General features: G+C 42.7%; 1 non-coding gene across 1 annotated transcript; it reads right to left on the bottom strand.

Moving 5' to 3' along the window:
• Nucleotides 1-21160: 21160 nt before the first annotated feature.
• LOC127090117 (small nucleolar RNA R71) lies at nucleotides 21161-21267 on the bottom strand. Its single transcript, XR_007791649.1, has one exon. It is a non-coding gene; the product is annotated as a small nucleolar RNA R71 (small nucleolar RNA).
• Nucleotides 21268-51577: the final 30310 nt, after the last annotated feature.

Here is a 51577-nt window from a genome sequence, read left to right as displayed (position 1 = left end):
TTTTTATCGCCATAACTTTATTTCTTTTATTAGAGTTTAATTTTTGCTTTTACTGAGATCAGTTTTGTCACTGTTTTGTGTTTTTATTTTCCATTTTGATATGTATAGCAAAAATGGCGTCGGATGCGCAAGGATGATCCAAAACTCTCCATTCTTTTGAGTGGACCATCTCGCTTGGCAGATGAAATGCTAGGGTTGGGAGGCACTCCCGGAGGTGTTCCTCTTGGGGCTCTCGAAGGTGTTTCTCTTGTGGCTCCCGTCGGTGTTCCTCCTCCTCCCGACGGCAGTCCTCTTACGGCTCCCGACAGGTTTCCTCCTCCTCCTCCTCCCAATGATCTTCCTCTTGTGGCTTCCGATGATCTTCATCTCAGGTATGTCTATACCTTTTCCATTTTGCTATTTCAGTGCTGTGAATTTTTTTGTGGTTATATTCATTTGTTTGATTTTGATGTTGAACCTATGGAAATCTAAACCTCTTTGACTTTCAAGAACCCTAATGGCTCAACGTCAACAACGCGCCGCACCATTTGTGTTTACTCCGCAACTCGAACTCGATCTGAAACGTGGCGTTTATCGCCATAACAGCCATAGCAATAAATGGACAAGAATCATCGCTGACGAGGATTTCCGATTTCCACCGAATACCAAAACAGAGGTGCTATGGGTAATAATTTTTTATCGCCATAAATTTATTTCTTTTCTTAGAGTTTAATTTTTGCTTTTACTGAGATCAGTTTTGTCACTGTTTTGTGTTTTTATTTTCCATTTTGATATGTATAGCAAAAATGGCGTCGGATGTGCAAGGATGATCCAAAACTCTCCATTATTTTGAGTGGACCATCTCGCTTGGCGGATGAAATGCTAGGTTTGGGAGGCACTCCCGGCGGTGTTCCTCTTGCGGCTCTCAAAGATGTTTCTCTTGTGGCTCCCGTCGGTGTTCCTCCTCCTCCCGACGACATTTGTCCTCCTCCTCCCGACGGCAGTCCCCTTACGGCTCCCGACGGGTTTCCTCCTCCTCCTCCTCCCAATGATCTTCCTCTTGTGGCTTCTGATGATCTTCATCTCAGGTATGTTTATACCTTTTCCATTTTGCTATTTCAGTGCTGTGAATTTCTTTATGGTTATATTCATTTGTTTGATTTTGATGTTGAACCTATGGAAATCTAAACCTCTTTGACTTTAAAGAACCCTAATGGCTCAACGTCAACAACGCGCCGCACCATTTGTGTTTACTCTGCAACTCGAACTCGATCTGAAACGTGGCGTTTATCGCCATAACAGCCATAGCAAGAAATGGACAAGAATCATCGCTGACGAGGATTTCCGATTTCCACAGGATACCAAAACAGAGGTGCTACGGGTAATGATTTTTTATCGCCATAACTTTATTTCTTTTATTAGAGTTTAATTTTTGCTTTTACTGAGATCAGTTTTGTCACTGTTTTGTGTTTTTATTTTCCATTTTGATATGTATAGCAAAAATGGCGTCGGATGCGCAAGGATGATCCAAAACTCTCCATTATTTTGAGTGGACCATCTCGCTTGGCGGATGAAATGCTAGGGTTGGGAGGCACTCCCGGCGCTGTTCCTCTTGCGGCTCTCAAAGATGTTTCTCTTGTGGCTCCCGTCGGTGTTCCTCCTCCTCCCGACGACATTTGTCCTCTTCCTCCCGACGGCAGTCCCCTTACGGCTCCCGACGGGTTTCCTCCTCCTCCTCCTCCCAATGATCTTCCTCTTGTGGCTTCTGATGATCTTCATCTCAGGTATGTTTATACCTTTTCCATTTTTCTATTTCAGTGCTGTGAATTTCTTTATGGTTATATTCATTTGTTTGATTTTGATGTTGAACCTATGGAAATCTAAACCTCTTTGACTTTCAAGAACCCTATAGGCTCAACGTCAACAACGCGCCGCACCATTTGTGTCTACTCTGCAACTCGAACTCGATCTGAAACGTGGCGTTTATCGCCATAATAGCCATAGCAAGAAATGGACAAGAATCATCGCTGACGAGGATTTCCGATTTCCACAGGATACCAAAACAGAGGTGCTACGGGTAATGATTTTTTCTCGCCATAACTTTATTTCTTTTATTAGAGTTTAATTTTTGCTTTTACTGAGATCAGTTTTGTCACTGTTTTGTGTTTTTATTTTCCATTTTGATATGTATAGCAAAAATGGCGTCGGATGCGCAAGGATGATCCAAAACTCTCCATTCTTTTGAGTGGACCATCTCGCTTGGCAGATGAAATGCTAGGGTTGGGAGGCACTCCCGGAGGTGTTCCTCTTGCGGCTCTCGAAGGTGTTTCTCTTGTGGCTCCCGTCGGTGTTCCTCCTCCTCCCAACGACATTTATCCTCCTCCTCCCGACGGCTGTCCTCTTACGGCTCCCGACAGGTTTCCTCCTCCTCCTCCTCCCAATGATCTTCCTCTTGTGGCTTCCGATGATCTTCATCTCAGGTATGTCTATACCTTTTCCATTTTGCTATTTCAGTGCTGTGAATTTCTTTGTGGTTATATTCATTTGTTTGATTTTGATGTTGAACCTATGGAAATCTAAACCTCTTTGACTTTCAAGAACCCTAATGGCTCAACGTCAACAACGCGCCGCACCATTTGTGTTTACTCCGCAACTCGAACTCGATCTGAAACGTGGCGTTTATCGCCATAACAGCCATAGCAATAAATGGACAAGAATCATCGCTGACGAGGATTTCCGATTTCCACCGAATACCAAAACAGAGGTGCTATGGGTAATAATTTTTTATCGCCATAAATTTATTTCTTTTATTAGAGTTTAATTTTTGCTTTTACTGAGATCAGTTTTGTCACTGTTTTGTGTTTTTATTTTCCATTTTGATATGTATAGCAAAAATGGCGTCGGATGTGCAAGGATGATCCAAAACTCTCCATTATTTTGAGTGGACCATCTCGCTTGGCGGATGAAATGCTAGGGTTGGGAGGCACTCCCGGCGGTGTTCCTCTTGCGGCTCTCAAAGATGTTTCTCTTGTGGCTCCCGTCGGTGTTCCTCCTCCTCCCGACGACATTTGTCCTCCTCCTCCCGACGGCAGTCCCCTTACGGCTCCCGACGGGTTTCCTCCTCCTCCTCCTCCCAATGATCTTCCTCTTGTGGCTTCTGATGATCTTCATCTCAGGTATGTTTATACCTTTTCCATTTTGCTATTTCAGTGCTGTGAATTTCTTTATGGTTATATTCATTTGTTTGATTTTGATGTTGAACCTATGGAAATCTAAACCTCTTTGACTTTCAAGAACCCTAATGGCTCAACGTCAACAACGCGCCGCACCATTTGTGTTTACTCTGCAACTCGAACTCGATCTGAAACGTGGCGTTTATCGCCATAACAGCCATAGCAAGAAATGGACAAGAATCATCGCTGACGAGGATTTCCGATTTCCACAGGATACCAAAACAGAGGTGCTACGGGTAATGATTTTTTATCGCCATAACTTTATTTCTTTTATTAGAGTTTAATTTTTGCTTTTACTGAGATCAGTTTTGTCACTGTTTTGTGTTTTTATTTTCCATTTTGATATGTATAGCAAAAATGGCGTCGGATGCGCAAGGATGATCCAAAATTCTCCATTATTTTGAGTTGACCATCTCGCTTGGCGGATGAAATGCTAGGGTTGGGAGGCACTCCCGGCGGTGTTCCTCTTGCGGCTCACAAAGATGTTTCTCTTGTGGCTCCCGTCGGTGTTCCTCCTCCTCCCGACGACATTCGTCCTCTTCCTCCCGACGGCAGTCCCCTTACGGCTCCCGACGGGTTTCCTCCTCCTCCTCCTCCCAATGATCTTCCTCTTGTGGCTTCTGATGATCTTCATCTCAGGTATGTTTATACCTTTTCCATTTTTCTATTTCAGTGCTGTGAATTTCTTTATGGTTATATTCATTTGTTTGATTTTGATGTTGAACCTATGGAAATCTAAACCTCTTTGACTTTCAAGAACCCTATAGGCTCAACGTCAACAACGCGCCGCACCATTTGTGTTTACTCTGCAACTCGAACTCGATCTGAAACGTGGCGTTTATCGCCATAACAGCCATAGCAAGAAATGGACAAGAATCATCGCTGACGAGGATTTCCGATTTCCACAGGATACCAAAACAGAGGTGCTACGGGTAATGATTTTTTATCGCCATAACTTTATTTCTTTTATTAGAGTTTAATTTTTGCTTTTACTGAGATCAGTTTTGTCACTGTTTTGTGTTTTTATTTTCCATTTTGATATGTATAGCAAAAATGGCGTCGGATGCGCAAGGATGATCCAAAACTCTCCATTCTTTTGAGTGGACCATCTCGCTTGGCAGATGAAATGCTAGGGTTGGGAGGCACTCCCGGAGGTGTTCCTCTTGCGGCTCTCGAAGGTGTTTCTCTTGTGGCTCCCGTCGGTGTTCCTCCTCCTCCCAACGACATTTGTCCTCCTCCTCCCGACGGCAGTCCTCTTACGGCTCCCGACAGGTTTCCTCCTCCTCCTCCTCCCAATGATCTTCCTCTTGTGGCTTCCGATGATCTTCATCTCAGGTATGTCTATACCTTTTCCATTTTGCTATATCAGTGCTGTGAATTTCTTTGTGGTTATATTCATTTGTTTGATTTTGATGTTGAACATATGGAAATCTAAACCTCTTTGACTTTCAAGAACCCTAATGGCTCAACGTCAACAACGCGCCGCACCATTTGTGTTTACTCCGCAACTTGAACTCGATCTGAAACGTGGCGTTTATCGCCATAACAGCCATAGCAATAAATGGACAAGAATCATCGCTGACGAGGATTTCCGATTTCCACCGAATACCAAAACAGAGGTGCTATGGGTAATAATTTTTTATCGCCATAAATTTATTTCTTTTATTAGAGTTTAATTTTTGCTTTTACTGAGATCAGTTTTGTCACTGTTTTGTGTTTTTATTTTCCATTTTGATATGTATAGCAAAAATGGCGTCGGATGTGCAAGGATGATCCAAAACTATCCATTATTTTGAGTGGACCATCTCGCTTGGCGGATGAAATGCTAGGGTTGGGAGGCACTCCCGGCGGTGTTCCTCTTGCGGCTCTCAAAGATGTTTCTCTTGTGGCTCCCGTCGGTGTTCCTCCTCCTCCTGACGACATTTGTCCTCCTCCTCCCGACGGCAGTCCCCTTACGGCTCCCGACGGGTTTCCTCCTCCTCCTCCTCCCAATGATCTTCCTCTTGTGGCTTCTGATGATCTTCATCTCAGGTATGTTTATACCTTTTCCATTTTGCTATTTCAGTGCTGTGAATTTCTTTATGGTTATATTCATTTGTTTGATTTTGATGTTGAACCTATGGAAATCTAAACCTCTTTGACTTTCAAGAACCCTATAGGCTCAACGTCAACAACGCGCCGCACCATTTGTGTTTACTCTGCAACTCGAACTCGATCTCAAACGTGGTGTTTATCGCCATAACAGCCATAGCAAGAAATGGACAAGAATCATCGCTGACGAGGATTTCCGATTTCCACAGGATACCAAAACAGAGGTGCTACGGGTAATGATTTTTTATCGCCATAACTTTATTTCTTTTATTAGAGTTTAATTTTTGCTTTTACTGAGATCAGTTTTGTCACTGTTTTGTGTTTTTATTTTCCATTTTGATATGTATAGCAAAAATGGCGTCGGATGCGCAAGGATGATCCAAAACTCTCCATTATTTTGAGTGGACCATCTCGCTTGGCGGATGAAATGCTAGGGTTGGGAGGCACTCCCGGCGGTGTTCCTCTTGCGGCTCTCAAAGATGTTTCTCTTGTGGCTCCCGTCGGTGTTCCTCCTCCTCCCGACGACATTTGTCCTCTTCCTCCCGACGGCAGTCCCCTTACGGCTCCCGACGGGTTTCCTCCTCCTCCTCCTCCCAATGATCTTCCTCTTGTGGCTTCTGATGATCTTCATCTCAGGTATGTTTATACCTTTTCCATTTTTCTATTTCAGTGCTGTGAATTTCTTTATGGTTATATTCATTTGTTTGATTTTGATGTTGAACCTATGGAAATCTAAACCTCTTTGACTTTCAAGAACCCTATAGGCTCAACGTCAACAACGCGCCGCACCATTTGTGTTTACTCTGCAACTCGAACTCGATCTGAAACGTGGCGTTTATCGCCATAACAGCCATAGCAAGAAATGGACAAGAATCATCGCTGACGAGGATTTCCGATTTCCACAGGATACCAAAACAGAGGTGCTACGGGTAATGATTTTTTATCGCCATAACTTTATTTCTTTTATTAGAGTTTAATTTTTGCTTTTACTGAGATCAGTTTTGTCACTGTTTTGTGTTTTTATTTTCCATTTTGATATGTATAGCAAAAATGGCGTCGGATGCGCAAGGATGATCCAAAACTCTCCATTCTTTTGAGTGGACCATCTCGCTTGGCAGATGAAATGCTAGGGTTGGGAGGCACTCCCGGAGGTGTTCCTCTTGCGGCTCTCGAAGGTGTTTCTCTTGTGGCTCCCGTCGGTGTTCCTCCTCCTCCCAACGACATTTGTCCTCCTCCTCCCGACGGCAGTCCTCTTACGGCTCCCGACAGGTTTCCTCCTCCTCCTCCTCCCAATGATCTTCCTCTTGTGGCTTCCGATGATCTTCATCTCAGGTATGTCTATACCTTTTCCATTTTGCTATTTCAGTGCTGTGAATTTCTTTGTGGTTATATTCATTTGTTTGATTTTGATGTTGAACCTATGGAAATCTAAACCTCTTTGACTTTCAAGAACCCTAAGGCTCAACGTCAACAACGCGCCGCACCATTTGTGTTTACTCCGCAACTCGAACTCGATCTGAAACGTGGCGTTTATCGCCATAACAGCCATAGCAATAAATGGACAAGAATCATCGCTGACGAGGATTTCCGATTTCCACCGAATACCAAAACAGAGGTGCTATGGGTAATAATTTTTTATCGCCATAAATTTATTTCTTTTATTAGAGTTTAATTTTTGCTTTTACTGAGATTAGTTTTGTCACTGTTTTGTGTTTTTATTTTCCATTTTGATATGTATAGCAAAAATGGCGTCGGATGTGCAAGGATGATCCAAAACTCTCCATTATTTTGAGTGGACCATCTCGCTTGGCGGATGAAATGCTAGGGTTGGGAGGCACTCCCGGCGGTGTTCCTCTTGCGGCTCTCAAAGATGTTTCTCTTGTGGCTCCCGTCGGTGTTCCTCCTCCTCCCGACGACATTTGTCCTCCTCCTCCCGACGGCAGTCCCCTTACGGCTCCCGACGGGTTTCCTCCTCCTCCTCCTCCCAATGATCTTCCTCTTGTGGCTTCTGATGATCTTCATCTCAGATATGTTTATACCTTTTCCATTTTGCTATTTCAGTGCTGTGAATTTCTTTATGGTTATATTCATTTGTTTGATTTTGATGTTGAACCTATGGAAATCTAAACCTCTTTGACTTTCAAGAACCCTATAGGCTCAACGTCAACAACGCGCCGCACCATTTGTGTTTACTCTGCAACTCGAACTCGATCTGAAACGTGGCGTTTATCGCCATAACAGCCATAGCAAGAAATGGACAAGAATCATCGCTGACGAGGATTTCCGATTTCCACAGGATACCAAAACAGAGGTGCTACGGGTAATGATTTTTTATCGCCATAACTTTATTTCTTTTATTAGAGTTTAATTTTTGCTTTTACTGAGATCAGTTTTGTCACTGTTTTGTGTTTTTATTTTCCATTTTGATATGTATAGCAAAAATGGCGTCGGATGCGCAAGGATGATCCAAAACTCTCCATTATTTTGAGTGGACCATCTCGCTTGGCGGATGAAATGCTAGGGTTGGGAGGCACTCCCGGCGGTGTTCCTCTTACGGCTCTCGAAGGTGTTTCTCTTGTGGCTCCCGTCGGTGTTCCTCCTCCTCCCAACGACATTTGTCCTCCTCCTCCCGACGGCAGTCCTCTTACGGCTCCCGACAGGTTTCCTCCTCCTCCTCCTCCCAATGATCTTCCTCTTGTGGCTTCCGATGATCTTCATCTCAGGTATGTCTATACCTTTTCCATTTTGCTATTTCAGTACTGTGAATTTCTTTGTGGTTATTTTCATTTGTTTGATTTTGATGTTGAACCTATGGAAATCTAAACCTCTTTGACTTTCAAGAACCCTAATGGCTCAACGTCAACAACGCGCCGCACCATTTGTGTTTACTCCGCAACTCAAACTCGATCTAAAACGTGGCGTTTATCGCCATAACAGCCATAGCAATAAATGGACAAGAATCATCGCTGACGAGGATTTCCGATTTCCACCGAATACCAAAACAGAGGTGCTATGGGTAATAATTTTTTATCGCCATAAATTTATTTCTTTTATTAGAGTTTAATTTTTGCTTTTACTGAGATCAGTTTTGTCACTGTTTTGTGTTTTTATTTTCCATTTTGATATGTATAGCAAAAATGGCGTCGGATGCGCAAGGATGATCCAAAACTCTCCATTATTTTGAGTGGACCATCTCGCTTGGCGGATGAAATGCTAGGGTTGGGAGGCACTCCCGGCGGTGTTCCTCTTGCGGCTCTCAAAGATGTTTCTCTTGTGGCTCCCGTCGGTGTTCCTCCTCCTCCCGACGACATTTGTCCTCCTCCTCCCGACGGCAGTCCCCTTACGGCTCCCGACGGGTTTCCTCCTCCTCCTCCTCCCAATGATCTTCCTCTTGTGGCTTCTGATGATCTTCATCTCAGGTATGTTTATACCTTTTCCATTTTGCTATTTCAGTGCTGTGAATTTCTTTATGGTTATATTCATTTGTTTGATTTTGATGTTGAACCTATGGAAATCTAAACCTCTTTAACTTTCAAGAACCCTAATGGCTCAACGTCAACAACGCGCCGCACCATTTGTGTTTACTCCGCAACTCGAACTCGATCTGAAACGTGGCGTTTATCGCCATAACAGCCATAACAAGAAATGGACAAGAATCATCGCTGACGAGGATTTCCGATTTCCACAGGATACCAAAACAGAGGTGCTACGGGTAATGATTTTTTATCGCCATAACTTTATTTCTTTTATTAGAGTTTAATTTTTGCTTTTACTGAGATCAAATTTGTCACTGTTTTGTGTTTTTATTTTCCATTTTGATATGTATAGCAAAAATGGCGTCGGATGCGCAAGGATGATCCAAAACTCTCCATTCTTTTGAGTGGACCATCTCGCTTGGCGGATGAAATGCTAGGGTTGGGAGTCACTCCCGGCGGTGTTCCCCTTGCGGCTCTCGAAGGTGTTTCTCTTGTGGCTCCCGTCGGTGTTCCTCCTCTTCCCGACGACATTTGTCCTCCTCCTCCCGACGGCAGTCCCCTTACGGCTCCCGACGGGTTTCCTCCTCCTCCTCCTCCCAATGATCTTCCTCTTGTGGCTTCTGATGATCTTCATCTCAGGTATGTCTATACCTTTTCCATTTTGCTATTTCAGTGCTGTGAATTTCTTTGTGGTTATATTCATTTGTTTGATTTTGATGTTGAACCTATGGAAATCTAAACCTCTTTGACTTTCAAGAACCCTAATGGCTCAACGTCAACAACGCGCCACACCATTTGTGTTTACACCACAACTCGAACTCGATCTGAAATGTGGCGTTTATCGCCATAACAACCATATCAAGAAATGGGCAAGAATCATCGCTGACGAGGATTTCCGATTTCCACCGGATACCAAAACAGAGGTGCTACGGGTAATGATTTTTTATCGCCATAACTTTATTTCTTTTATTAAAGTTTAATTTTTTCTTTTACTGAGATCAGTTTTGTCACTGTTTTGTGTTTTTATTTTCCATTTTGATATGTATAGCAAAAATGGCGTCGGATGCGCAAGGATGATCCAAAACTCCATTATTTTGAGTGGACCATCTCGCTTGGCGGATGAAATGCTAGGGTTGGGAGGCACTTCCGGCGGTGTTCCTCTTGCGGCTCTCGAAGATGTTTCTCTTGTGGCTCCCGTCGGTGTTCCTCCTCCTCCCGACGACATTTGTCCTCCTCCTCCCGACGGCAGTCCCCTTACGGCTCCCGACGGGGTTCCTTGTCCTCCTCCTCCTCCCAATGATCTTCCTCTTGTGGCTTCCGATGATCTTCATCTCAGGTATGTCTATACCTTTTCCATTTTGCTATTTCAGTGCTGTGAATTTCTTTATGGTTATATTCATTTGTTTGATTTTGATGTTGAACCTATGGAAATCTAAACCTCTTTGACTTTCAAGAACCCTAATGGCTCAACGTCAACAACGCGCCACACCATTTGTGTTTACACCACAACTCGAACTCGATCTGAAACGTGGCGTTTATCGCCATAACAACCATATCAAGAAATGGGCAAGAATCATCGCTGACGAGGATTTCCGATTTCCACCGGATACCAAAACAGAGGTGCTACGGGTAATGATTTTTTATCGCCATAACTTTATTTCTTTTATTAGAGTTTAATTTTTGCTTTTACTGAGATCAAATTTGTCACTGTTTTGTGTTTTTATTTTCCATTTTGATATGTATAGCAAAAATGGCGTCGGATGCGCAAGGATGATCCAAAACTCTCCATTCTTTTGAGTGGACCATCTCGCTTGGCGGATGAAATGCTAGGGTTGGGAGGCACTCCCGGCGGTGTTCCCCTTGCGGCTCTCGAAGGTGTTTCTCTTGTGGCTCCCGTCGGTGTTCCTCCTCTTCCCGACGACATTTGTCCTCCTCCTCCCGACGGCAGTCCCCTTACGGCTCCCGACGGGTTCCTCCTCCTCCTCCCTCCCAATGATCTTCCTCTTGTGGCTTCTGATGATCTTCATCTCAGGTATGTCTATACCTTTTCCATTTTGCTATTTCAGTGCTGTGAATTTCTTTGTGGTTATATTCATTTGTTTGATTTTGATGTTGAACCTATGGAAATCAAAACCTCTTTGACTTTCAAGAACCCTAATGGCTCAACGTCAACAACGCGCCACACCATTTGTGTTTACACCACAACTCGAACTCGATCTGAAATGTGGCGTTTATCGCCATAACAACCATATCAAGAAATGGGCAAGAATCATCGCTGACGAGGATTTCCGATTTCCACCGGATACCAAAACAGAGGTGCTACGGGTAATGATTTTTTATCGCCATAACTTTATTTCTTTTATTAAAGTTTAATTTTTTCTTTTACTGAGATCAGTTTTGTCACTGTTTTGTGTTTTTATTTTCCATTTTGATATGTATAGCAAAAATGGCGTCGGATGCGCAAGGATGATCCAAAACTCTCCATTATTTTGAGTGGACCATCTCGCTTGGCGGATGAAATGCTAGGGTTGGGAGGCACTTCCGGCGGTGTTCCTCTTGCGGCTCTCGAAGATGTTTCTCTTGTGGCTCCCGTCGGTGTTCCTCCTCCTCCCGACGACATTTGTCCTCCTCCTCCCGAAGGCAGTCCCCTTACGGCTCCCGACGGGGTTCCTTGTCCTCCTCCTCCTCCCAATGATCTTCCTCTTGTGGCTTCCGATGATCTTCATCTCAGGTATGTCTATACCTTTTCCATTTTGCTATTTCAGTGCTGTGAATTTCTTTGTGGTTATATTCATTTGTTTGATTTTGATGTTGAACCTATGGAAATCTAAACCTCTTTGACTTTCAAGAACCCTAATGGCTCAACGTCAACAACGCGCCGCACCATTTGTGTTTACTCCGCAACTCGAACTCGATCTGAAACGTGGCGTTTATCGCCATAACAGCCATAGCAATAAATGGACAAGAATCATCGCTGACGAGGATTTCCGATTTCCACCGGATACGAAAACAGAGGTGCTACGGGTAATAATTTTTGATCGCCATAACTTTATTTCTTTTATTAGAGTTTAATTTTTGCTTTTACTGAGATCAGTTTTGTCACTGTTTTGTGTTTTTATTTTCCATTTTGATATGTATAGCAAAAATGGCGTCGGATGTGCAAGGATGATCCAAAACTCTCCATTCTTTTGAGTGGACCATCTCGCTTGGCGGATGAAATGCTAGGGGTCGGAGGCACTCCCGGCTGTGTTCCTCTTGCAGCTCTCGAAGGTGTTTCTCTTGTGGCTCCCGTCGGTGTTCCTCCTCCTCCCGACGACATTTGTCCTCCTCCTCCCGACGGCAGTCCCCTTACGGCTCCCGACGGGTTTCCTCCTCCTCCTCCTCCCCAATGATCTTCCTCTTGTGGCTTCTGATGATCTTCATCTCAGGTATGTTTATACCTTTTCCATTTTGCTATTTCAGTGCTGTGAATTTCTTTATGGTTATATTCATTTGTTTGATTTTGATGTTGAACCTATGGAAATCTAAACCTCTTTAACTTTCAAGAACCCTAATGGCTCTACGTCAACAACGCGCCGCACCATTTGTGTTTGCTCCGCAACTCGAACTCGATCTAAAACGTGGCGTTTATCGCCATAACAGCCATAACAAGAAATGGACAAGAATCATCGCTGACGAGGATTTCCGATTTCCACAGGATACCAAAACAGATGTGCTACGGGTAATGATTTTTTATCGCCATAACTTTATTTCTTTTGTTAGAGTTTAATTTTTGCTTTTACTGAGATCAAATTTGTCACTGTTTTGTGTTTTTATTTTCCATTTTGATATGTACAGCAAAAATGGCGTCGGATGCGCAAGGATGATCCAAAACTCTCCATTCTTTTGAGTGGACCATCTCGCTTGGCGGATGAAATGCTAGGGTTGGGAGGCACTCTCGTCGGTGTTCCTCTTGCGGCTCTCGAAGGTGTTTCTCTTGTGGCTCCCGTCGGTGTTCCTCCTCTTCCCGACGACATTTGTCCTCCTCCTCCCGACGGCAGTCCTCTTACGGCTCCCGACGGGTTTCCTCCTCCTCCTCCTCCCAATGATCTTCCTCTTGTGGCTTCTGATGATCTTCATCTCAGGTATGTCTATACCTTTTCCATTTTGCTATTTCAGTGCTGTGAATTTCTTTGTGGTTATATTCATTTGTTTGATTTTGATGTTGAACCTATGGAAATCTAAACCTCTTTGACTTTCAAGAACCCTAATGGCTCAACATCAACAACGCGCCACACCATTTGTGTTTACACCACAACTCGAACTCGATCTGAAACGTGGCGTTTATCGCCATAACAACCATATCAAGAAATGGGCAAGAATCATCGCTGACGAGGATTTCCGATTTCCACCGGATACTAAAACAGAGGTGCTACGGGTAATGATTTTTTATCGCCATAACTTTATTTCTTTTATTAAAGTTTAATTTTTTCTTTTACTGAGATCAGTTTTGTCACTGTTTTGTGTTTTTATTTTCCATTTTGATATGTATAGCAAAAATGGCGTCGGATGCGCAAGGATGATCCAAAACTCTCCATTATTTTGAGTGGACCATCTCGCTTGGCGGATGAAATGCTAGGGTTGGGAGGCACTCCCGGCGGTGTTCCTCTTGCGGCTCTCAAAGATGTTTCTCTTGTGGCTCCCGTCGGTGTTCCTCCTCCTCCCGACGACATTTGTCCTCCTCCTCCCGACGGCAGTCCCCTTACGGCTCCCGAAGGGGTTCCTTGTCCTCCTCCTCCTCCCAATGATCTTCCTCTTGTGGCTTCTGATGATCTTCATCTCAGGTATGTCTATACCTTTTCCATTTTGCTATTTCAGTGCTGTGAATTTCTTTGTGGTTATATTCATTTGTTTGATTTTGATGTTGAACCTATGGAAATCTAAACCTCTTTGACTTTCAAGAACCCTAATGGCTCAACGTCAACAACGCGCCGCACCATTTGTGTTTACTCCGCAACTCGAACTCGATCTGAAACGTGGCGTTTATCGTCATAACAGCCATAGCAAGAAATGGACAAGAATCATCGCTGACGAGGATTTCCGATTTCTACCGGATACCAAAACAGAGGTGCTACGGGTAATGATTTTTGATCGCCATAACTTTATTTCTTTTATTAGAGTTTAATTTTTCTTTTACTGAGATCAGTTTTGTCACTGTTTTGTGTTTTTATTTTCCATTTTGATATGTATAGCAAAAATGGCGTCGGATGCGCAAGGATGATCCAAAACTCTCCATTCTTTTGAGTGGACCATCTCGTTTGGAGGATGAAATGCTAGGGTTGGGAGGCATTCCCGGCTGTGTTCCTCTTGCAGCTCTCGAAGGTGTTTCTCTTGTGGCTCCCGACGGCGTTCCTCTTGCTGCTCCTGTCAGTGTTTCTCTTGCGGCTCCCGACGGCGTTACTCCTCCTCTTAACGGATTTCCTCTTGTGGCTCCCGTCGATGTTCCTCCTCCTCCCGACGATATTCGTCCTCCTCCTCCCGACGGCGGTCCTCTTACACCTCCCGACGGGGTTCCTCCTCCTCCTCCAAATGATCTTCCTCTTGTGGCTTCCGATGATCTTAATCTCAGGTATGTCTATACCTTTTCCATTTTGCAATTTCAGTGCTGTGAATTTCTTTGTGGTTTTATTCATTTGTTTGATTTTGATGTTGAACCTATGGAAATCAAACCTCTTTGACTCTCAAGAACCCTAATGGATCAACGTCAACAATGCGCCGCACCATTTGTGTTTACTCCGCAACTCGAACTCGATATGAAACGTGGCATTTATCGCCATAACAGCCATAGCAAGAAATGGACAAGAATCATCGCTGACGAGGATTTCCGATTTCCACCGGATACCAAAACAGAGGTGTTACGGGTAATGAGTTTTGATCGCCATAACTTTATTTCTTTTATTAGAGTTTAATTTTTGCTTTTCCTGAGATCAGTTTTATCACTGTTTTGTGTTTTTATTTTCCATTTTGATATGTATAGCAAAAATGGCGTCGGATGCGCAAGGATGATCCAAAACTCTCCATTCTTTTGAGTGGACCATCTCGCTTGGCGGATGAAATGCTAGGGTTGGGAGGCACTCCCGGCGGTGTTCCTCTTGCGGCTCTCGAAGGTGTTTCTCTTGTGGCTCCCGAAGGCGTTCCTCTTGCTGCTCTCGAAGGTGTTTCTCTTGTGGCTCCCGACGGCGTTCCTCTTGCTGCTTCTGTCAGCGTTTCTCTAGCGGCTCCCGACGATGTTACTCCTCCTCCCAACGGCTTTCCTCTTGTGGCTCTCGTCGGTGTTCCTCCTCCTCCCGACGACATTTGTCCTCCTTCTCCCGACGGAAGTCCTCTTACGGCTCCCGACGGGGTTCCTCCTCATCCTCCTCCCAATGATCTTCCTCTTGTGGCTTCCGATGATCTTCATCTCAGGTATGTCTATACCTTTTCCATTTTGCTATTTCAATGTTGTGAATTTCTTTGTGGTTATATTCATTTGTTTGGTTTTGATGTTGAACCTATGGAAATCTAAACCTCTTTGACTTTCAACAACCCTAATGGCTCAACGTCAACAACACGTCGCACCATTTGTGTTTACTCCGCAACTCGAACTCGATCTGAAACGTGGCGTTTATCGCCATAACAGCCATAGCAAGAAATGGACAAGAATCATCGCTGACAAGGATGTCCGATTTCCACCGGATACCAAAACAGAGGTGCTACGGGTAATGATTTTTGATCGCCATAACCTTATTTCTTTTATTAAAGTTTAATTTTTGCTTTTACTGAGATCAGTTTTGTCACTGTTTTGTGTTTTTATTTTCCATTTTGATATGTATAGCAAAAATGGCGTCGGATGCGCAAGGATGATCCAAAACTCTCCATTCTTTTGAGTGGACCATCTAGCTTGGCGGATGAAATGCTAGGGTTGGGACGCACTCCCGGCGGTGTTCCTCTTGCGGCTCTCGAAGGTGTTTCTCTTGTGGCTCCCGACGACGTTCCTCTTGCTGCTCTCGAAGGTGTTTCTCTTGTGGCTCCCAATGGCGTTCCTCTTGCTGCTTCTGTCAGTGTTTCTCTTGCGGCTCCCGACGATGTTACTCCTCCTTCCAACGGATTTCCTCTTGTGGCTCCCGTCGGTGTTCCTCCTCCTCCCGACGAAATTCGTCCTCCTCCTCTCGACTGCAATCCTCTTACGGCTCCCGACGGGGTTCCTCCTCCTCCTCCTCCCAATGATCTTCCTCTTGTGGCTTCGGATGATCTTCATCTCAGGTATGTCTATACCTTTTCCATTTTGCTATTTCAGTGCCGTGAATTTCTTTGTGGTTATATTCATTTGTTTGAATTTGATGTTGAACTTATGGAAATCTAAACCTCTTTGACTTTCAAGAACCCTAATGGCTCAACGTCAACAACGCGCCGCACCATTTGTGTTTACTCCACAACTCGAACTCGATCTGAAACGTGGCATTTATCGCCATAACAGCCATAGCAAGAAATGGACAAGAATCATCGCTGACGAGGATTTCCGATTTCCACCGGATACCAAAACAGAGGTGTTACGGGTAATGAGTTTTGATCGCCATAACTTTATTTCTTTTATTAGAGTTTAATTTTTGCTTTCCTGTGATCAGTTTTGTCACTGTTCTGTGTTTTTATTTTCCATTTTGATATGTATAGCAAAAATGGCGTCGGATGCGCAAGGATGATCCAAAACTCTCCATTCTTTTGAGTGGACCATCTCGCTTGGCGGATGAAATGCTAGGGTTGGGAGGCACTCCCGGCGGTATTCCTCTTGCGGCTCTCGAAGGTGTTTCTCTTGTGGCTCCCGACGGCGTTCCTCTTGCTGCTCTCGAAGGTGTTTCTCTTGTGGCTCCCGATGGTGTTCCTCTTGCTGCTTCTGTCAGCGTTTCTCTTGCGGCTCCCGACGACGTTACTCCTCCTTCCAACGGATTTCCTCTTGTGGCTCCCGTCGGTGTTCCTCCTCCTCCCGACGACATTCGTCCTCCTCCTCTCGACTGCAATCCTCTTACGGCTACCGACGGGGTTCCTCCTTCTCCTCCTCCCAATGATCTTCCTCTTGTGGCTTCCGATGATCTTCATCTCAGGTATGTCTATACCTTTTCCATTTTGCTATTTCAGTGCTGTGAATTTCTTTGTGGTTATATTCATTTGTTTGATTTTGATGTTGAACCTATGGAAATCTAAACCTCTTTGACTTTCAAGAACCCTAATGGCTCAACGTCAACAACGCGCCGCACCATTTGTGTTTACTCCGCAACTCGAACTCGATCTGAAACGTGGCGTTTATCGCCATAACAGCCATAACAAGAAATGGACAAGAATCATCGCTGACGAGGATTTCCGATTTCCACCGGATACCAAAACAGAGGTGCTACGGGTAATGATTTTTGATCGCCATAACTTTATTTCTTTTATTAGAGTTTAATTTTTGCTTTTACTGAGATCAGTTTTGTCACTGTTTTGTGTTTTTATTTTCCATTTTGATATGTATAGCTAAAATGGTGTCGGATGCGCAAGGATGATCCAAAACTCTCCATTCTTTTGAATGGACCATCTCGCTTGGAGGATGAAATGCTAGGGTTGGGAGGCACTCCCGGCGGTGTTCCTCTTGCGGCTCTCGAAGGTGTTTCTCTTGTGGCTCCCGACGGCGTTTCTCTTGCTTCTCTCGAAGGTGTTTCTCTTGTGGCTTCCGACGGCGTTCCTCTTGCTGCTCCTGTCAGTGTTTCTCTTGCGGCTCCCGACGGCGTTACTCCTCCTCCCAACGACTTTCTCTTGTGGCTCCCGTCGGTGTTCCTCCTCCTCCCGACGACATTCGTCCTCCTCCTCCCGACGGGGTTCCTCCTCCTCCTCCTCCCAATGATTTTCCTCTTGTGGCTTCCGATGATCTTCATCTTAGGTATGTCTATACCTTTTCCATTTTTCTATTTCAGTGCTGTGAATTTCTTTGTGGCTGTAATACCCCAAAATTCACCCTTCATTTTTCCCGGAAAAAAAAAATAGAAAAAAAATCGGAAAACGGAAAAAATTAAATTAAATAAATAAAAAAATAAATAAAAGAAAAAATCTCAGACTTGGACCTCTCTCAAAAGCCCACTAAGCTTCTAATATTAGGCTATAAATACTAGAGTTTCAGTGAAACAAATATTCATTCTATTCCTATTACCCTGTCTGGGAAAAAGATAGTGAGAGAAGAACCATGGGGAAAAAGATAGTGAGAGAAGAGGTAACAGAGTTCAGAGCAATCTCCAAGCAACTTTGAAAGGTTCATTCTGACTCACACACTTTCAGCTCAAGTAAACCCTAAAGATTGTTTTGTAAACCTCACGGGTGCAACTCAATTTCAATGAAGCTCTCCAATCAGGTTTGCCCTATATCCATCATCTTTATGCCTTTAATTTGAATACTATAAATGTATGAGGTATTATGGGTGAATTTGATACCCTTTTGATGCATGTGTTTGACAAGAGGTTTAGGCCTCCTACCCTTGGTTGCTTTTTGTGAGCTTTTTGTGAATTTTAATGGCATGATTCATGTGGTTACATTTTGATTTGGGGGCAACTCTTGATTACCCTGTTTTGTTTCTCTAACCTGTTTGTTGAGTTTTTGTGAGGACCCACATGACTTTTGCAGGGATAACTTGCGTGGTTTCCCACTTTATTTGTGGGATAACCCCTGGAGGTTCATTCCGATTACCTGTACTAACCCACATTCTTTGATGATGTTAGCTTGGAAGGATCTCAGGATTTCTCGTTCCTTTAATTGCTGTTACCTCGGATCTTCTTCCGTGTGGTACTTTTACATTTTTCCCGCATTTTACTGCTTTCCTAGCTGGAAGACCTCGATAGGAGGCAATGTTTTTGTGTTTACTTTATGCAGGTTCCTTTGTCCAGGACTCCTTTTGCATGAGCGTTCTTATAACGCAAGCAAACCTATTGATTTTTCTTCTCCATAGAACACGTTATTGATAACATGAAATAGTATCCCATTCTAGGACTCAATTTAATTAAATTATATTATTATTTACTTTAATTTATTTCATTTTATCAGATATTACGCGGTATTTTCTTTCTATTTATCTCAGGTAGTTTATTTGAAGCACAAGTAAAAAAGGGAAGAAAAGGAGGTGCAAAAAGAAGTTTTTGGAAACAAATATCAAAAGCCAAAGCCCAGTCCAAAAAAGCACATGCGCTATGCCTGTGACGAGCGTCACAAGGGCTGTGACGAGCGTCACGCCTTGCACACTCCTGTGACGAGCGTCACACATGATGTGACGGACGTCACACCATTCCCCTATATTTTTGGCACCAGGAACGCAACAGACCACGTTGAAGCTACTTTCACGCTTGACCCTTTTACAACGTAATGGCTATATTTACGGAAGACCCTTGGAAGCAATTGCAATAAGTATCAGTATAAATAGAGCTTTTTGGAAAGCTCTCGGTTACACACGCTTTTTTCCAGATTTCTTTGCCGTTCAAATTTTCCTGTTTCCAGCAGCTTAAGCATATTTTTACAGTACTACTTTTACAATTTTTATATTGTTTCTTTTGCAATTCTATTTTCTTTTCTAGCATTTAATTAATTTTTCGCACAATAGTTTCTACACCGGAAACTATTGTGTACCTTTTTGCCGGATCTAACCTTACGTTAGAATCTAGTTTTTTTATTCCTTCGCTTTTATTTTCCTGCCTGATTGAAGAATTCAAGAACAGATCCAACCGACCTGTGGTGGAGTGTTCAAGACTGCTATTTAATTTCTCAGGTTCTTTAATTATTGTTTGAATTTATATATGCTTTGTTTTATTGTTTATTTATATTATTTGCTTGAGATGAATCTGTTTATACATGCTGATTTTTTAGATCTGTTTAGTATGTCTGGCTGATTTATTTAGGTATCGGTATGTAAAGTAAGCGGAATGAAGGAATCAAAACTAAGTTGGTTTAATTAAGTTTAAAATTAAAATCACTCTTTTTACGGTCTCAATTTACAGGTTTAATAACAAAGTTTTTGTACGAAAGTAAAAGACATAAAGAAGTTAAAATCAATAGAGCGAGAGTTTGAGGTTTTGACTGGACAGTGTAAATTGGACATTAATTCTAGATCAGGGCGAGAGCAATTTTTAGAGTTAATTAAATTCTAACCTTTTTCAAAAAGTATTTTTAAAGATTGAATGTGAGGACGAGAGTTAAGCATTTGAATTTAATTATATAACCTAAGTCAACAGAGCGAGAGTTTGAGATAAGGGTGTTTAAACGATTAGTGTTTTCTTAAAAAGAGTTTCTACGGATTCTATTGTTTTCAAAAAGTGGTTTTTGACTTAACTATAAGTGACAACTACGTTAATATAAAATCATAGTTTATTCAACAGAGCGAGAGTTTGAGATAAAACTTTTAATCAATAGAGTCAACTGAAAAGATTTATTTTAAAACCAAGAAACCAACGAAGAATTGATTCCCTAATTACGACGAATTACATACCGATATCCGCTTATTAGATATTTAATTTAGATCCTATTTTTAGTTTTAACTTTTCCCCCAAACAATCAAAGTATCATCCGCCTTAGCTTTACGAAGTAACCTTAGATAACAGTATATCGATTCATAAGTCCCTGTGGGATCGATATCTTTTAAAATTACGCGATAGAACTGTGCACTTGCAGTTTGTACCCCAAATTCGACTCATAAAGTCGCGATCAAGTTTTTGGCGCCGTTGCCGGGGACTTTTGTTTAGTCGATATCGTAACTCTTCTGTTACGCTGTAGAGACTAGGGCTTTTCTTTTCTCTTTTCTTTCTTTCGTTGATTTGTATGCCACGCACTCGCTCACAAGGCGAGCCGTTCTACTTACGAATCAACGATATCGAACTATATCTCCGAGTCTTACGACGAATTCGGGAATATCGTGCTGCAAACAATCTACCTCCTATAGAACTTCCCGATTTCAAAAATATTTTCCCTTCGATACCCGAGATGGCAAAACCAGCTCGTGCTCTTCGAGATTACGCCGCTCCATCGCAAGATGAACCGCATTCGAGTATTGCTCCATCCGCAATCGAAGCAAACAACTTTGAACTTAAACCTTCACTGTTGCAGGCAGTGCAACAGAACCAATTCTCTGGAAATCCTACCGAGGATCCAAACCTTCATTTATCCGTATTTGTCCAATACGCTGATACTGTTAAAGCTAATGGTGTCACTTCAGAGGCAATTCGACTTCGTCTTTTTCCTTTCTCATTAAGAGATAGCGCTAGAAGATGGCTTCGATCTCTTCCTTCCAACTCAGTCACCACATGGAACGAGTTGAAGAAAGTTTTTCTTGCTCGATATTTTCCGCCAAGCAAAACAGCTATGCTAAGAGCCCAAATAAATGGATTTAAACAGAAAGATAACGAGTCTCTTTTCGAAGCATGGGAAAGATACAAAGACATGATGAGACTTTGTCCACACCATGGTTTAGAAGATTGGTTAGTAATTCATACATTCTATAATGGTCTCCTGTACAACACGAGGTTAACAATAGACGCCGCCGCAGGTGGTGCACTAATGAACAAACCTTATGCTGACGCTTACCAACTTATCGAAAGCATGGCTCAAAACCACTATCAGTGGGGAACCGAACGAACAATGGTAGAAAAACCTCAAACGAAAACTGGCATGTACGAGATAAGTAACCTTGATCATGTTAATGCAAAAGTGGATGCTCTGGTCCAGAAAATTGAAAGTTTAAATGTATCACCTCCAGCCACCATGGTTGCTATAACTCAGAATTACGAAGTCTGTGGAATCCAAGGTCACACTCCTGCAGATTGTCAACTTCTAACAGGAATCCAAGCGGAGCAAGTAAACTATGCTCAAGGAAGCCCCTACTCGCACACCTATAACTCAAATTGGAAGAATCATCCCAATTTTTCATATAAGAGTAATAATGCTTTATACACACCTGGACAATCTCCAAATCAAGCCCCAGCTATACCTCCGGGATATCAGAAGCCGACCCCATCTACATCTAACAATAACGCCCCTAGGAAATCCAACTTGGAAATCATGATGGAAAACTTTATAGCTTCTCAACAGCAAACCAATAAAGATTTCTTAAACCAGAATGTACACACTGGCGAACAAATTAAACAACTAGCAAGTAAAGTAGATGCCCTGGCTACCCATAACAAAATGCTGGAAACGCAAATATCACAAGTAGCTCAACAACAAGCACCTACTGCTGCCCCAACTGGTACATTTCCTGGCCAACCCCAACCTAACCCAAGAAGCCACGCTCATGCAATTATACTGAGAAGTGGAACGGAAGTGGAAGGACCGTCTGACCCAAGGATAGAAAACCAAAACTCTAAAAAGTCAACTGAGGAGGAAAGTGAACCTAAGGAAAAGGAAGAGAGTAATAAGGAAACCGTAGAAAAGAAGGAACCTTATGTACCTCCACCACCTTATAAACCACCTATCCCTTACCCTCAAAGGCTTATTAAAACCAAATATGCGGGCCAACTCAAAAAATTTGTCGACCTACTAAAACAATTAAACGTCACAATTCCGTTTACAAAAGCTATTACGCAGATGCCCTCATATGCCAAGTTCTTAAAAGAAATTCTTTCTAATAAAAGGAAACTTGAAGATAGCGAAACCGTTACACTCACCGCTGAATGTAGCGCTATAATCCAGAATATGCCTCCTAAACTTAAAGACCCAGGTAGTTTCTCTATACCCTGTCACATAGGAAAATTTGTCATTGACAAAGCCTTATGCGATTTAGGAGCCGGTATTAGTGTTATGCCTTTATCCATATGCAAGAGACTTGAAATGGGAGAATTAAGACCAACTAAAATGTCTGTGCAACTAGCAAATCATTCCGTCAAATATCCTGTAGGAATTCTTGAAAACGTTCCAGTGCGCATAGGTCAATTCTACATTCCAACCGACTTTATAATTATGGATATTAGAGAAGATGAAGTTACACCCATTATACTGGGAAGACCGTTCTTAGCAACTGCCGGTGCGATCATAGATGTAAAACGAGGACGACTCACTTTCGAAGTAGGAGAAGAGAAAATTGAGTTCATTCTTTCCCAATTTTTGAAAGCACCTGCAATAGAAGATACATTTTACTTCATGGATATCATTGATGAATGCATAAAAGAAACAGAGTTAGAAAAAGACAAATCATCTGACTATCTTGTAGAAGACAAACTTAACCAATGTTTAGCAATAACACCGAACCCTACGCAATGCCTTAAGAAACCAACCTTAGACCTGAAAACACTTCCCAAAAATCTGAGATATGAATTCCTAGACTTAGAGCTTGAACGACCAGTGATGGTTAATGCTGACCTAGGAAGACTCGAAACTGAAAAACTCCTGCATATCTTAAGAAAATATCCAACCGCACTAGGTTACAACATCACCGATCTTAAAGGAATAAGTCCTTCTATTTGTATGCACCGCATCATGCTAGAAGAAGTCTGTAAAACTTCTAGGGAACACCAAAGGAGACTAAACCCGATCCTGAGTGAGGTAGTGAAGAAGGAAATAACCAAGTTATTAGAGGCAGGTATCATATATCCTATATCTGATAGCAAATGGGTTAGTCCTGTACACGTAGTACCAAAGAAAGGAGGTGTAACAGTCATTGAAAATGAAAAAGGAGAAACTATAACCAAACGAATCGAATCGGGATGGAGAATGTGCATTGACTATAGGAAACTAAACAAAGCAACCCGAAAAGATCATTTCCCTTTACCATTCATTGACCAGATGTTAGAACGATTAGCAAAACATTCTCATTTCTGCTATCTAGACGGTTTCTCAGATTTCTTTCAAATACCAATTCATCCCGATGACCAAGAAAAGACAACGTTCACGTGCCCTTTTGGTACCTTCGCTTATAGACGAATGCCGTTTGGCTTGTGTAATGCTCCTGCAACTTTCCAAAGGTGCATGATGGCGATATTCGCCGATTTTCTAGAAAACATCATGGAAGTATTTATGGATGAATTTTCCGTATGCGGACAAAGCTTTGAAGAATGCCTTGAAAACCTAGAGAGAGTTCTAGAGCGATGTGTGAAAGTAAACCTAGTACTTAATTGGGAAAAATGTCACTTTATGGTACAAGAAGGAATTGTTTTAGGACACATCATCTCGAACAGGGGAATTGAAGTAGACAAAGCCAAAATAGAGGTAATCGAAAACCTTCAACCCCCGAAAACTGTGAGAGAAGTACGAAGCTTCTTAGGACATGCTAGTTTTTACCGACGATTCATTAAAGACTTCTCCAAAATAACTAAACCTTTAACCGGACTATTAATGAAAGATGATGAATTCATATTCGACAATAAATGTTTAGAAGCATTTCAAACGCTTAAACAAGCACTGATCTCCGCGCCCATAATGTAGACACCAAATTGGAACGAACCATTCGAAATAATGTGTGATGCTAGTGATTACGTTGTAGGTGCTGTTTTAGGACAACGAAAGGATAAAAAGCTTCACGTTATATATTACGCAAGTAGAACTCTAGATGAAGCACAAATGAATTACGCCACAACCGAGAAAGAACTTCTATCAGTAGTGTTTGCGCTAGATAAATTTCGTTCCTACTTGGTCGGAGCCAAAATAATCATCTACACTGACCACGCTGCTATCAAATACCTCTTAACTAAAAAGGATGCTAAACCTAGACTCCTAAGGTGGATCCTTTTGCTACAAGAGTTCGATTTGGAAATCAAAGACAAGAAAGGAACTGAAAACGTAGTAGCAGATCACCTCTCTAGACTTGAGAACCTTGAACCGGAAAGAACATCAATTAACGATGATTTCTCGTACGATAAGCTTATAGCTACTTTAGAAGAAAATAACGCTGATAAACAGGTAGAAACCACCTTAGCTATATCTGTTACACCGTGGTACGCTGACCTCGTCAATTATTTAGCTGCCGGAATAGCTCCACCTACTTTATCCTACCAGCAGAAGAAACGATTCTTCTACGACATAAAACACTATTACTGGGATGACCCCTTACTTTTTAAAAGAGGCCCCGATGGTATTTTCGGTCGGTGTATACCCGAAGAAGAGGTAGAAAATATAATCCAACACTGTCACTCCGCTCCTTATGGTGGACATGCAAGTACATCCAAGATCTGCTCTAAAATCCTACAAGCCGGTTTTTATTGGCCAAGTATATGGAAGGATGTACATGCAGCTATTAAGAAATGTGACAGATGTCAACGCACAGGAAACATATCTAGACGTGACGAGATGCCACAAAAGGGCGTTTTGGAAGTAGAGATTCTCGACGTGTGGGGAATAGACTTCATGGGACCTTTTCCATCCTCTTTCGGTAACAAATACATACTCGTGGCAGTTGACTACGTATCGAAATGGATTGAAGCTATGGCTTCTCCAACAAATGACACACGAGTAGTAACTAGACTCTTTAAGAATATAATATTTCCAAGGTTTGGTGTCCCAAGAATAGTAGTCAGTGATGGTGGATCGCATTTCATATCCAAGGTACTCGAAAAACTACTGCTTAAGTATGGCGTAAGACATAGAGTAGCGACACCTTATCACCCTCAAACCAGTGGGCAAGTGGAAGTGTCTAACAGAGAAATCAAACAGATACTAGAGAAAACAGTCGCCACTTCAAGGAAAGACTGGTCATTAAAATTACCAGAAGCTTTATGGGCTTACCGAACTGCTTACAAAACTCCAATAGGGACAACCCCATTTAAGCTCATTTATGGAAAATCCTGTCACCTCCCAGTAGAATTAGAACATAAAGCCTATTGGGCTATTAAAAATCTAAATTTAAACTATAAAGCCGCCAGTGAAAAGAGAATCCTTGATATAAGCGAATTAGAGGAACTCAGAAGAGACGCTTACGAAAATGCCAGAATCTACAAAGAAAGAACAAAACAATGGCATGACAAGCGCATATCAAGGAAAATCTTCAAACAAGGCGATACCGTCCTTTTATTTAACTCTAGGCTAAAGTTATTTCCGGGAAAACTACGATCTAGATGGTCAGGTCCTTTTCAAATCACCAATGTTTTTCCCAGTGGAGCAGTAGAAATTAAAGGCAAATCTATGGAACCATTTACCGTAAACGGGAAACGTCTAAAACATTATCACTATGCAGAAAACAATGAAGATTCGCAAGTCTTGCACTTAGACGAAATGCCTCAAGAAATTATAGATTATAATTGATAGTTTTTATGTCGAGCTTGCGACATTAAACAAAGCGCTTAGTGGGAGACAACCCACAAATATTTTATTATTTCTTCTAATATTATTTTTATTTTCTATTTCTTCCTTAATTACTCTTTTAATTTTGTTTAGTATTCATTCTTAATTTATTTTAATTTATAAAAAAACTTTTCACTTCTTCTTTTGGCATTTGGCCAAATCCTGACTAAAACTCTTGTTTTCTTTTCTCTAGCTAACACTAACCTGATGGGACAAATTGATCGTATGGGTATCAAATTCAGAGGAACAACTCAGAAACAAAAGTTTGAGGAACTAGCCACGAGAGAGATGCTACCTAGTCTGTATGCTGATGACTGGGCAATGACTGCCCTTGGACTAAGACAAAGTGTCCTGTATTTGCTGAGTCAGATAGGGTGGGAAACCGCTCCTATTTGTAGACAATTTGTCACTTACCGGAGACTGACTCTAGAATTCCTTAGTTCCCTTATCTATCTACCCAACCATGGAAAAGGAATAAGCAGAGGTTTCATCCAGTTCAGAATGTTTAACATGGAGTACCAATTTAATATTTGAGACTTTACCAACCTTTTAGGTTTCCCTACCTCCTTTGACACATTCACAGTGAGCCAAGAAGAACTTTTTGAATATAGAGAACTTGAACACTTTTGGGGTAGCTTGACTGGAAATGACGATCCCGAGGAACATGAGTTTCTCTCTGGAAACATACATAACCCGACCTTCCATTATTTCCATAAGATCCTGACCCACACCTTATTTGGGAAGAAGCAAAACAGTACCACAGTTTCACGTGATGAACTCTTCATCATATTTTGTGCTTCCCAGAACCGTCCAGTAAACGGTGCCACTTTTATGTTGGCAAATTTGGACCACCTTATCCAAGATGAGCGAGCACCAATTCGAATAGGCGGTTTGATAACTATGATAGGTAATGCTATTGGATTACGTCAGCCTATGCTTGACTTAAGCCCTTTTTGTGGCATTACTACTATGAGTATACCCTTCCTCTTCAACACTATGTTTATAGCAAACCTAGGATCTGATGAGTTTGAGCTTATAATTGATAACCAAGTTCTTTGCCTATTCACCATGCCCGATCCTAGGACCAGTGTTCATAACCGCAATAACTGGCTCTACAATCTGAACGAAACCCCCTCTCCTGCTAGATCCACTGAATCCATCCAGGACTATGAGATTTGTGATGACCTGATTCCTTATGCTGAATCAGACCCTCAGACACCCTCTGGCTATTATGATATTGATCCTCCTCCTCAACCTGTCCAGACCGAAGAATCGGCAATACCCGACCTTAGACATCATATGCCCGGAACTGATTATAACACTGCCATTGAAGCTTTGATGTCAGAACAAGAAGCCCTCAGAGAAGAGTTCGCTAACATGAGACACGAAGTTCAAGGATACATGAACGGTATGAAAAATCAGTTTCACAAGTTGCTAAACCGTGTTAACTCCTTTGCTCCTCCGGCCAGAGATCGTGCAGATGGATAGAATTTATTTTTCTTAGTTATCTAGTTTTAGTTAGTTTTATTATTTAATGTTATTTAAATTCATGTTCGTATTTGTTTCTCTTTCGCAATTTTTGTTTTTTTTTTCTTTTTCTTCCAATGTCACATTATTATTATTTTATTGAAGCTATTTATTTATTTTATTATGTAATATCTATTATGCTCTCTACTGTTGCTGCCTACATGACTTATTAAAGAACAATATATTTATGCACTATTATGCAAAGTAGAATGGCATGGAAGAGAAATTTAAATAGCAAAATAAAATAATCTGAAGCAAAACAAAATAAATAGTAAAAATAATTTACCAAAATCATTATGAAGAACGCTAGCTGAACCATGCCAAAAAGACTGTGTGACGAGCGTCACACAATCTATGACGGACGGCACGCGAAGTACTTGTTACGCCCGTCACGCCCCTATGACGAACGTAACACCTCCAGACTAGGTGAACGTTACAGTGCCGTTGGAGACGAACGTTACAAGCCTACACCTTTTTACCTTCCCCATTTATTCACATTAACCCACATTTATTCACTTTTCAACCAACTCTTTTCCAACTTCCAAATTCTTTTCCTATAAATACCCACCAAACCTTCCTTCATTCACCACAAACCACTCTCTAATATCAAATACATTTCTTTTCTTTCCCAAATTACCTCTTTCAACCATTCATCAGTATGGCGGGCAACCAAAATTTTGGAAATGTCATCTTCCGATCCGAAGATGAAAATTATCAAAAGGAGCAATTCGAGCGTTTCCAACAACGAGGCGTCGTCTCTACCAGGTATCCTGATTCAACTTGTTTACAACAATTAGGATTACTTCAAGGTATCGAGTGGATGCTCCGCCTTGCCGATCTATCCTTTCTATGCACGCATAATCAACCCACCCACCCTCCCTAACCTTAGAATTCTTAAGTTCATACGCGTACAACACTCCCGCCGGTGAGGACGAATTCTTAACCGGTACCGCAACCTTCCGTATGTTCAACACCGAGTACTCCTTAACCCAAAACCAATTGAGTACCATGCTATAATTCCCCACAGAAGGTCAAGTCTACCCCAGAATCCCTCTAAACCTAAACTGGAGCACAGTTGCTGCTTTCGACCTCTTTAAGAAAATATCCGGTGTAGATGCCAACAACTGGGAAGAGCTCCTTGTTTCCCATATACATAACCCAACTATCCGGTACTTTATCCGCATCCTACAAAACACCGTTTTTGGACGACCGAACAAAACAACAAGGTCAACGCAAAGGAACTCTTCTTCCTCGAATGCGTCTTCGAACCGCAGGCTAAGGTAAACGCCGCCTCCTTCTTATTTCATCATATCCGCACCTTATGTGCTAGAGGCCGTCAACCTTTTGTAATTGGTGGATTAATCACCACCATAGCACTTGGCTTAAACCTAGGGGATAGACTCCAAACTTTAGAATCTTTACCTCCCCTATTTATGGATATCAGCTACTGTCGGTCCAGCCGCCTAATAAAGAACAGAGTAGGCGGAAAATATTACCTTATAGTGAATAACCAGGCCGTCCCAAGCGTTGTTCTCCCCAACATTTCCTTAACCGATGTCACCAATCCCAACCGCCACCTCTATGATCTGAATGCTCCCGAAGCCACCGAGCCTTCACATGCAAACCCGTCTACAGACGAGTTCGAAGAAATGGAGCAAGGTGATCATGCTCCTGCACAACAATCAGTCCCGCTCAACCCTTCCGATACTGCAGTTGGCCCATCCTCCCGACGTCGTCGACGAAGAAGGCCTGCAACCAATGACGACATCATGGATGCTATTGATGGTATGCAAGCACAGAATCTCGAAATGATGCACATGATGCGCCAAATGCAACAACAACAGGAAGAGAGGAATGCCATAACCGATCAGCGGTTCACTGAGTTGTTCAGCAGGTTTGACGACTTAGACTTACGTCAGCGATCACCAGGCCCAAGAACAAGAGGCAGAAGGCAGCATTAACTTTAGTTTTTTTTTTCTTTTCCTTTTTTTTGTATTTCATTTCTTTTTCTTAAAACATTGGGGACAATTTTCATTCAAGTATGGGGGGGAAAACCGTGTTCTTCCTATCCTCCTTTCCCTTCTTTTTCAAGTATGTTATCTTTCCCTTTTCATTGTTATTTCCCTTTAATTATAAAAAAAAAAAATTATTATAATATAGATTTATTTTAAGTTAAGTCCCTAGTGTGAAAACTTTCTATTATCTATTCCCCTCAAATTTTCATGAGCCATAATAACAGAAATTAACACACCCAGTGAGTATAAAGGTCGCTTATTTTATAAAACTTGAGCGAAATCAAGACAAAAAATTATTACCATAACAACGCTCTAAGAACCTCAACATGTTAGATCAGGATAAGTACCTATTATACCAATCCCTTGAACTTTTAGTTTTATAGTAACCCCGAGTAGTTTATACGAGAAGTCAGCACCATCTTAATAGCAAACTACGTGGAGAGCCGATGAATATAAGTGAATGATTCCCATAGTAACAAAAAAATTATATATATCAGGAAATGAACTAATTAAGTTAGGTGATCCTTACCAGATCATTTAATCTAAAGGCTGCAGATCATACAAAAGCATAATATGAAAGATCCATTATGAGTTGGTTCAGCAGGTATCTGGTACTGAACTTGGTAGGGCGGACTACGGTCCGATCCCCCACAATTTGCAATGGACTGAATAACGAAGTTATCCGACTTACGTACCATAACTTCTAGCTAAAAGGGGATCAGAATCACTAACCGGTTACTCCACTATGTGCGCGAAAAGATAAAGGGCTTAATGTGATTTCGCTAGAATGAAAACGGGTGAAATAAGAGTAAAGGAACTAGGATAGCTATAATGGCATTACTCGAACTGGTTTGCATAAGGTGAGGTTATCTGAGGTTGTGACGGTGGTTGTTGATGTCAAGATTAAACAAGTTACTTCTAAACAAGGTTTACATGCAACCTAGTACGAATTGATGGGTGTTTGAAATTTCATCTAGCTAAAATTTTTAAAACAAGTTCTATACTGTATTTTGCTTGAGGACAAGCAAAGATCTAAGTATGGGGGAGTTTGATAACATGAAATAGTATCACATTCTAGGACTCAATTTAATTAAATTATTTATTATTTACTTTAATTTATTTCATTTTATCAGATATTACGCGGTATTTTCTTTCTATTTATCTCAGGTAGTTTATTTGAAGCACAAGTAAAAAAGGAAGAAAAGGAGGTGCAGAAAGAAGTTTTTGAAAAAAAATATCAAAAGCCAAAGCCCAACCCAAAAAAGCACAGGCGCTATGCCTGTGACGAGCGTCACAAGGGCTGTGACGAGCGTCACGCCTTGCACACTCCTGTGACGAGCGTCACACATGGTGTGACGGACGTCACACCATTCCCCTATATTTTTGGCACCAGGAACGCAACAGACCACGTTGAAACTACTTTCACGCTTGACCCTTTTACAACGTAATGGCTATATTTACGGAAGACCCTTGGAAGCAGTTGCAATAAGTATCAGTATAAATAGAGCTTTTTGGAAAGCTCTCGGTTACACACGTTTTTTTCCAGATTTCTTTGCCGTTCGCATTTTCCTTTTTCCAGCAGCTTAAGCATATTTTTACAGTACTACTTTTACAATTTTTATATTGTTTCTTTTGCAATTCTATTTTCTTTTCTAGCATTTAATTAATTTTTCGCACAATAGTTTCTACACCGGAAACTATTGTGTATCTTTTACCGGATCTAACCTTACGTTAGAATCTAGTTTTTTTTATTCCTTTGCTTTTATTTTCCTGCTTGATTGAAGAATTCAAGAACAGATCCAACCGACCTGTGGTGGAGTGTTCAAGACTGCTATTTAATTTCTCAGGTTCTTTAATTATTGTTTGAATTTATATATGCTTTGTTTTATTGTTTATTTATATTATTTGCTTGAGATGAATCTGTTTATACATGCTGATTTTTTAGATCTGTTTAGTATGTCTGGCTGATTTATTTAGGTATCGGTATGTAAAGTAAGCGGAATGAAGGAATCAAAACTAAGTTGGTTTAATTAAGTTTAAAATTAAAATCACTCTTTTTACGGTCTCAATTTACAGGTTTAATAACAAAGTTTTTGTACGAAAGTAAAAGACATAAAGAAGTTAAAATCAATAGAGCGAGAGTTTGAGGTTTTGACTGGACAGTGTAAATTGGACATTAATTCTAGATCAGGGCGAGAGCAATTTTTAGAGTTAATTAAATTCTAACCTTTTTCAAAAAGTATTTTTAAAGATTGAATGTGAGGACGAGAGTTAAGCATTTGAATTTAATTATATAACCTAAGTCAACAGAGCGAGAGTTTGAGATAAGGGTGTTTAAACGATTAGTGTTTCTTAAAAAGAGTTTCTACGGATTCTATTGTTTTCAAAAGTGGTTTTTGACTTAACTATAAGTGACAGCTACGTTAATATAAAATCATAGTTTATTCAACAGAGCGAGAGTTTGAGATAAAACTTTTAATCAATAGAGTCAACTGAAAAGATTTATTTTAAAACCAAGAAACCAACGAAGAATTGATTCCCTAATTACGACGAATTACATACTGATATCCGCTTATTAGATATTTAATTTAGATCCTATTTTTAGTTTTAACTTTTCCCCCAAAAATCAAAGTATCATCCGCCTTAGCTTTACGAAGTAACCTTAGATAACGGTATATCGATTCATAAGTCCCTGTGGGATCGATATCTTTTAAAACTACGCGATAGAACTGTGCACTTGCAGTTTGTACCCCAAATTCGACTCATAAAGTCGCGATCAGTTATCTCCTTCTACTACAGGCGAGTAAGTCTTCAAAGGTCGAGCATCCAGTAGATTGCGTAGTAACGTCGTTCGTCCAAAACCCAATCCATAACCTCGTAGTTAGCCGGACTACGTTTTGCTCTGATTCTCATTCCAGATGAGATACGTAGGCATAAGACGCGATGTCTTAGCGAGCACACTTCCCCAAACCCATAGGCAGCCGAGCTACGAAGACTCTGATTCTCATATTCAGATGAGATACGTATGCAATGGATGCGACATCCGTGCGAGTCATTTAACCCTTTTTTAGTAAACAGCACAAGATAAACTCACACCCTTTAGACAAGAACTACAAAAGTGGATCCCGTAGAGTACTACGGATGCGTAGGGGTGCTAATACCTTCCCTTCGCATAACCGACTCCCGAACCCAAGATTTGGTTGCGAGACCTGGTCTTTTCCTTTCCTCTTTTCAGGTTTACTTCGAGCGTTTCCTTTCCCTCCTTTGGGATAAATAACGCACGGTGGCGACTCTTCTGTCATTTTCTTTCGCCGGTTGTTTTTTCGCACACTGTATTTTTCAGGTTGCGACAGCTGGCGACTCTGCTGGGGATCCGGTTCCCTAAGCGAGTCCTTCTAGCTTTTGTAGTTTGTTTGTTTATTGGGTGTTCATGCTTTTGTACAATTATTTATTTACCTGCTTTACCTTATTGCATTGTGTACATATCATTGTTGTATCTGTTGGCTGGCTATGGCTGCTTGGTGATCTTTGTGAGATGAGTTCTATACCCGGACTCGAGTGCAATTAAGATAGGAGAATGGCATAGTCTTGTCGACTTGTGTGGAGTTATTCCTTAGCAAGTTGACTTGCAAGCCCATTCACTTGGTGGAGGTCATGTTGAGATCAATAATGTCACACAAGTAAGTTGTGGTTAGACATTACTTTTTCCAATATAGACCTTAGAAGCCGAGGACCTTAGTTTACCAAACCCATCTTGGCCTATTCGTAGGACGTAGTGCGAAAGTCGTTCAAGTGTAAGATTTGATACGATTGTTACGCGATACTACACTCATAAGAGTCTCTCTTGAGAATATTTTTGGAATACGAGTAGTCGTTCCTCTGATAATATCCGAAAGATGGGATTATGACTATGGGAACCTTTTGTAGAACATGTTTGGCAGGTTTAAACCTTAGTACACTCCTTTTAGGTGGTTCTTAACCTAAACTCCATGCTCGTGACTTACAACAAACCCTTGATTCATGGTTGATCCGATCAGGTATCCTTAATATCAATGAAACTTGGGTGTTGATAAGGTGTAAACCATAATCCACCAAAATGGGTGGTTGATATTAAGGATAACATGATCCATCCCATGACCTTTGTTTGGTGTGCTCTTAATTTCTCTCTAAACAGTGCAACCTGACAGATGTTCAAGCAGATACAGCGATCCGGATTCCCATGCAACTGCACTGCATTCACATCATTTTGCATTCATAATCATTCACACATGTTTATCCATTTCTGTGGGGTTTATATCTTCTACTTGATTCTAGTCGGAATTTTCTTGGTTCTCATCAACGGCTTAGTCTTTTTTTTGACATCGTTTATCTATTGAGAAACTGGAATCAAGGGGGTAGAATACCTTTGAAATTGATAAACATGTCATTGCATTTACATATTCATTAGCATGTCATGCATAACAGGTACCGCCACAGTGTTCTCAGTTTGTTTGGTGTTCCATCATCAGGATAGCTGACCCAGGAATTCACCGGTACGGTACCCGCAGAAACCAATAGAGAGTAATGGAAAGCCTACAGGCAGAGTTCGCCGAGATGAAAATCCGCATGAATCAATTCATGGATGTGGTTCAAGGGGTGGCTCAGGGACAACAAGAGCTCAGACAGATGATACAGAGGAATCCCCCTGCTCAACCAGAGACGGTGACTGATCCTCCAGCTGGAGAGGCTAATGGAACCAATGGATCGGGGCCTATCCCAATCCTACATGTCACCTCCGGTCAACAGCCCGTTCATGATGATCAGGACGATCAATTCCCCCTGCTGTAGGAAGACTTTGGTATGGGTCATAGTGTGGACCCCATGTTTAGAAGATTGGAAGAGAGGTTGAAGGCAGTGGAAGGACAGAATCCTCTGGGAGTAGATGTTGCTGACTTGGGGCTGGTCCCAGGTGTGAGAGTGCCACCGAAATTCAGGGTCCCGATATTTGACAAATACAATGGCAACTCTTGCCCGAAGACCCAGGTGCAAGCCTATTTCCGTAAAATGGTTGCATACTCAGATGACGAAAAGTTGCTTATGTACTTTTTCCAGGACAGCCTAGCTGGGGCATCCCTGAAATGGCATATGAGGCTGGACAGAGCCCACATCCGTTGCTGGAGGGATTTGGCTGAGGCTTTTGTGAAGCAGTATCAGTATAATGCAGACATGGCTCTGGACAAAACTCAACTTCAAAATTTGTCTCTTAAAAGCAATGAGTGCTTTAGAGAATATGCTCAACGTGGAGAGAAATAGCTTCCCGTGTTCAACCTCCTATGTTGGAGAAGGAAATGGCTAACATGTTCATGAACACTCTGCCAGGACCTTATTTGGAGCGCCTGGTGGGTTGCAATGCCTCCAATTTGCAGATGTAGTCTCTACCGGAGAGAGGATGGAGAATTACCTGAGGACATACAAGACCCAGAGTGGAGATGGATCCTCATCAGGGGTGAAGAAGTCGTTCATTCAGGGACAGAAGAGGAGAGAAGGGGATGCAAGTGCCATATCTTCTTATCAGAACAGGGATAACCGGAGAAATAACTTTTAGAACTATCATCAGCAACCGTATGTTGCGGCTGTGACCATTCCAGCTGCAGCACCACTACAACAACAACAACCACAACGTCAACTAGCTCAGTACCAACCACAACAACCGGGTAACAGACCCGCCTATCAACCGAGGCCAAGGACGATGGACCGGCGTTTCGACACTCTTCCAATGTCGTACGCTCAGTTGCTTTCTAGTCTTCAACAACTATAACTTGTGCAGTTGCGCACTCTGGCTCCTCCGTTGGTAGGCTTCCGGTGGGTTACGACGCCAACGCTAGGTGTAGCTTCCACTCTGGGGCACCTGGCCACAATATTGAGAACTGCAAAGCTTTTAAGCACGTAGTTCAGGACCTCATTGATTCAAAGGCCGTTAAATTTGCACCAGCTCCTAATGTCGTCAACAATCCCATGCCTCAGCATGGTGGAGCCAACGTTAACATGGTTGAAGGAGAAGTCAAATTAGTCTCTGCGGTCAACAATGAAGATGGGGATAGTGATTGCGACATCGATAACTGGGTGCGTCCGAGGATCCCGGGTGAAGTTCTCAACAATTGGTCTTCTGAGGAGATTGTCCAAGCCACTTTTCTGGAGGAGTAATTTTCTTTGTTTATTCATGCATATCCAAGTCTTACGTTCCGCCAGGGCGTAATGACTCATTGTAGGGCTCATCTATGTGACACTTGCATTTTTTATCATAAATAAAGGACGTCTTTTTGCATTCAAATATTTCGTTCCCTGTCTTTCTATTTTTGCAGTTTTAAAAAAAATGGCAATGTTTTATTTAGTTTCCACTTTCTTTTTTTTCACACTCATAAGCATATACCATCACTCATGCAGATGCACATCACTGGATCCTAATGATAACGGTTCTGCTATGGCTCGCTTCGACTTTGAAAATCCAATCTTTCAAGCTGAAGAAGAGGGTGATGAAGACTGTGAACTCCCTGAAGAACTTACCAGGTTATTAAAACAAGAGGAAAGGGTCATTCAACCGCATCAAGAGTCTGTTAAAGTGATTAATCTCGGCACCGAGGACGCCAAGAGAGAAATCAAGATAGGGGCTGCTTTGGAAGACAATGTGAAGAAGGGGTTGATTGAATTGCTGCAAGAGTATGTTGACATCTTCGCTTGGTCTTATCAGGACATGCCAGGGCTTCACACAGACATCGTGGTACATCGCTTGCCGCTCAAAGAAGGTTGTCCTCCGGTCAAGTAGAAGCTCAGAAGAACAAGACCAGAGATGGCTGTCAAGATAAAGGAAGAAGTGCAAAAAACAGTTGGATGCAGGGTTTCTAGCAGTCACAAATTATCCGCCATGGGTTGCAAATATCGTTCCGGTACCTAAGAAGGATGGAAAGGTACGGATGTGTGTTGACTACCGGGATCTGAACAGGGCTAGTCCTAAAGATGATTTCCCCTTACCTCACATTGACGTTTTGGTGGATAACACGGCTCAGTTCTCGGTATTCTCCTTCATGGATGGCTTTTCTGGCTATAATCAAATTAAGATGGCACCAGAAGACATGGAGAAGACAACATTCATAACCCCATGGGGCACCTTCTGCTACAAGGTGATGCCATTTGGTCTGAAAAATGCCGGAGCAATATATCAGCGAGCGATGGTGACTTTGTTCCATGATATGATTCATCATGAAATCGAGGTTTATGTTGATGATATGATTGCCAAATCTCAGACAGAAGAAGAACATTTGGTGAATTTGCAGAAACTGTTTGAGCGTTTGAGGAAATTCAAGCTGAGGCTTAATCTGAACAAGTGTACTTTTGGGGTGAGATCTGGAAAACTACTGGGTTTTGTTGTTAGCGGAAAAGGGATTGAGGTGGATCCGGCCAAAGTGAAAGCGATACAGGAAATGCCTGAGCCACGAACAGAGAAACAAGTCCGTGGTTTCTTAGGGAGGTTGAACTACATTGCAAGGTTCATCTCTCACCTAACAGCCACGTGTGAGCCAATATTCAAATTGTTGAGAAAAGATCAGGCTATCAGGTGGAATGATGATTGTCAAAGGGAGTTCGAGAAGATAAAAGAGTATTTGCAGAATCCTCCTATCCTTGTGCCTCCGGTCCCAGGGAGACCGCTGATTATGTATTTGACAGTACTAGACAATTCCATGGGTTGTGTTCTCGGTCAACACGATGAGACAGGTGGGAAAGAGCATGCCATCTACTACCTGAGTAAGAAATTCACAGATTGCGAGTCGAGATACTCAATGCTTGAAAAAACATGTTGTGCACTTGCATGGGCTGCTAAGCGATTGAGACAATACATGCTGTCTCACACAACCTTACTGATCTCCAAAATGGATCCAGTCAAGTATATATTTGAGAAGCCAGCTCTCACCGGAAGAGTTGCTCGTTGGCAAATGGTACTGACAGAGTACGACATCCAGTATACTTCCCAGAAAGCCATCAAGGGGAGTATTTTGTCAGACTATCTTGCTCAACAGCCGGTTGAAGATTATGAGCCGATGAAGTTTGATTTTCCAGATGAAGACATCATGTTCCTCAAGATGAAAGACTGTGAAGAGCTAGTTGTTGAAGAGGGACCTGATCCAAACGAAAAGTGGACTTTAATGTTTGATGGGGCCATCAACGCCAGAGGAAGTGGAATTGGTGCTGTCATTACAACTCCGAAAGGTGCCCACATGCCTTTCACCGCTCGTTTGACTTTCGAGTGCACCAATAATGAAGCTGAGTATGAAGCCTGTATCTTGGGTATTGAGCAAGCCATTGATTTGAGAATCAAGACTTTGGACATCTTCAGAGATTCAGCTCTGGTAATCAATCAGGTGAATGGTGATTGGAACACTCTCCAGCCTACTCTAGTCCCATACAGAGATTACACGAGAAGACTGTTGACTTTCTTCACAACAGTAAAGTTGTACCATATACCTCGTGATGAGAACCAGATGACAGATGCTCTTGCTACTCTATCCTTCATGATCACGGTGATCCGTTGGAACCATGCTCCCAAGATCAACGTGATGCGCCTTGATAGGGCCGCGTATGTGTTTGTTGCTGAACTGGTAGTTGATGACAAGCCCTGGTATCACGACATCAAGTGCTTTCTGAAGAATCAAGAGTACCCTGCAGGGGCATCCAACAATGATAGAAAGACTTTGAGAAGATTGGCAGGCAGTTTCTTCTTGAACAAAGACGATGTTCTGTATAAGAGGAACTTCGACATGGTTTTGCTCAGATGCGTGGACAAACACGAAGTAGACATGTTAATGCAGGAAGTTCATGAAGGCTCCTTCGGTACTCATGCCGGCGGACATGCAATGGCTAAGAAATTGTTGAGAGCAGGTTATTACTGAATGACCATGGAATCTGATTGTTTCAAATATGCTCGGAAGTGCCATAAATGCCAGATTTATGCTGATAAGGTGCATGTGTCACCGAATCCTTTGAATGTGATGTCTTCGTTGTGGCCTTTCGCTATGTGGGGCATCGATATGATTGGAAAGATTGAGCCGACCACTTCCAATGGGCATCGCTTCATCCTTGTTGCCATCGACTATTTCACCAAGTGGGTCGAAGCAGCATCATTCGCGAATGTCACCAGACATGTGGTTGCCCGATTTATTAAGAAAGAAATCATTTATCGTTATGGGATTCCCGAAAGAATCATTACTGATAATGGTTCTAATCTCAACAACAAAATGATGAAGGAGTTGTGCCAGAACTTCAACATTCAGCATCACAATTCTTCCCCTTACCGCCCTAAGATGAACGGTGTTGTTGAAGCGGCAAATAAGAACATAAAGAAGATTGTGTAGAAGATGGTCGTTACGTACAGAGATTGGCATGAGATGCAACCCTTCGCCTCGCATGGGTACCGTACTTCAGTACATACATCGACCGGGGCAACCCCTTACTCCCTTGTGTATGGTATGGAAGCAGTCCTACTGTTGAAGTGGAGATTCCTTCTCTAAGAGTCCTGTTGGATGTCAAGTTAGACGAAGCTGAATGGATTCGGACAAGGTTCAATGAGTCGAGTCTTATCGAAGAGAAGCGAATGGCAGCCATTTGTCATGGGCAGTTGTATCAAAGTCGGATGAAGAGAGCCTTTGATCAGAAAGTGCGTCCTCGATGCTTCCGGGTCGGAGATTTGGTGTTGAAAAGGATCCTTCCTCCTCAGACAGATCACAGGGGCAAGTGGACTCCTAACTATGATGGACCGTATATTGTCACCAAGGTTTTTGATGGTGGGGCCTTAATGCTTGCAACTATGGATGGTGAAAACTTCACTTCCCCGGTGAACTCAGACGCAGTTAAAAAATACTTCGCATGAAATAGACCCTGGACATAAAAAGAGTAGTCCAGGCAAAAATGGGCATCCCGGCGAACCAAGAAAATGAAAAAGGTTCGGGCAAAAATTAGGGATTAAAAGTGAAAAGATTGTACACCCCGTAAGTTGAAAACCTGAAAAGGCAACTTAAGCAAAAATGGTATCCCGATGGATTGAAACCCGAAAAGGGCGATCCAGGCAAAAGTTAGGGATTAAGCGAATGACTGTGTTCTGAATCTCATCTCGTGTCAATGACTGAAAACTTTTGAAGGATAGGAAACAATCCAATCACTCTTTTCAGAAAGTTGATCATCTGGAGGATCTTGAAGACGAGCAAGTCATAGAAGAATTGGAACCCAATAGAAATCCATTTCACATTGCCATTAGATTAATGTCTGTTTTTACCTGTTGTGCGATTACCTCTTTCCAGGAATTGCTTCCTGATGTAAATGCCTATTCAGAGGCCGTTCAATCAATAAAATCATGTTATTGAGTATATCTCTGTTTTCATTTTCATTTTTCTTTTTGTTTGCAAAAATGACGTCCGAATTTTTTGATAAACATTGCATCATGACACATAAGAGCTTTACAGGTACATGCTTAATAAACATTTAAAATTGCTGTAAATTTTAAGTGCTTTGGATCGTCTATTCAGAACAGGTACCCTCGGGGCATTTCCTTAAAATCCCCTGCAGATGATCATGAATTTTTTCGCCAACAGACAAATTCGGTATCTTATCCCTGCAGAGCTGATCAGAGCGTTGGATTCTTCAATCCCCAGCAGGTTCTCACCACTGTACCTCCCCCCAAGCGGTGGTTTTAGATTATACACTCCCCAGTAGAGTTGATAGTGTCAGACTATATACCCCCAGCGGAGTTGACAGTGTCAGACTGTATCTTCCCAGCAGAAGCGGCTGCTCTTAGAGTTCGATGCCAGATCGATAATCCCAATGCCAGAACCATGGTCTCTTTCCTTGAAGCAAAATCTCGGTACCGTATCGGTGTTCGCTCCCCTGCTAAGCTGTCTCTCTCGCAGATTATGGTTGCCAGAACCACTGTCGCTTTCCCCAACAGCAGGTTTCAGTGTCGTTCTCTCCCCAATCAGAATCTCGGTATTTCGTCATTACTAAAACACCGTGTGGCGGGTCATTTCCCCACAGAATTCTTTGCGCTGTGCATCTCCAGCAGCCTTGCTGGGGTCCAGAAGATGGTGATCATTCCCCAGCAGATCCCCTTGCCTCAGCTTAGCATTCTACCCAGCATTTCGCATCCCTGCATGTAGAATCATATTGCATTGCATCCTCCCAAATCCCGTAGCATTTCCATTTCATGGAGCATTACGCCATTGAAAAATTCAAACATACGCATGTAAGCATAAAACATTCTCGGTATCCCAAGTGATAAGCCAGAAGTTGTTTCCAGTACTCAGACTGAAGATTGTTCATGACTTACCTTTGTTATCCCCAGCAAGTGTCATTGGCTCATGCGCCGCCTCTATTATCGTTCCCTATTTCTGCCGATGCTGACATGCATGAAGTTTCCGGTATTCAGACCGAAGTGGCGTTCAGGCCAGTTTTCCGATGTTCAGATCGAAGACGTTTCCGACGTTCAGGTCGATGCAACTTGTGGCATTCAGGCCAATTTTCCGACGTTCAGATCGAAGAAGTTTTTGACGTTCAGGTCGATGCAACTTGTGGCATTCAGGCCAATTTTCCGATGTTCAGATCGAAGAAGTTTCCGACTTTCAGGTCGATGCAACTTGTGGCATTCAGGCCAATTTTCCGACGTTCAGATCGAAGAAGTTTCCGACGTTCAGGTCAATGCAACTTGTGGCATTCAGGCCAATTTTCCGACGTTCAGATCGAAGAAGTTTCCGACGTTCAGGTCGATGCAACTTGTGGCATTCAGGCCAATTTTCCAATGTTCAGATCGAAGAAGTTTCCGACGTTCAGGTCGATGCAACTTGTGGCATTCAGGAAAATTTTCCGACGTTCAGATCGAAGAAGTTTTCGACGTTCAGGTCGATGCAACTTGTGGCATTCAAGCCAATTTTCCGATGTTCAGATCGAAGAAGTTTCCGACGTTCAGGTCGATGCAACTTGTGGCATTCAGGCCAATTTTCCGACGTTCAGATCGAAGAAGTTTCCGACGTTCAGGTCAATGCAACTTGTGGCATTCAGGCCAATTTTCCGACGTTCAGATCGAAGAAGTTTCCGACGTTCAGGTCGATGCAACTTGTGGCATTCAGGCCAATTTTCCAATGTTCAGATCGAAGAAGTTTCCGACGTTCAGGTCGACGCAACTTATGGCATTCAGGCCAGCCTCTCGGTGTGTTCAGACCGATATTAATAATCTCATATCTCCCGATGTTCTGATCGAAGTCATTTCCAGTTCAGACTGATGAGCGGCATTCAGGCCATGGTTATTTCTGTGTTACCATTTATTTTGGTATCCAGGTTAACATTCTTTTTCGGTATTCAGACTGACTCTCACCGTACCAGACGGATTCTTCTTTCAAGACCACCTCTTTGCCGATTCTGACAAGCATTGTTACTTCACTTCACTTCAGTGCAAATTTTTGGGCTTTTATTGTATTCAATCCCTTGATACCTCGAAAGCACGAAAGCCGCTGCTATCTTCTTTCCAGGTCTCCAGTTGGTTGAATAGGGGCAGCTGTAATACCCCAAAATTTACCCTTCATTTTTCCCGGAAAAAAAAAACGAAAAAAAAAACGGAAAATGAAAATAAATAAATAAATAAATAAATAAATAAAAGAAAAAATCTCAGACTTGGACCTCTCTCAAAAGCCCACTAAGCTACTAATATTAGGCTATAAATACTAGAGTTTCAGTGAAACAAATATTCATTATATTCCTATTACCCTGTCTGGGAAAAAGATAGGAGAGAGAAAACCCTGAGGAAAAAGATAGTGAGAGAAGAGCTAACAGAGTTCAGAGCAATCTCCAGGAAACTCTGAAAGGTTCATTCTGACTCACACACTTTCAGCTCAAGTAAACCCTAAAGATTGTTTTGTAAACCTCACAGGTGCAACTCAATTTCAATCAAGCTCTCCAATCAGGTTTGCCCTATATCCATCATCTTTATGCCTTTAATTTGAATACTATAAATGTATGAGGTATTATGGGTGAATTTGTTACCCTTTTGATGCATGTGTTTGACAAGAGGTTTAGGCCTCCTACCCTTGGTTGCTTTTTGTGAGCTTTTGTGAATTTTAATGGCATGATTCATGTGGCTACATTTTGATTGGGGGCAACTCTTGATTACCCTATTTTGTTTCTCTAACCTGTTTGTTGAGTTTTTGTGAGGGCCCACATGACTTTTGCAGGGATAACTTGCGTGGTTTCCCACTTTATTTGTGGGATAAACCCTGGAGGTTCATTCCGATTACCTGTACTGACCCACTTTCTTGATGATGTTAGCTTGGAAGGATCTCAGGGTTCCTCGTTCCTTTAATTGTTGTTACCTCGGATCTTCATCCGTGTGGTACTTTTACATTTTTCCCTCATTTTACTGCTTTCCTAGCTGGAAGACCTCGATAGGAGGCAATGTTTTTGTGTTTACTTTATGCAGGTTCCTTTGTCCAGGACTCCTTTTGCATGAGCGTTCCTATAACGCAAGCAAACCTATTGATTTTTCTTCTCCATAGAACACGTTATCTCCTTCTACTACAGGCGAGTAAGTCTCCAAAGGTCGAGCATCCGGTAGATATTGCGTAGTAACGTCGTTCGTCCAAACCCAATCCATAACCCGTAGTTAGCCGGACTACGTTTTGCTCTGATTCTCATTCCAGATGAGATACGTAGGCATAAGACGCAATGTCTTAGCGAGCACACCTCTCCCAAACCCATAGGCAGCCGAGCTACGAAGACTCTGATTCTTGTATTCAGATGAGATACGTATGCAATGGATGCGACATCCGTGCGAGTCATTTAACCCTTTTTTAGTAACAGCACAAGATAAACTCACACCCTTTAGACAGGAACTACAAAAGTGGATCCCGTAGAGTACTACAGATGCGTAGGGTGCTAATTCCATCCCTTCGCATAACCGACTCCCGAACCAAAGATTTGGTTGCGAGACCTTGTTTTCCTTTTCTCTTTTCAGGTTTACTTTAGCGTTTACTTTCGCTCCTTTGGGATAAATAATGCACGGTGGCAACTCTTCCGTCATTTTCTTTCGCCGGTTGTTTTTTCGTACACTGTATTTTTCAGGTTGCGACAGTGGTTATATTCATTTGTTTGATTTTGATGTTGAACCTATGGAAATCTAAACCTCTTTGACTTTCAAGAACCCTAATGGCTCAACGTCAACAATGCGCCGCACGATTTATGTTTACTCCGCAACTCGAACTCGATCTGAAACGTGGCGTTTATCGCCATCACAGCCATAGCAAGAAATGGACAAGAATCATCGCTGACGAGGATTTCCGATTTCCACCAGATACCAAAACAGAGGTGCTACGGGTAATGATTTTTGATCGCCATAACTTTATATCTTTGATTAGAGTTTAATTTTTGCTTTTACTGAGATCAGTTTTGTCACTGTTTTGTGTTTTTATTTTCCATTTTGATATGTATAGAAAAAATGGCGTCGGATGCGCAAGGATGATCCAAAACTCTCCATTCTTTTGAGTGGACCATCTAGCTTGGAGGATGAAATGCTAAGGTTGGGAGGCACTCCCGGCGGTGTTCCTCTTGCGGCTCTCGAAGGTGTTTCTCTTGTGGCTCCCGACGGCGTTCCTCTTGCTGCTCTCGAAAGTGTTTCTCTTGTGGCTCCCGACGGCGTTCCTTTTGCTGCTCCTATCTATGTTTCTCTTGCGGCTCCCGACGGCGTTACTCCTCCTCCCAACGGCTTTCCTCTTGTGGCTCCCGTTGGTGTTCCTCCTCCTCCCGACGATATTCATCCTCCTCTTCCCGATGACAGTCCTCTTACGGCTCCCGACGGGGTTCCTCCTCCTCCTCCTCCCAATGATCTTCCTCTTGTGCCTTCCGATGATCTTCATCTCAGGTATGTCTATACCTTTTCCATTTTGCTATTTCAGTGCTGTGAATTTCTTTGTGGTTATATTCATTTGTTTGATTTTGATGTTGAACCTATGGAAATCTAAACCTCTTTGACTTTCAAGAACCCTAATCGCTCAACATCAACAACGCGCCGCACCATTTGTGTTTACTCCGCAACTCGAACTCGATCTGAAACGTGGCGTTTATCGCCATAACAGCCATAGCAAGAAATGGACAAGAATCATCGCTGACGAGGATTTCCGATTTCCACCAGATACCAAAACAGAGGTGTTACGGGTAATGATTTTTGATCGCCATAACTTTATATCTTTTATTAGAGTTTAATTTTTGCTTTTACTGAGATCAGTTTTGTCACTGTTTTGTGTTTTTATTTTCCATTTTGATATGTATAGCAAAAATGGCGTCGGATGCGCAAGGATGATCAAAAAACTCTCCATTTTTGAGTAGACCATCTAGCTTGGAGGATGAAATGCTAGGGTTGGGAGGCACTCCGGCGGTGTTCCTCTTGCGGCTCTCGAAGGTGTTTCTCTTGTGGCTCCCGACGGTGTTCCTCTTGCTGCTCTCGAAGGTGTTTCTCTTGTCTCTCCGACGGCGTTCCTCTTGCTGCTCCTGTCAGTGTTTCTCTTGCGGCTCCCAACGGCGTTACTCCTCCTCCCAACGGCTTTCCTCTTGTGGCTCCCGTTGGTTTCCTCGTCTCAACGACGACATTCATCCTCCTCTTCCGACGGCAGTCCTCTTACGGCTCCCGACGGGGTTCCTCCTCCTCCTCCTCCCAATGATCTTCCTCTTGTGCCTTCCGATGATCTTCATCTCAGGTATGTCTATACCTTTTCCATTTTGCTATTTCAGTGTTGTGAATTTCTTTGTGGTTATATTCATTTGTTTGATTTTGATGTTGAACCTATGGAAATCTAAACCTCTTTGACTTTCAAGAACCCTAATGGCTCAACGTCAACAACGCGCCGCACCATTTGTGTTTACTCCGCAACTCGAACTCGATCTGAAACGTGGCGTTTATCGCCATAACAGCCATAGCAAGAAATGGACAAGAATCCATCGCTGACGAGGATTTCCGATTTCCACCAGATACCAAAATAGAGGTGCTACGGGTAATGATTTTTGATCGCCATAACTTTATATCTTTTATTAGAGTTTAATTTTTGCTTTTACTGAGATCAGTTTTGTCTGTTTTGTGTTTTTATTTTCCATTTTGATATGTATAGCAAAAATGGCGTCGGATGCGCAAGGATGATCCAAAACTCTCCATTCTTTTGAATGGACCATCTCGCTTGGAGGATGAAATGCTAGGTTGGGAGGCACTCCCGGCGGTGTTCCTCTTGCGGCTCTCGAAGGTGTTTCTCTTGTGGCCCCGACGGTGTTCCTCTTACTGCTCTCGAAGGTGTTTCTCTTGTGGCTCCCGACGGCGTTCCTCTTGCTGCTCCTGTCAGTGTTTCTCTTGCGGCTCCCGACGGCATTACTCCTCCTCCCAACGGCTTTCCTCTTGTGGCTCCCGTCGGTGTTCCTCCTCCTCCCGACGACATTCGTCCTCCTCCTCCCGACGGCAGTCCTCTTACGACTCCCGACGGGGTCCTCCTCCTCCTCCTCTAATGATCTTCCTCTTGTGGCTTCCGATGATCTTATCTCAGGTATGTCTATACCTTTTCCATTTTTCTATTTCAGTGCTGTGAATTTCTTTGTGGTTATATTCATTTGTTTGATTTTGATGTTGAACCTATGGAAATCTAAACCTCTTTGACTTTCAAGAACCCTAATGGCTCAACGTCAACAACGCACCGCACCATTTGTGTTTACTCCGCAACTCGAACTCGTTCTGAAACGTGGCGTTTATCGCCATAACAGCCATAGCAAGAAATGGACAAGAATCATCGCTGACGAGGATTTCCGATTTCCACCGGATACCAAAACAGAGGTGCTACGGGTAATGATTTTTTATCTCCATAACTTTATTTCTTTTTTAGAGATTAATTTTTGCTTTTACTGAGATCAGTTTTGTCACTGTTTTGTTTGTTTATTTTCCATTTTGATATGTATAGCAAAAATGGCGTCGGATGCGCAAGGATGATCCAAAACTCTTTATTCTTTTGAGTGGACCATCTCTCTTGGTGTATGAAATGCTAGGGTTGGGAGGCACTCCCGGCGATGTTCCTCTTGCGGATCTCGAAGGTGTTACTCTTGTGGCTCCCGACGGTGTTCCTCTTGCTGCTGTCGAAGGTGTTTCTCTTGTGGCTCCCGACGACGTTCCTCTTGCTGCTCTTGTCGTGTTTCTCTTGCGGCACCCGACGGCGTTACTCCTCCTCTCAACGGCTTTCCTCTGTGGCTCCCATCGGTGTTCCTCCTCCTCCCGACGACATTCGTCCTCCCTCCCGACGGCAGTCCTCTTACGGCTCCCGACGGGGTTCCTCCTCCTCCTCCTCCCATGATCTTCCTCTTGTGGCTTCTGATGATCTTCATCTCAGGTATGTCTATACCTTTTCCATTTTGCTATTTAAGTGCTGTGAATTTCTTTGTGGTTATATTCATTTGTTTGATTTTGATGTTGAACCTATGGAAATCTAAACCTCTTTGACTTTCAAGAACCCTAATGGCTCAACGTCAACAACGCGCCGCACCATTTTTGTTTACTCCGCAACTCGAACTCGATCTGAAACGTGGCGTTTATCGCCATAACAGCCATAGCAAGAAATGGACAAGAATCATCGCTGACGAGGATTTCCGATTTCCACCAGATACCAAAACAGAGGTGCTACGAGTAATGATTTTTGATCGCCCTAACTTATATCTTTTATTAGAGTTTAATTTTTGCTTTTACTGAGATCAGTTTTGTCACTGTTTTGTGTTTTTATTTTCCATTTTGATATGTATAGCAAAAATGGCGTCGGATGCGCAAGGATGATCCAAAACTCTCCATTCTTTTGAGTGGACCATCTAGCTTGGAGGATGAAATGCTCGGGTTGGGAGGCACTCCCGGCGGTGTTCCTCTTGCGCCTCTCGAAGGTGTTTCTCTTGTGGCTCCCGACGGCGTTCCTCTTGCTGCTCTCGAAGGTGTTTCTCTTGTCTCTCCCGACGGCGTTCCTCTTGCTGCTCCTGTCAGTGTTTCTCTTGCGGCTCCCGACGATGTTACTCCTCCTCCCAACGGCTTTCCTCTTGTGGCTCCCGTGGTGTTCCTCCTCCTCCCGACGACATTCATCCTCCTCTTCCCGACGGCAGTCCTCTTACGGCTCCCGACGGGGTTCCTCCTCCTCCTCCTCCCAATGATCTTCCTCTTGTGCCTTCCGATGATCTTCATCTCAGGTATGTCTATACCTTTTCCATTTTTCTATTTCAGTGCTATGAATTTCTTGTGGTTATATTCATTTGTTTGATTTTGATGTTGAACCTATGGAAATCTAAACCTCTTTGACTTTCAAAAACCCTAATGGCTCAACGTCAACAACGCGCCGCACCATTTGTGTTTACTCCGCAACTCGAACTCGATCTTAAACGTGGCGTTTATCGCCATAACAGCCATAGCAAGAAATGGACAAGAACATCGCTGACGAGGATTTCCGATTTCCACCAGATACCAAAACAGAGGTGCTACGGGTAATGATTTTTGATCGCCATACTTTTATATCTTTTATTAGAGTTTAATTTTTGCTTTTACTGAGATCAGTTTTGTCACCGTTTTTTGTGTTTTTATTTTCCATTTTGATATGTATAGCAAAAATGGCGTCGGATGCGCAAGGATGATCCAAAACTCTCCATTCTTTTGAATGGACCATCTCGCTTGGCGGATGAAATGCTAGGGTTGGGAGGCACTCCCGGCGGTGTTCCTCTTGCGGCTCTCGAAGGTGTTTCTGTTGTGGCTCCCGACGGCGTTCCTCTTGCTGCTCTCGAAGGTGTTTCTCTTGTGGCTCCCGACGGCGTTCCTCTTGCTGCTCCTGTCAGTGTTTCTCTTGCGGCTCCCGACGGTATACTCCTCCTCCCAACGGCTTTCCTCTTATGGCTCCCGTCGGTGTTCTCCTCCTCTCCGACGACATTCGTCCTCCTCCTCCCGACGGCAGTCCTCTTACGACTCCCGACGGGGTTCCTCCTCCTCCTCCATCTAATGATCTTCCTCTTGTGGCTTTCGATGATCTTATCTCAGGTATGTCTATACCTTTTCCATTTTTCTATTTCAGTGCTGTGAATTTCTTTGTGGTTATATTCATTTGTTTGATTTTGATGTTGAACCTATGGAAATCTAAACCTCTTTGACTTTCAAGAACCCTAATGGCTCAACGTCAACAACGCTCCGCACCATTTGTGTTTACTCCGCAACTCGAACTCGATCTGAAACGTGGCGTTTATCGCCATAACAGCCATAGCAAGAAATGGACAAGAATCATCGCTGACGAGGATTTCCGATTTCCACCGGATACCAAAATAGAGGTGCTACGGGTAATGATTTTTGATTGCCATAACTTTATTTCTTTCATTAGAGTTTAATTTTTGCTTTTACTGAGATCAGTTTTGTCATAGTTTTGTGTTTTTTTTTTCCATTTTGATATGTATAGCAAAAATGGCGTCGGATGCGCAAGGATGATCCAAAACTCTCCTTCTTTGAGTGGACCATCTCGCTTGGCGTATGAAATGCTAGGGTTGGGAGGCACTCCCGGCGTGTTCCTCTTGCGGATCTCGAAGGTGTTTACTCTTGGCTCCCGACGGTGTTCCTCTTGCTGTCGAAGGTGTTTCTCTTGTGGCTCCCGACGGCGTTCCTCTTGCTGCTCCTGTCAGTGTTTCTCTTGTGGCTCCCGACGGCGTTACTCCTCCTCCCAACGGCTTTCCTCTTATGGCTCCCGTCGGTGTTCCTCCTCCTCCCGACGACATTCGTCCTCCTCCTCCCGACGGCAGTCCTCTTACGGCTCCCGACGGGGTTCCTCCTCCTCCTCCTCCCAATGATCTTCCTCTTGTGGCTTCCGATGATCTTCATCTCAGGTATGTCTATACGTTTTCCATTTGGCTATTTCAGTGCTGTGAATTTCTTTGTGGTTATATTCATTTGTTTGATTTTGATGTTGAACCTATGGAAATCTAACCTCTTTGACTTTCAAGAACCCTAATGGCTCAACGTCAACAACGCGCCGCACCATTTGTGTTTACTCCGCAACTCGAACTCGTTCTGAAATGTGGCGTTTATCGCCATAACAGCCATAGCAAGAAATGGACAAGAATCATCGCTGACGAGGATTTCCGATTTCCACCGGATACCAAAACAGAGGTGCTACGGGTAATGATTTTTGATTGCCATAACTTTATTTCTTTCATTAGAGTTTAATTTTGCTTTTTGCTTTACTGAGATCAGTTTTGTCATAGTTTTGTGTTTTTATTTTCCATTTTGATATGTATAGCAAAAATGGCGTCGGATGCGCAAGGATGATCCAAAACTCTCCATTCTTTTGAGTGGACCATCTCGCTTGGCGTATGAAATGCTAGGGTTAGGAGGCACTCCCGGCGATGTTCCTCTTGGGGATCTCGAAGGTGTTACTCTTGTGGCTCCCGACGGTGTTCCTCTTGCTGCTGTCGAAGGTGTTTCTCTTGTGGCTCCCGACGGCGTTCCTCTTGCTGCTCCTGTCAGTGTTTCTCTTGCGGCTCCCGACGGCGTTACTCCTCCTCCCAACGGCTTTCCTCTTATGGCTCCCGTCGGTGTTCCTCCTCCTCCCGACGATATTCGTCCCCTCCTCCCGACAGAAGTCCTCTTACGGCTCCCGACGGGGTTCTCTCCTCCTCCTCCCAATGATCTTCTCTTGTGGCTTCCGATAATCTTCATCTCAGGTATGTCTATACCTTTTCCATTTGGCTATTTCAGTGATGTGAATTTCTTTGTGGTTATATTCATTTGTTTGATTTTGATGTTGAACCTATGGAAATCTAAACCTCTTTGACTTTCAAGAACTCTAATGGCTCAACGTCAACAACGCGCCGCACCATTTGTGTTTACTCCGCAACTCGAACTCGATCTGAAACGTGGCGTTTATCGCCATAACAACCATAGCAAGAAATGGACAAGAACACCACGCTGACGAGGATTTCCGATTTCCACCAGATACCAAAACAGAGGTGCTACGGGTAATGATTTTTGATCGCCATAATTATATTTTTATTAGAGTTTAATTTTTGCTTTTACTGAGATCAGTTTTGTCACCGTTTTGTGTTTTTATTTCCATTTTGATATGTATAGCAAAAATGGCGTCGGATGCGCAAGGATGATCCAAAACTCTCCATTCTTTTGAATGGACCATCTCGCTTGGAGGATGAAATGCTAGGGTTGGAGGCACTCCCGGCGGTGTTTCCTCTTGCGGTTCTCGAAGGTGTTTCTCTTGTGGCTCCCGACGGCGTTCCTCTTGCTGCTCTCGAAGGTGTTTCTCTTATGGCTCCCGACGGCGTTCCTCTTGTTGCTGTCAGTGTTTCTCTTGCGGCTCCCGACGGCGTTACTCACCCTCCCAACGGCTTTCTCTTGTGGCTCCTCGGTGTTCCTCCTCCTCCCAACGACATTCGCCTCTTCTCCCGACGGCAGTCCTCTTACGGCTCCCGACGGGGTTCCTCCTCCTCCTCCATCTAATGATCTTCCTCTTGTGGCTTCCGATGATCTTTATCTCAGGTATGTCTATACCTTTTCCATTTTTCTATTTCAGTGCTGTGAATTTCTTTGTGGTTATATTCATTTGTTTGATTTTGATGATGAACCTATGGAAATCTAAACCTCTTTGACTTTCAAGAAACCTAATGGCTCAAAGTCAACAACGCGCCGCACCATTTGTGTTTACTCCGCAACTCGAACTCGATCTGAAACATGGCGTTTATCGCCATAACAACCATAGCAAGAAATGGACAAGAATCATCGCTGACGAGGATTTCCGATTTCCACCGGATACCAAAACAGAGGTGCTACGGGTAATGATTTTTTTCGCCATAACTTTATTTCTTTTATTAGAGTTTAATTTTGCTTTTACTGAGATCAGTTTTGTCACGTTTTGTGTTTTTATTTTCC

The sequence above is a fragment of the Lathyrus oleraceus genome, chromosome 5, assembly GCF_024323335.1.
Source record: "Lathyrus oleraceus cultivar Zhongwan6 chromosome 5, CAAS_Psat_ZW6_1.0, whole genome shotgun sequence".
In the NCBI taxonomy this organism is placed as follows: domain Eukaryota; kingdom Viridiplantae; phylum Streptophyta; class Magnoliopsida; order Fabales; family Fabaceae; genus Lathyrus; species Lathyrus oleraceus.
This window is presented reverse-complemented; position numbering and strand designations above follow the sequence as displayed.